Genomic DNA, 58,863 nt, shown 5'->3' on the forward strand with positions numbered 1-58,863 from the left:
GCCTCGGCTGATGCGGCTGGGCAGAGAGCATCTCAACAGTCCTGTTGAGAGCCTCGCTCCGAGCCTGCTCATGCCTCAGCTCATCCTGAGTCTGAGTGACGGACTCCGCCGCAGCATGGCTCTGTGCCTCGGACGCGGCCCTCCGCTGTTCCGAGCACGAATGCCTCAAACTGCTCCAACTGAGCAACATGTCGCTCAGGAGGACTGCCCAGGAGCCTGGCCATTCTTGTTCACCAAGTCCCTGCGCGATATGCCCTGCCACCTCCCGATGATGTTCGGAGAGGTGGGGGAAGTGAGCTTAATTGATATTGAGGCTTATCCTCACGTACACACGCAGAGATGCGGGTCGTGGGAAGGATTTCTAGTGCTACCAAGTGAAGGCGGGCACCCTCGTAATGCGACCACGCTCTACTTAGACACACACCCTAGCACAGCGAGGAAACGGTTTAACCTGCTTCTCTTGCGTGCAGTGAGGAAGTTGTGGTGAGCGCGTTAGCGATCTCACCCAACACACTAAGTACTCTGGTTAAGTGTCGTCACGGGAGCGGTAATCCGGCTCCTCGTGCGCACTTATCAAGTAGGAAGTAGTTTTCAGACTGATTTATATTTAATAGAATTAAATATAAATGCCTATTTTTACCAATCAAAATGTCATCTCTATAGATAACACTTAATATGTATTGCGAGCGTATCTTTTCAGATACCTCGCGTAACGGATGACGCTAGCCGTCATCACGGATAACGCTGGGCGTCATCTCTTCTAATGTGAATGCACCCATGTGCATCACATACACAAGGGTTGGTCACAACTGTGCACCACACCCGAGTGCTGGGTCTAATTACTATAATTTAATAATTGACCATCCCCTTAAGTACACCAAGTGTACTTAACGGGACTGTGTAACATTAGGGCAACTTTAGCCCGTTACAATATACGTATGTATGTGTAAGATCAACGCCCAATTCAAATCTTATGAGCTTGGGATCTTGCTGCAACCTTTACTACTGATAAACTGCTGGCTATCAAACATCTGACAGCCAACCATCCGAACGTCAGAGACGCAACCGATCACCCTCTAGGAGCGTTGCAGATATAAACACTAGAGAAAAGAACGCACCTTTTGTTCATTTTTTGATCAGTTTAGGTCATTCGTTTGAATTTATTTGGTGATGCATGCTTGACATACACTACAAGAATATTTTGCACCCTAAATTCATCACCTGGGCGTCTATATCGAGGTATTCGTCGAGTAAAGGTAGTTTCTTTGACAAGCTGGGAACGAGAAGTAGCTTTAAGACTGATTTTTATTTAACTAGATTTAAATATTAAACCTTTTCACCCAATGATCAGATGTGTGTTGTTCTAAATAGCTCTGCTCGCGGATGACGCTAGACGCCTTCCCCTTTAATGTGAATGCACCTGTGTGCATCAAATACGGTAGGGTGGGTCACTGTCTAAGCCTCACCCGAGTGACAGCTCAATTTACTTTTCATGAAGTAATTGGTGTCCCCGTTAAATGTACTTAACGGGTGTGTAACATTAAGCACTTTTGCCATTACACCATTCCCTTTTAAGAACGATTTGATATTTTTGTGATATCGTAGAACGAGAGACGGCGAGCCGTCTAAGACGCGCCGCTATTGTCCTCTCAACCACTCTAGCGACCATTGTTAGCACCAATTAGCGTGACATCGCACGGCGCTCGTCGTGCCACCTAAAACGGGCAAAGCTGATAGGTCGTCTGTAAAGACACCCAAACAACCCAACACGAGGCGTATGCGCCGCGATATTATGCCGCTGTCGCCTACTGTCAAGGTTGCAACGCCGACAGCTACTGCTGTCGCGCTGTCAACTGGACACAATAGTCCATCCCACTTGCACAGTGAGGAAGTTGATCCGTCGCTATTGTCGACTATTATGAGGGGACCCCAATGGCGCAGACGACGAGACAGCTGCATTGTTGACGTTAGTCAAGTTTGGCTTCGCAATATTAGGCGTCTCCGCGTTAGGAGCAATGGGTGAATTGTGGATAAGCGTTATAGCACCACACCCTTCCCCATTAGCTCGCTGTACTCATCACTACTATGTGGTGATGACATCGGTGTGAAAGAGATACCTGTGCTGGGCTGCATCGTAGGACACAGGCTGTACGAGCAGACCCAGACATGGTAAAGTCTGTACAGAAATGGCCAATCCCACGTCACGAGAAGGATCTGCGCCAATTCCTAGAGCTCGCTTATTACTTGCATAAGTACAGCAAGAATTATGGAGAGCGGACTAAGCCCTTGTCTGACCTCCTCAATAAGGATGCAGAATGAATTTGGTCAGAAGAGCAAGTATATCGCTCCATCATTATAGTAATCTCTTGTAGAGGTACCGCTGTTGGCATTGTCAGACGCGGATAAGCCATTTAGCGTCGTCAGCGATGCACGAAATTTTGCAATCGGCAGCGCACTAATGCATAAGGATGACGACGGCGTGATCGTGTCATCTCTTATCAATCCTGACTTCGAAGTTGCTAAACCGAAGTACCCTGTGCATGACAAGGAGCTACTTTCAATTAAGTATGCTCTTCTTAAATTTTGAGTGCACTGTTAGGCATCGAATCATTTGTAACTAATACTGATCATGCATCACTGCGGACCGCAATAAACTCACCGCACCTCTCGCCTAGGTTGGCAAAAAGGCTTACACTCTTCTCTGAGTTTAAATTCAAAGCTGTATAAAAGCCGAATTTGTCCAATGTCTTGGCTGAGGCGTTATCGCGCAGACCATCTTTGAGACATAAAGGGTGGTAATTTTATAACAAATATGGTGTTACCTAGACACCAGGCAAGTGCGTCTCGTGCTAAAGCACAAGCTGAGTGGATAACATTTGCAGCCATGAAGGTCTACCACGGGGCGAGCTCATCGGCCTCCTAAATAAAGGAGAGCTACAGTCAGGACGAACATTGTCGCCTGCTGTTGGATCTCTTCGGTAATCAGAAGGTCTTCCTTCCGTCGCACCTGAATGCAAAGCGAAGTTGGTTTAGCTACAGCGATGGCCTGTTATGACATCTGCTGTCACGTTGTGATACCTTGAGAATCTGTGTCCCTAATGACATAGATCTCGAGCTGAAATTTCTTCACGAGCTCCATGATGCACCTTCGGGTGAGAATCTGGGCCGTGAAAACACATAATTACAAGTAACAGAGGAACTTTGGTGGCCACACCTATATCGATGGAAAACCAACTATGTTCGCTCATAAAGCCTGCACCGTCCAGCAGTGCGCCACTGAAGCCGCTGCCGGTTTAAACGAACTGCTGGAAGTCAGTCAGTCTGGACTTAATGTTTGGCATGCCGCCCGACCACAAGGTTTGGACGGATCTCGTTGTATTTGTAGACAAACTGAGCAAAATTGGTACCATGTAGCACCACGATCTCAGGCAAGGAGGCAGTTCTCTTGTTCCAGGATCGCGTGTATCGACTTCACGGGATGCCCGAGTCCATAGTATCGGACCGGGATCCGCGTTTTACGTCGGGTTCGGATCAAACAATTGCCCTTCGTACAGTTCGCTATTAACAACAGTGTCCACGCCAGTACGAGTGAGACACCGTTTTACATTAATGGACTGCGCCATATTCGGGCGCCAGTCTCGTTTGTGCGCAGCCCAAATCTTAGCGGGGAAGGGCCCCTCACAACGCTCGGTGCGAATGAAAAAGAGGGACACAGTTTAAGATTTGCCCTGGTGAGCCTGTTATTAAACAGTGGTCACGACAAGAAATGCCTCTGCTCCCTGACGATAACGACGTTTCATTATTGGCAACAACGTCCAATGACCGACCTCTCGGCGGCGTCGTAGGCGAATTTGATGCTGAAAGCGTGATCGAGGCTCAACGGATGAGATATAAGCCATCACACGGAAAGTCCGGGACGCGATGGCAAGCGCACAGGACAAGCATAAAAAATGCGGACCAACAGATTATGAACGATTTAAAGTGGGAGTACTATTTAGTACTGCTATTCTTCCTAAAAGGTAGTTTCTGTATTACCTGGTGGTACTATCAAACTACTGCCGCGTTTTATCGAGCTACTTACGGTGGTCAAGAATGTTGGAGACATAAATTATAGGCTCGCCCTTCCGTCGTATATGAAGACGCACCCCGTTTTTACGTGATTGTCTGCCACGGTATATTGATCCACAGAGATTGCATACCCTCATCCTTATAAAAAGACCGATGGTCACGCCGACCGCAAGTCGAGCGTCACTCAGGTGGGGATGACGGGGTTAAAAAAACTTCCCGACAAGCTCCTCCAACCTTGATAGGGACTTGGAGAGCGAGAAAGGTTGCGCGCTTGACGCAGGTCTCTCAAAACCAGCTTCTTCAAATGTTCAGCCGAAGTTTCAGCCTTTCATAACCCTGGCGATTTATCGAGCGAACATCATGGAGATCTGAACTCAGTCGCAAAAATTGATCTTCGAGATCCCCGATCCGTAGTTCAGCAGCGCTCTGCGCCTGCGACTGAACGGAAGCAGGATAGTCTGCCGCGAGTAGATGAGTATAATCGACGCTCCTATCGGGTGCCGCCTGCTTTGGTACATCAACACTTTCTTGTTGGAAGGTTGCTTGTCCACCGCTCCGTGAAGCGTAAGCTTCACCCTCGCTTAATGGAGAATATACCCGAAGAGTTTTAATTCTTGGGAACGGTCGACACTCTCAACGTCGACGTACCGGGACTGGTGTCTGCCTATGAAAAGGAGCACCAGTTTGGAGCCGCCCCGCTAGGTCCAAATGGGCCAGTATGAGTAGCGTGATGCGAAGAAGCAGGGGTACAGTACCGCCAATAATTTATCTCCCACGCAAAAGAGCGAAGTTGATTCGCTGCGACCGTTGTTTTCTTTTACCACATCGCTATGTGGCTTAAAACGGAACAGGAATACTGCTTCGTATTGTTCGGTTGTTTCTTAAGAACGCAACACGATTGGGATCGGGGATAAACGGCGAAGTAATTTCCCCTGAGCCCTTCCTGAACTATAGGTGTCATAATATTTATGTACGCCTATAGTAGCGCGCACTACGAGCGACGCCCTAGTTCCTTCGGAATGAGGCCACTCGGATTGAGGTAGCATTGGTGATATGCACAATTCACATACCCACGGTCAATACGTCTAAATGGACACGATCACGTGCCGTCGGTGGAGCTTTAAGCCGGGCTGTTCTGCATCATACTCCTACTTGTGGCTGATGGTCTGAACAACAGATGTTGGGGTTTTACCCAACTGAGAAGAATCTGCACCTTTTATGGGCAGTTCTCTCATTACCGGTCGCTGCGCTACTTGGCGCGTACTTTTCAAGTTGACTTACAATTGGGCGTTCTCCAGAGTCTGCAACACAGCGTCACAATGACGCTTGTGCGAATCTGTTTCGCTCAGCCCGTCCTCGGGCCTACTATGCACCAATACATCGTCAATGGAGAGCGTAGGCACGGTGCTGACACATCACGTGAGCCACCACTCGAGTGAGTGTCGTAGGTGCGTTTTTCAACCCTTGAGGCATCACAAGCCACTTCATAGCATTCCGCTTGGGGTGCTTACTGCCGTTTCGGCTACATCAGACTACCTGATAGTAGCCATCTTTTAAATCTAACGTGGATCTAAATTTTTCGTGGAGTTCCACAAGCCATATTTCCGCGAGATTGACGTTTGCGCCGGTATGGTGGCCATGTTTAATTTACTGTAAGCGTGAACCACGCGCCATCCTCCTGTGGCCTGACGCACACAGAAGATTGAGGTGCAGTGAGGCGATTTGCTATCATATGCGTGTCCCGCCCTGGCTCGCCTGTCAACGAATTCATCGACATAATCAACTTGTTCATTCGGCAGCGGACATTGCCTGGTCACACATTACTTGGTGTCAGTTTTCTACTGGAACTGGTGCGACTACGTCGTGAATATTTTCTTCCTCAAGTTTGGAAAGGAGTAGATTGCACGAACATATCTGGAAGATTCATATCTCCTCGGCAGATCCCAGACGTGCTGGGGCACCTTAACTGAGGATGCCTCCGCCATCTTGTCTTCGACGGCATCGAACGTTTTGTTTGAAGGCCCATCCTCTTCGACCTGGACTGATCCAAAGGTCACTCGTTTCGACGTGCCTTTGATTGTCATTATCTGTCGGGTACATGCTTTCAAGTCACCACGATCTTGTACCTGAAAGTAGGTGCCGTTACTCTCTCGGAAAACGCACCACTTCCAACCGCACCAGGCTCTATACTTGGTGCCGGTTCTTGCGACGCTTGACTTCCTGTCAGCTCGCTATCTACTGCCACAATCGCTCGGCTCTATGCAGGACCTTTGGACGCATGACTTCTTGTCATCGTCCTATTCACTTTACCAGTTTCTCCGAGCTGGGCAGGACTAGGTCACGTTTGACTTCCCGTCAACGCACCCTCTACTGTGTTGGACACGACATTAGTTGCGTAAGCTTCTCACATGAGCACATCCTTCCCGGTGTCCTGCGTAGAGTTAGCAACTGTGCGTGTACCCTAGTCTATCCATGTTGGGCGAACATGGTATACCTCATACGGACTCTCCATACCTAGCACCATGGTCTACCGGAGAAGTCACTGAAACGGAAGCCAAGTTCAACTTGAACTCCCTCAGACTTTACGAGCGCGCCGTTCGCTAAGCGAACGGTCGCATCTTCTCGTTTACCATCCTGGCAAAGCGACTCATACATCGCCGGTCTCTGATTTAGAGCCGCGAGTCGCAATATCATGTGATGCACCCGGATCTACGAGAAGGGTCATCACATGGTCATAGCCTCGTACTCGTGCGCTATAACCACCAGAATTAAGGTCCGATTTTTCGGGATCTTAAGGACTATGCTACACGTTTTTGTTCGATAACTCTGAACTTAGGAATAGCTTCAGGGTCCGCGTCAGTAAGGCATTCCGCCCCTACTGCGCTCTTGTATTTCCCAAACCCTCAGTGCTCGATGCAAAATTCGTGCGTCGTGCACGCTAATTTTTGACATCGTCCTTGAATAGGGAGCCTCTTGCTGGGCGTCTTAGCGCCAGCAGGGATTCTAGCATAGCAGCGAGCCATCATGTGACCGCGCTTGCGCACTTGTAGCAGACTACGTCTGCATTGCCCAACTAAATAGGAGTGGCATTCAATCTATCGGCCGACGGCTTATGCCAAGCTATCGCCGAGGCACTAATAAGGAATTTGAATTTCAACTAAGGCAGTTTGGGGGAGATTGCCTCTTCCATCGTCGACGCACCTTTCTGAAAAGGCCTGTCGTTATGGGCCGTGCCGCAGTCCGTTCATGAACGTGGGCACCTTAATACATTTCGGTATCAGACTTATAGTGATGGATGCCGACAGCAAGCGCATCTCCTGCACATATTCTTGCAGGGATCGCTTCGTCTGTCGCCCTCTGGAGCGCGCCTGAAGCAACACTTCGTTGTTTGGTAGCTGATAAATGGTGCGAATCTTTGTCTTAAGATTGCCCATGAAGGGAACGCCTTGTCATCCGCCATTAGGCCGAGTAAGCACACTCTGAGGGCCTTACGCGCAAATGCGATATGGCGTATGACACCATCCGGGTGTCGTCCTCGATGAGCTGTGCCACATCGCATTGCTCCACAGCTAACAGCCAGTTGACAAATGTGTGCTGGGTGCTCTACGTGCTCAAGACCAAACAAATTTGTCAACTGCGCAGGACATTTACACTATCAATAAGGCAAAAAAGCGGAAATTGCTTGATCGTAGAACATCCATTGAAGCATTGTTGGATCACTAAACACTTCGCGGTATTAACCAATAACCAATAAGTCTTACGTGACCATTCTGGAAAGGTTTCTTGCCTCTTAATCATTCCGAAGGATACAGGTCTCAACAGGTGAAATGCTTGGTGTCTATCTACTGCTTGAGAAAGCATGTGATGAGCAGGAGCGGAACCTCAGCCAAAGCAATAACTATCAGCAAACCCACAACCCTTTTTAGCACAACATTTTTTATGGACGAATGTCGAAAAGGAAATTTCATGTCATGCATTGAAATTGACATTTTATTAAAACAGTATTACAAAGCTTTGCTCCCTGGAGATGAGCCCTGCATCAACATTTTAACACAAACTATTGGCATTCCGTGCAGTCATTGCATTCGAAAAACTGCTTAATTATCACGGCAAAAAGTCATCTTTCCAATTTAAGTGAGACCATAAAAATTCTAACGCAGAATTTAACGTTTAATAACTGCTTATGTGTCCAAGTCTTCCGATTTGAGTGCTGAGTAATTAAATTGCTTAAAATGAACCAGACCGGGCGAAACCCGTCTAGTGCGTTTCAACGGTCTACGCATGGTCATCCAATATAAACATAATGGGTGAAATAGGAGGGAGCTTTCAAGCCCCTCATGATGGCTAGCACTCGGTGGTGTTTGACACCATTTGCTATTGGGGATTTTGATCAGCATTGGTGGCTCAACCAGCCACTTTTCGTATCTAGTAGAAGGAGATAATTTGCTGATACTGATCAGAAATAGGTATGAAATGCTGATGCAGCATCAGCAACCTCTATTTTTGCGTGCCCTTCAAAATGTTTTAGATGAAGATTTGATAGTTTAAACCCCGGCATTGGTTACACCGCGTGTGTAACGGGTGTATCATTTCATGAATTTATTACTTGAAGGTTGTTAATTAATGTATTATCTTAAAGGCAGATAATATTTTGGAAATATTACTTTACATATTAATATTCGAAAAGCTTATACATTTTGGTAGATACATTCCATTTATCTACTTGCTCCGCGGTCCTGTCAGCACTGGACGCGCGCAAAGAGAGAGACAGATAAGACTTTATTACATGTTTTGTACTAGTACATAATTAAGTTAGTAGAACATAGATAGAAACAGAAGAACTTAATTGTACTAAATAAAGTTTACTTCATACCCTCTCTAATGCAAGTGTTTTAAAGAGAGTTTTTCTCTGCACGTACTAGTGTACGTGAAGTGACGTGTGGCACCACTTGCACTGAAGCAGTGCGAAGCGGACTTGTATTGAAACAGTACAAGTCAGCAGTGCCCCGTTACACCTAGTAGCACTTTGTAGTCCGTCTAAGGACCACAGTTCTATCATCTAGCATGGACATGTTAGATGATAAATACGCATCACGTTTCGCGTGATAGCAACTCCTTTATAAGTGATATCGAAAGGAGTGCGGTCGAACGATGAGTCCGACCGTAGGGAATGATGCCATCCTGGCCAAGATGTCTGGTTTGGACAAAGATGCCCTTATTCAGCCATCGCCAAGTTCATACAACATGAACTTGACGAGGCGAAGAAAAAGGTAGCCTTGCTGAATCAGCAAGGCTCTCAACAGGCAGAACTGTTGAGGTTGCAACATGTACAGACCCGCGCGTCGTCCGGAAACCTTGAAGATAGACATCTAAGAATTGCGGAGCCGAAGAGGACTCCCTTTTAAGGTTGTTCGTCGAATTAAACGATGCTATAAAGGCTCGTCACATCGTCGAGCAAGCGCAAGTCGCATTCGCTCAGTCAAATCTGGCAGGTCGCGTCAAAACTTGGGCACTAGGCCTTAAGTTGCGCGACCCATATGTCTTCGGGTCGCTAGAGGCTTTATAAGTTCGGCTCAAACAGACGTTTGAACCGCCTAGGTTCGTGGCACTCATGCATGATGCGTAAGCGCAAATCGTCTTTAATGCTTTGTACGCGGGTAATTTCATTGTTAAGACGCTCCATGAGAAGTGGGTAAACTTCGGCGACACGTGAGCCGAGCTCGTCACCTAAGGGTCCTCTACAGCCGACTCTCTGCTCGACCTAGGATCATTGTGTTGTCCGTCTGAGTTCAGAGCTCGATCAGAGCTTCTGAAAATCAAGCAAGGCAAGCGTGATGTTCACGCTTATGCCCAGCACATACGACTCTTAGCGAGTTGTATCACGAACAACCACGATTACGGTGTTGATGCAACGTCTTACGGATGGTCCCATGAAGACCCTTCTGATCTGCTTGGACCTAGATCCGCTTGAAGGAGCAATATCCGCTGCGGGACAGGAGAGCTTTAGCTTTAGACAGGCTCAAGCTAGTTTGTCATCGTATCGTCCTCCAAGACGACACGAGCTTGGAGTTCCAGAACCGATGGACCTCTCTTATGCCGAAAGCGAGAGACCTCACTTTTCGATCAACAAGCGATTGCAGAAATGCAATCACCGTCAAAAGTTAGGTCACTACGCTCATGAGTGTAGTGCCCCACGCTCGTACCGAGAGGTGCTGAACGTACTTATAGACTGAGTGCCAAAAAGGGCAACGGTCGCGGGTCCGACGTTGTTGCGAAATCGCAACAGCGAGGTGGACCGCCAAAAACGGCCTTCTGATCAAGCAACCTCAAGAGAATTTGCAAATCTCTTGACGAAAGTTGCTCCAGACACACAATCATTATGTGTCTCTGCACCTGGCGATGAGGTATCCCTCATCACCTTAAAGCGACAAATGATTTGTCACTTAGAGCCCTAGTGGACTGTGGGGCGTCGAAAAACTTTATTCGTCGCCAGTCGCTAGACGGTCGTAGGCTCAAATATGTTGAGCGCGACATCCCTCCAATGAGGATGACAGTGCGTCTAGCGACCGGCGCATCGATAACAGTAATGAAACGCGTAGTGATATTTCACAACTCGTTTAAAGATTTGCAGTATGATGATGATTTCATCGTACTGAATTTTGGATGAAAATTTTGATGTCATCCTAGGTTTACCTTGGCTCAGAAAGTATGAGCCAAGAATCAGCTGGCAGTATCGATCCGTGAAGATGCCTGACACTTGTTCATCAGATGGCCATCTGGTGAACGTTTTGGAGCGTTCCCAAGCGTGTGGATGTACTACGAGTGAATGCGATGGCCTCACTTGTGGTACGGTCCTTGGTACGACTGCACAAGATCACAGTGTGATGACTAATCACACTGTGGAGTCAACTGCCGGCGGCTGTGCGAATGCACAGGTAGCGCCGAAGGTTCACCACTCGAATAAGTCGAGTGGATTGAGACATGAATGTACGCCTAGTGGGCGACATCCAAAGAAGATACCAGTTTTCCAAAAGAGACAACACAATGATCCTAGGTCGAGTAAAGAGTCGACCGTAGAGGGCCCGACTGTGATAGCGCAATCACAGTCGGTGAACGTTGAGGAAATAAGTGCCCACGTATTTGAGGAGAAATCTCCTTAAAATGGTTAATGCTAAAGTGACTAGACTTCAGCATCCCGAGGGATTAACCCCTCGGCAGCATGTGGACAAATACCAGAAAGAAACCGAGACATTAAATGTCTTGGTTAATGACAAATTAAGAGTAGGCGCTTATTCTCTTGATCTGTATGCGCCTCCGAAGTTAACTTCGGATATAACTCAATTACTTACCCGAGAACGAAACGGTTCGTGAGAGATCTGCATAGTGATAGAATCAAGCAGATCTGCGTACTCGTCACAGAGGACGAATACGTAACCGATGTTCGGTCAGCGGTAACTTTCCAGAGAAAGAACGGGTTCTCAGCAGCTCATCGATGTAAGAAAGTGTCCTCGATGTGAAGACTCGGATTGAAAGATATACTACTCAATCCAAGGAGTTTCTTAAGAAAAATCCTTTATACAAGAATTGATTAAATTCAGGGATGTATTACCTGAAATAGTTCCATGCGAGTTGCCTAAGGATAAAGGCACTCGACATGAGATCGAGCCCAAACCGGGCTCGAAGTACTGTGTCATGAAGCAGTGGCCACTGCCTCGTGAACATGTACTTGCAATCGATAAATTCTTTATCGATCGATTAAAGCGGACCGTGTAAGGGAGTAAACCTCCCCACATAGCTCTCCGACGTTATGTGTGCGAGAGGCCACAGGAGGGTGGCGGATAGTGCACGCATTCAAAAAATGAATGCTGCAACAGTACCGGCTCAAACGCCGATACCTAGAAAAGACGTAATCATAGATGGTATGTCTAAGAGTACGATCTTTTCGTCTATGGATCTGATGGATGGGTTCTATCAAATCCTTATGCGTGAACGGGACATCCCGTACACAGCAGTGCGCACTCCCAGTGGGATGCTCTGGGATTGGCTCGTAATGCCACAGGGGCTTAGTAACGCCCCTGCATCATTCAATAGATGCGTAACGAATCTGTTGGGACCGGTGCGACAATTCGCATCGAGTTATTTCGACGATATATTCGTCCATAGCCGGGCTATGGACGGAAAGACGGAATCAAACTCCCCAAACTCACGACGTCAGGTTGCGACACACAGGAGAAAGCGGAAGTGCACGTTAATAAAATGAATGTACAACGGTACCGGCTCAAATGCCGATACCTAGAAAAGACTCAATCATAAATGGTATGTCTAAGAGTACCATCTTTTCGTCTATGGATCTGATGGATGAATTTTATCAGATACTTATGCGTGAACGGGACATCCCGTACACAGCAGTGCGCACTCCCAGTGGGATGCTCTGGAATTGGCTCGTAATGCCACAGGGGCTTAGTAACGCCCCTGCATCATTCAATAGATACGTAACGAATCTGTTGAGACCGGTGCGAGAATCCTTTGAGGGCATCAAGCAAAGCTTAATGCAATTGCCCGTCTTGGCGATTGCAGATCAAGACAGACCATTCCATGTGATCTGTGACGCCAGCGATTTCGCAGTCGGGTGTGTGTGAGTGCAATACGATACGGACGGCGCGGAGCGCGCCGTCTGTTACCAATCGCGTCAGCTGCAACCAGCTGAACGCAATTACCCAGTGCATGACAAGGAACTCCTTTTCATGAAAAATGCACTGTCTAAATATTTAGGGTCTATCTCCTAGGAGATTGACCGTTCATCGTATATACGGACCATGCGTTATTACGCACGGCCGTAAACAGCCCACAACTCTCGTAAGAGAATGGCGAGGTGGCTATCCTTCTTTGCAGAGTATAAATACTCCGTGAAATTTAAACCAGGACGACTTAATGTCGTCGCTGATGCGTTATTATGACAACCCGATTTCGAGCCGGCTGCGCACTCCAATACTGAAAATAATCCCACTGTTGTAACGCTCATTGCAAGTGTTCCGTCGTCAACTTATTTGATGACATAAAGAAAACCAACTCCGTAGATAAAGACCTTCTGCATTTAATGTATGATCTGATGAATCCAGTCAATAAAACTTTTAAAGATTTACCGGCTTTATATCGATCGTCATCCGATCGATACACAACACGCAACGGCTTACTGTACTACACAGCCGTTGCCGGCGACACTCCACGTGTCGTCGTCCCAACTCACAATGATTTGCGCTTGCGCATCATGTATGAGTGTCACGATACACCAACAAGTGGGCATCGTGGACGTGAGAAAACTTATCTCACAGTAAGTCGCGACTTTTACTGGCCCAGCCGCTTGCGAGGTGTGTCAACGGGTGAAGCCTAGCCCTTCGTCCCGTGCACCTTTACAAGCTCTACCACTTCCAGCAGAATGTTGGCAGTCCGTATCTTAGGACTTCGTCTTCGGATCCCCGAAGACGATCACAAAAAAATGGAATCCTTGGTTTTACAGACAGATTCAGCAAGATGGTACATCTTATTGCAGTACCAGAGTCAATTACGGCTCCGGGCTATGCCCGTGTCTTTATCGACACGGTATTCGAACTTCACGGTTTACCCTTGAACTGGTCTCGGACAGCGATCCACAGTTCACGTCGGAGGTTTGGCAATTCGTGTTCCGATCTCTCGGAACACGGCTGCCTATGTCAACGTCTGATCATCCAGAGACAGATAGTTAGACGGACCCCGTACATCGCAAGCTCAAACAGATACTTCGAGGTTACGTCCAATCGTATCCGAATTGGAGCGCGTTATTACCGATAGTCGAATTCGGCATCAACAATTCGGTGCATGCGTCTACAACGCATACACCGTTCTTCGTGAATGGCTTACGTCATCCACGCATACTTACCCAATTAGAGAGATCCTCGATTTTCAGGGGGTGGACTCGCACGAGCAAACCAGTTATTGATCATGCTCATCACGCGTCGAAATTACCAACGACGCGAATGATGTCGATGTCGAAGCAATTGACATCGAAGAAAAGAAAGATCTCATGACAGGGCGCACAAAGCGCACTGAAAAAGACCAAACAAATGAGTCAGCAGAGGAATTTTTGCTGTCTCGAGAATCAATAGTCCATTTCGTACAGAATTCCATTGCTAACGCAGTGGACCGTCAAAAACGGAAGGCAGACAAACATGGAAGAGCAAATGTTCTTTCATCTAAAATAAAATGACCTAGTACTACTCTCTACGGTAAACTTACCTAAGCGTGTAGTCACTAATGTGGGTAGCAGTAAGCTACTACCCAAGTTCATTGGGCCATTCCGTGTTCCGCATCGTAGAAGCAATGCGTACACAATAGAATAGCCACGAAGGATGCGAACGCATCCTACGTTTTACATTGGTCGGCTCCGGCCGTACCATCAGTACGCGTTTCTTCTGCGGACGGATCTGACCACCCGTCTCAAGAATCCCCAAAAGATTCTTGTGATCACGAACCAGACTCTCATGTTGAGTCGGGAGATTATTATGCCGAATCCGAAATTCCTCGAAATCGCGATGAGCTGACGACAGCTCGTCACAAAGAGCGCGATACTTCCGTTCGTACTCCAACATTAGAACGCACTTTTCGAACGGTCTTCCAACCGTTCGATACGGTAAGTCCGCACCGTCTACTCCAACGAGTGACGCTTGCCGCGCTCGTGATCAGGACCCTTCTCCAACACATGGAGGAAGTGGTCGAGTTTGTCGATCTTCGGCTCTAGATCCGACACATAGGTCGGATCTAATTTTCCCTCCTCCACAACCAGTGGTGGATTCCCACGGTATTCAACGTTTCCTTGTGGAACGCATCGTAAACCACCGTGATGTGAAGAGGCAGCGACCGAGTTATCTTGTTCGCTGGCGCGGTTATCCATCTTCGCATGACAGCTGTGAGCCTCGTTCCCAGCTGGTTGTTGACGTTGAGAGCCTCGTCCGTCAAGTATGACCCATCCGATGGATCAGAAGGTCCATCAGAAACCACACACCCGTGGCCTCTGTATGTCGATTGCAAAACGTCAATCGCATCGCGCATCTCGATCGAAGTGCGAGCCCTTTCACAGGGCGAAAAAAGGGAATAAACATCCCGTTTCACTCGTTTCGTGTTGTCGACACAACACGGAAAGGGATCACCCCACGTGAGGCATGGAAGTCCTGCCTCACGAGACAACCGATGCACTTTGAATCTTGCACCGGATGGAGTTCGTTTTTCAAACTTAACGCAAATCGCGTTAATTGTTCGAAGCCAGGCTTCGCGTCCAATGTCTTTGACATTGCGAATAAACGCGTTCCAGGCTTACATCAACGAGCTTTTATCCCGCTTATTGTTGCCACTATACCATCGATGCTTAAAAAATCATCGGGTTAAAAAACTTCTCAGCGCGAAAGTTCTTCGCGCTTGGATCAAGGCCATGTAGCTTTGTCGCAATAAATAATGATATTCATTGTGAGGAGTAGCCTCTTTCGTAGCCTCTTTCGAGTGCAGACAATAAATTGTCTCGTCTTGCCCCTGAAAAGAAGCTACGGCTTCTTTTTAGGGGCAAGACGAGACATTTTAATGTCTGCACTCCCTGAGTGGTACCCACTGAAGCAGCGGTACCACAAGAACTTTTATTACGATGGATTACGCCACCGTCATCACCACACAGAGGAATAAGTGCGAGTGACGGCACGGGAGACGGTGTTGGCGAGAAGGATTCATCCTCATCGTCGGAACCAAACATGCTATAGTGAATGCCATTAGCGCGACTATCCCATTGAGCCTCTGATTCGAAGGCTCATAATCGGTCGCCTGACGACGTTCAAGCGACTGTTCCACTCTCCTCGAGTCTGCCATCTCGTCCGACTCGAATTCATAATCGACCGCCAAAGAGTGGTCGCATTTACGTGGTGACTCAACAAGTGCACCCGAAGTTAGTGTTGTGGGAAAAGTTGATACTTTGGCAGACGCTATGTCTCTCGCAAGAGACAATAATGCGTCGCCCGCGGCTGCATGTACCGCAGCCGAAGGCGCCGCACTTTTCGCACACCGCATGGACTCGATAACCATGCGATAGAATTGTAAATGATGGTTCTGACCAATCAACATCGTTTTCACTTAAGTGGTCTTATAGTGACCACTCTATTCATTGACAGTTAGAGTGATTGTCGTTTAAGGGTGGGGGGAGATGTAACAAGGTGTATCGTTACATTAAAGTAACACTTAAAGGTTGTTAATAAATATAGTATCTAAAAGGTAGATAATATCTGGAGAATATTACTTTACTTGGTAATATTCTGAAAATTTATCCATTGGTAAATATAGGCCATTATATCTTCTTGCTCCGCGGTCCAGTCAGCACTGAACGCGCGCGAAGAGAGAGACACATATGACTGTATTACATGTTTTGTATTAAAATATAATTAAAGTAGATAAAAACAGAAGAACTGAATTTATTATTTCAAATATAATTTACGATTAACCCTCTTAAAAGCAAGTATAATAAAGAGAGTCTTCCTCAGCACGTAGTAGTGGACGTGAAGTGACGTGTGGTACCACTTGCACTGAAGCAGTGCAAAGTGAACTTGCACTGAAGCAGAACAAGTCGGCAAAGCCAATTAAAAAAAAAATGAATGTAATTACATTAAGTTTTATCCAAAGGCCCTCTGAAGAAGTGTTTTAAAGGAAGTTCACACTGCACTACTAGTGCAAGTGGTACCACACGGCACCACGTCCACTAAGAAGTGCGAAGAAGACTCTCTGAAGCATACAGGCGGTAAAGACCGTTAAACGAAAATTTATATGAATAAGAAAATCAAGTTCTTCTATTTCATCTACTTAATTATATACTAATACAAAACATGTAATAAAGTCATATCTGTCTCTCTCTTCGCGCGCATCCAGCGCTGACTAGACCGCAGAACAACAAGAGATAATGGCCTATATCTACCAATGGATAAACTTTCAGAATATTACCAAGTAAAGTAATATTCTCCAGATATTATCTACCTTTTAGATACTATATTTATTAACAACCTTTAAGTGTTACTTTAATGTAACGATACACCTTGTTACATCTCCCCCCACCCTTAAACGACAATCACTCTAACTGTCAATGAATAGAGTGGTCACTATAAGACCACTTAAGTGAAAACGATGTTGATTGGTCAGAACCATAATTTACAATTCTATCGCATGGTTATCGAGTCCATGCGGTGTGCGAAAAGTGCGGCGCCTTCGGCTGCGGTACATGCAGCCGCAGGCGACGCATTATTGTCTCTTGCGAGAGACATAGCGTCTGCCAAAGTATCAACTTTTCCCACAACACTAACTTCGGGTGCACTTGTTGAGTCACCACGTAAATGCGACCACTCTTTGGCGGTCGATTATGAATTCGAGTCGGACGAGATGGCAGACTCGAGGAGAGTGGAATAGTCGCTTGAACGTCGTCAGGCGACCGATTATGAGCCTTCGAATCAGAGGCTCAATGGGATAGTCGCGCTAATGGCATTCACTATAGCATGTTTGGTTCCGACGATGAGGATGAATCCTTCTCGCCAACACCGTCTCCCGTGCCGTCACTCGCACTTATTCATCTGTGTGGTGATGACGGTGGCGTAAGCCATCGTAATAAAAGTTCTTGTGGTACCCCTGCTTCAGTGGGTACCACTCAGGGAGTGCAGACATTAAAATGTCTCGTCTTGCCCCTAAAAAGAAGCCGTAGCTTCTTTTCAGGGGCAAGACGAGACAATTTATTGTCTGCACTCGAAAGAGGCTACGAAAGAGGCTACTCCTCACAATGAATATCATTATTTATTGCGACAAAGCTACATGGCCTTGATCCAAGCGCGAAGAACTTTCGCGCTGAGAAGTTTTTTAACCCGATGATTTTTTAAGCATCGATGGTATAGTGGCAACAATAAGCGGGATAAAAGCTCGTTGATGTAAGCCTGGAACGCGTTTATTCGCAATGTCAAAGACATTGGACGCGAAGCCTGGCTTCGAACAATTAACGCGATTTGCGTTAAGTTTGAAAAACGAACTCCATCCGGTGCAAGATTCAAAGTGCATCGGTTGTCTCGTGAGGCAGGACTTCCATGCCTCACGTGGGGTGATCCCTTTCCGTGTTGTGTCGACAACACGAAACGAGTGAAACGGGATGTTTATTCCCTTTCTTCGCCCTGTGAAAGGGCTCGCACTTCGATCGAGATGCGCGATGCGATTGACGTTTTGCAATCGACATACAGAGGCCACGGGTGTGTGGTTTCTGATGGACCTTCTGATCCATCGGATGGGTCATACTTGACGGACGAGGCCCTCAACGCCAACAACCAGCTGGGAACGAGGCTCACAGCTGTCATGCGAAGATGGATAACCGCGCCAGCGAACAAGATAACTCGGTCGCTGCCTCTTCACATCACGGTGGTTTACGATGCGTTCCACAAGGAAACGTTGAATACCGTGGGAATCCACCACTGGTTGTGGAGGAGGGAAAATTAGATCCGACCTATGTGTCGGATCTAGAGCCGAAGATCGACAAACTCGACCACTTCCTCCATGTGTTGGAGAAGGGTCCTGATCACGAGCGCGGCAAGCGTCACTCGTTGGAGTAGACGGTGCGGACTTACCGTATCGAACGGTTGGAAGACCGTTCGAAAAGTGCGTTCTAATGTTGGAGTACGAACGGAAGTATCGCGCTCTTTGTGACGAGCTGTCGTCAGCTCATCGCGATTTCGAGGAATTTCGGATTCGGCATAGTAATCGCCCGACTCAACATGAGAGTCTGGTTCGTGATCACAAGAATCTTTTGGGGATTCTTGAGACGGGTGGTCAGATCCGTCCGCAGAAGAGACGCGTACTGATGGTACGGCCGGAGCCGACCAATGTAAAACGTAGGATGCGTTTACATCCTTCGTGGCTATTCTATTGTGTACGCGTTGCTTCTACGATGCGGAACACGGAATGGCCCAATGAACTTGGGTAGTAGCTTACTGCTACCCACATTAGTGACTACACGCTTAGGTAAGTTTACCGTAGAGAGTAGTACTAGGTCATTTTATTTTAGATGAAAGAACATTTGCTCTTCCATGTTTGTCTGCCTTCCGTTTTTGACGGTCCACTGCGTTAGCAATGGAATTCTGTACGAAATGGACTATTGATTCTCGAGCCAGCAAAAATTTCTCTGCTGACTCATTTGTTTGGTCTTTTTCAGTGCGCTTTGTGCGCCCTGTCATGAGATCTTTCTTTTCTTCGATGTCAATTGCTTCGACATCGACATCATTCGCGTCGTTGGTAATTTCGACGCGTGATGAGCATGATCAATAACTGGTTTGCTCGTGCGAGTCCACCCCCCTGAAAATAGAGGATCTCTCTAATTGGGTAAGTATGCGTGGATGGCGTAAGCCATTCACGAAGAACGGGTGTATGCGTTGTAGACGCATGCACCGAATTGTTGATGCCGAATTCGACTATCGGTAATAACTCGCTCCAATTCGGATACGATTGGACGTAACCTCGAAGTATCTGTTTGAGCTTGCGATGTACGGGTTCCGTCTAACTATCTGTCTCTGGATGATCAGAAGTTGACATAGTCAGCCGTGTTCCGATCTCCGGAACACTGATAGCAAAACTCCGCCGTGAACCGTGGATCTCTATCGGAGACCAGTTCACGGGGAAATCCGTGGAGTCTGGATACCGTGTCGATAAAGACTCGCGCACAGCCCGGAGCCGTGATTGACTCTGGTACCACAGCAAGATGTACTATCTTGCTGAATCAGTCTACAAAAACAAGGATTCCATTTGTTTGTGATCGTCTTTAGCTTACCTTGGTTTTAGAGGGCGATTTTAATTCGGGGATCCGAAGACGAAGTCCTAAGATACGGACTGCCAACATTCCGCTGGAAGTGGTAGAGCTTGTAAAGGTGCACGGGACGAAGGGCTAGGCTTCACCCGTTGACACACCTCGCAAGCGGCTGGGCCAGTAAAAGTCGCGACTTACTGTGAGATAAGTTTTCTCACGTCCACGATGCCCACTTGTTGGTGTATCGTGACACTCATACATGATGCGCAAGCGCAAATCATTGTCAGTTGGGACGACGACACGTGGAGTGTTGCCGGCAACGGCTGTGTAGTACAGTAAGCCGTTGCGTGTTGTGTATCGATCGGATGACGATCGATATAAAGCCGGTAAATCTTTAAAAGTTTTATTGACTGGATTCATCAGATCATACATTAAATGCAGAAGGTCTTTATCTACGGAGTTGGCTTTCTTTATGTCATCAAATAAGTTGACGACGGAACACTTGCAATGAGCGTTGCAACAGTGGGATTATTTTCAGTATTGGAGTGCGCAGCCGGCTCGAAATCGGGTTGTCATAATAACGCATCAGCGACGACATTAAGTCGTCCTGGTTTAAATTTCACGGAGTATTTATACTCTGCAAAGAAGGATAGCCACCTCGCCGTTCTCTTACGAGAGTTGTGGGCTGTTTACGGCCGTGCGTAATAACGCATGGTCCGTATATACGATGAACGGTCAATCTCCGAGGAGATAGACCCTAAATGTTTAGACAGTGCATATTTCATGAAAATGAATTCCTTGTCATGCACTGGGTAATTGCGTTCAGCTGGTTGTAGCTGACGCGATTGGTAACAGACGGCGCGCTCCGCGCCGTCCGTATCGTATTGCATTTACACACACCCGACTGCGAAATCGCTGGCGTCATAGATCACATGGAATGGTCTGTCTTGATCTGCAATCGCCAAGACGGGTAATTGCATTAAGCTTTGCTTGATGCCCTCAAAGGAACGCTGACAATCAGCGTTCCATTAGCATTTCTCGTCTTTTTTAAAGAAACGAGAAAGATGAATTGTCATTTCGGCATAATTGCGTGAGTGCTTGTGCAGGTACGCCGCTAGCCCAAGGAATTTTCGAAGTCCCTTTAGATCGACTGGAACTGACCAGTTTGTAATTGCCTTGATCTTTTTGGGATCGGGGCGCACACCGTGTTTACCGGCGATGCACCTAAGAAGTTGGACTTTCGCTTGCAGCGAAATACACTTCATGGGATTAACGTACAACTTACGCTTTCGCATAAGTGTAAAAACCTGACGAACGTGAGTTTAGGAACTTCCACGTCCGTCTTTCCGTCCATAGCCCGGCTATGGACGAATATATCGTCGAAATAACTCGATGCGAATTGTCGCACCGGTCCCAACAGATTCGTTACGCATCTATTGAATGATGCAGGGGCGTTACTAAGCCCCTGTGGCATTACGAGCCAATCCCAGAGCATCCCACTGGGAGTGCGCACTGCTGTGTACGGGATGTCCCGTTCACGCATAAGGATCTGATAAAATTCTGCCATCAGATCCATAGACGAAAAGATGGTACTCTTAGACTATCATTTATGATTGAGTCTTTTCTAGGTATCGGCATTTGAGCCGGTACCGTTGTAGCATTCAGTTTATTGAATGCGTGCACTATCCGCCACCCTCCTGTGGCCTCTCGCACACAGAAAGTCGGAGAGCTATGTGGGGAGGTTTACTCCCTTACACGGTCCGCTTTAATCGATCGATAAAGAATTTATCGATTGCAAGTACATGTTCACGAGGCAGTAGCCACTGCTTCATGACACAGTACTTCGAGCCCGGTTTGGGCTCGATCTCATGTCGAGTGCCTTTATCCTTAGGCAACTCGCATGGAACTACTTCAGGTAATACATCCCTGAATTTAATCAATTCTTGTATAAAGGGTTTGTCTAAGTAACTCCTTGGATTGAGTAGTATATCTTTCAATCCGAGTCTTCACATCGAGGACACTTTCCTACATCGATGAGCTGCTGAGAACCCGTTCTTTCTCTGGAAAGTTACCGCTGACCGAACATCGGTTACGTATTCGTCCTCTGTGACGAGTATGCAGATCTGCTTGATGCTACCACTATGCAGATCTCTCACGAACCGTTTCGGTTCTCGGGATAGTAATTAAGTTATATCCGAAGTTAACTTCGGAGGCGTATACAGATCAAGAGAATAAGCGCCTACTCTTAATTTGTCATTAACCAAGACATTCAATGTCTCGGTTTCTTTCTGGTATTTGTCCACATGCTGCCGAGGGGTTAATCCCTCGGGATGCTGAAGTCTAGTCACTATAGCATTAACCATTTTGAGGAGATTTCTCCTCAAATACGTGGGCACTTATTCCCTCAACGTCTTCCGACTGTGATTGCGCTATCACAGTCGGGCCCTCTACGGTCGACTCTTTACTCGACCTAGGATCATTGTGTTGTCCCTTTTGGAAAACTGGTATCTTCTTTGGATGTCGCCCGCTAGGCGTACATTCATGTCGCAATCCACTCGACTTATTCGAGTGGTGAACCTTCGGCGCTACCTGTGCATTCGCACAGCCGCCGGCAGTTGACTCCACAGTGTGATTAGTCATCACACTGTGATCTTGTGCAGTCGTACCAAGGACCGTACCACAAGTGAGGCCATCGCATTCACTCGTAGTACATCCACACGCTTGGGAACGCTCCAAAACGTTCACCAGATGGCCATCTGATGAACAAGTGTCAGGCATCTTCACGGATCGATACTGCCAGCTGATTCTTGGCTCATACTTTCTGAGCCAAGGTAAACCTAGGATGACATTAAAATTTTCATCCAAAATTCAGTACGATGAAATCATCATCATACTGCAAATCTTTAAACGAGTTGTGAAATATCACTACGCGTTTCATTACTGTTATCGATGCGCCGGTCGCTAGACGCACTGTCATCCTCATTGGAGGGATGTCGCGCTCAACATATTTGAGCCTACGACCGTCTAGCGACTGGCGACGAATAAAGTTTTTCGACGCCCCACAGTCCACTAGGGCTCTAAGTGACAAATCATTTGTCGCTTTAAGGTGATGAGGGATACCTCATCGCCAGGTGCAGAGACACATAATGATTGTGTGTCTGGAGCAACTTTCGTCAAGAGATTTGCAAATTCTCTTGAGGTTGCTTGATCAGAAGGCCGTTTTTGGTGGTCCACCTCGCTGTTGCGATTTCGCAACAACGTCGGACCCGCGACCGTTGCCCTTTTTGGCACTCAGTCTATAAGTACGTTCAGCACCTCTCGGTACGAGCGTGGGGCACTACACTCATGAGCGTAGTGACCTAACTTTTGACGGTGATTGCATTTCTACAATCGCTTGTTAATCGAAAAGCGAGGTCTCTCGCTTTCGGCATAAGAGAGGTCCATCGGTTCTGGAACTCCAAGCTCGTGTCGTCTTGGAGGACGATTCGATGACAAATTAGGTTGAGCCTGTCTAAAGCTAAAGCTCTCCTGTTCCGCAGCGGATATTGCTTCTTCAAGCGGATCTAGGTCCAAGTAGATCAGAAGGGTCTTCATGGGACCATCCGTAAGACATTGCATCAACACCGTAATCGTGGTTGTTCGTGATACAACTCGCCAAGAGTCGTATGTGCTGGGCATAAGCGTGGACATCACGCTTGCCTTGCTTGATTTTCAGAAGCTCTGATCGAGCTCTGAACTCAGACCTAGGCGGTTCAAACGTCTGTTTGAGCCGGGCTTTAAAGCCTCTAGCGACCCGAAGACATATGGGTCGCGCAACTTAAGGCCTAGTGCCCAAGTTTTGACACGACCTGCCAAATTTGACTGAGCGAATGCGACTTGCGCTTGCTCGACGATGTGACGAGCCTTTATAGCATCGTTTAATTCGACGAACAACCTTAAAAGGGAGTCCTCTTCGACTCCGCAATTTTTAGATGTCTATCTTCAAGGTTTCCGGACGACGCGCGGGTCTGTACATGTTGCAACCTCAACAGTTCTGCGTGTTGAGAGCCTTGCTGATTCAGCAAGGCTACCTTTTTCTTCGCCTCGTCAAGTTCATGTTGTATGAACTTGGCGATGGCTGAATGGAGGGCATCTCTGTCCAAACCGGACAGCATGGCCAGGATGGCATCATTTGCTACGGTCGAACGAATGAGTTCGACCGCACTCCATTCTATGTCACTTAAAAAGGAGTAGCTACCACGCGAAACGTGATACGTTATCATCTGACCTGTCCATGCTAGATGATAGAACTGTGGTCATTGGACGGACTACAAAGTGCTACCAGGTGTAATAAGGCACTGCCGACTTGTACTGCTTCAGTACAAGTCCACTTCGCACTGCTTCAGTGCGACTGGTCCCTCACGTCACTTCACGTACACTAGTACGTGCAGAGGAAGACTATCTTTACAACACTTGCTTCAAAGAGTATTAAAAGTATACTGTATTTAAGATAATTAATTTTTTAAGTTTCTTTTTTCATTTTTTTAATTTAATTATATACTAATACAAAACATGTAAAAAAAAGTCTTACCTGTCTTTTTCTTTGCGCGCGTCCAGTGCTGACTGGACCGCGGAGAAAGTAGATATAATGGCCTATATCTACCTATGGATAAGCTTTCCGAATATTATTATGTAAAGTAATATTCTCCAAATATTATCTACCTTTGAATAATATATATAAATAAGAACCTTTAAGTGTTAATTTCATGTTTTGATAAACCGTCACGAGAGTGCAACGTGAAATTGTACTGAAGCAGTTCAAGTCGGCAGTGTTTTGTCACCGGGCCCAGTATTTGTAAAGAAACCTGCGTAAATAAGGGGCAATGGCGAATGCCAATGGTTGGAGCACGGGAGTGTCATGAGATGGTACGTACTGGTCTTCTGCTCGCTCTGAAAGGTAATACGAATTTCTTGGATCAATGTGCAGTCCACTGGTTCCCAGCGCGAGACCGACGTACAAGATCGACATCCTAGGAAACGTACCTGAGCGGAGATACCGGGACTTTGGGCGTGGCTGCGTGTGTCGTGGCGGCTTGGCTGGCGGCTGTGGGTGAGAGCATCAAAGACTGACAAATGCCGTGAAGCGCCCGTCGGAAGGCCGGAGCTAGCATTATGCTGGCTCAGGTTTCTCGGTAGGGCGTAGGGGTGACGCCCCTACCCGACTAGGATTCGCTTTAATGAAAGTTATCTTTTAAATAGATTTTCTGTACATTAACGCGTAAACAGCGACCGGTCACTTGTCCCTAATTTTATGCAGATGACGTTCCAATTCAGCTTCGTTGCGGCCGAAACCTTGTAAACGTAGAGTCGAGTTCTGGTACGCAAGCATGGCGCTGCCCAAAGTGCCAATAATGCCTGTAAACCACATTCCACGGCGCGCCAGGCTGCGATCTAATTGATGGGCTAGCAATGGCGACAGCAATACTAAGCAATGGTCGAGTAGTTATTATTAGCTCAGCGTGGTAAACAACGCACCGACAATGTGCCCGAGTGGAAAGCATGCCACGCCCACAATCACGCTTTGAATATAATCGGCCTGACTTATGTTGCTCCGTACTTGCTGAAACGTTGGCTCTTCGTAGATGACCGGAAACCGCGGAACGTGGGGATCGTGGAGCATCGGCTGGTCCCTTTTGGTGTTCATTCTAATTTTTTGGCTTCCACTGGAATAAATTTCTGATACATGTATTACAATTTCACTCGGCCTAAATACGACTCAATATACATTTGCAGCAGCCATAAGCAGAATTTGTTCCTCGATCGATGGACGAAATATATGCCGTAAAGAAAACGCAATTCTTGGGAAAGCCCGTTAGCTTCGTATGCCAAAATGGCAATGGACCGTGTCCTCTTTTGGCAATTGCCAATGTTTTGCTACTGCGTGGCTATTTATCGCTTGATAAGGTTGTTGAGCCCTTGGGCTACGTTAGCGCCTTTAACCTAATGCAACTCGTGCGCCGCCGCTTGATCGATACAAATCCACCGGTGCGTTAAGTCTTTGCAATCAGCGTTTGTGCTGGACTTTCTTAAGCTGAATGACCTCATACTTGATGCGTAGCTAACCAATACAAGCGAGCTGCAGCGACTGACGCAAGAGAAAACGCTTGAGGATGTGGCGGAATTGTTACCCACGATGTTGGTAGGGCTGGACGTTAACGTGCGCTTTCATAGGTGAGATAGTTAGTTTCATTATGAAAGATGTTTCAATAGTTAATGTGGCCGTGCTACCCAGAATTACAGACTTTGAGTACACGGTTGTGTGCGCGGCATTTGACATGCTGGATATTGTTATGGTGCACGGATGGTTACTGGATGAGCAAGACGAAAAAACGGTGCGACGGTTATTAAAGCTGCATGCTGACGCACCTCAAGTCTAATTTGCCTGTCGATTATTGAAGATGAAGGTAGTGGGAAATAAGTCATACAATGAGTTAATTGAGCGCCTGGTTGACTACCGAGCTTTGCTCATGGCGGAAGAAGCGAATGCGAAGCAGGCTGCCGAATTTTCGTCGTTAGATACTGCAGTCAGGCAAGATGGTGACGAAGGGGCTGAAGTAGCACTGCAACTTTCGCCTTTAGCGACACAAACGATAGGGTTTGAGACCCTGTCGATTGATGCTAACTCAACCCATGCTACGTCTACGTCAAATTGTGTACAGTCGCCACATTCGGTCATGTCACAGACGTCACCTACAAAAAGTCCTTCGCAGCAGACGGTGGAAACGATGATGAAAGAGCGCCACATCAGCGACGCCGATGCGCTGGATACGGCAAATACTTTGTTAGAGGAGGGGCCGATATTGGAAGAATTTTTTAACTTGACAGCCAACCAACTCACATACTATGGGCTCGTTAGGCTGCATGAAGGAATCCGGGAACGCCAATTGTGTGTATTCTTCCGCAATAATCACTTTTCGACACTCTTTAAGGTACGTGGATATGTCACATTTTTAAGCAGTCCGAGTTGTGTTAACGCGGCCTTAGTTCGGAGGCGCATTATATCTCCTCGTTACTGACGCAGGATACCTAGACGAGTCGACGGTTGTCTGGGAACTGCTGGACGAAATTGACGGCGATACGGCGTTTCTGGACGCTCAATTCCATTCTGTGACGTCTTCGGAACAGCAGCAAAAAATCTTTACACATCAAAAGCAGCTGCGAGAGCCGATGGAAAGTGAAGAGCAGCATTTGCGGAAATCTAGGGAAGTGACACTTTCAGGAGGTAGTTCTCCTTTATGCGGCCGTGAGCTGGTGACCAATAATGACAATGCGGCCACGGCCGCTAAAAGAAACAGCGGGTTGTATGAAAAAGAAGTGAGTGAATATGTTGATGACGACTATCTCTTAGCGCTAACGTTTCAGCGAGAAGAAGAAGAATTGTCGCGTGGAAGCAGGAGCATCTTGCCTTCTGCATCACGTCACTCCTTGCAGCTTGATAAAGGAAATTGCGACATCAGCAGCACCAAGGTACCGGCTCGAGTTAAGGGTGATGAGAGTAGATTTACCAATGAAAGTGAAAGTCTTTCTAGTGCTGCGTATAGACAAGCAATACATATGTCAGAGGAAGAGCTTGAGTTGCAGCGGCAGACCGAGCGCAATTATCAGGAGAAAAAATGGCAGGAAGATGCACTCACGCGGCAGTACCATCAGGAGCAAGAGCGATTACGCAAACAGCAGCGTGTTCGTGGTGGGCAGCGGCGAACATCTTCCGAACTCGCTAACTGCATCATTACTTAAATTTTTAAGCAAGTAGAATGGGTGACATAATCGTGTTTAATTCATTAATATCAATTATTAAATTCGATCCGCATCTTCTATCTATACTTTTATGAATGTCGTCAACACCCCGGAAGAGCTTTTGTGCTCATAATCACTGAAACAAGTTTGATCGAATTTAGAATCGTCAATACTGGATTCAATATTCTCACTCGCATCTTTGCTTGTACTGGCTCGACTTGACGAGGCTGGCGACGCTTTCAACTCGCCCCCAGAATCTAACGATACAAGGGTACTACTGTTCACTTCTGAATCGAGTGGGCGTACATAGTCAAAGCCGGTAAAGTCCCTTTCAAAGCAACTAGCAATTTCATTTGGTGCATAAATTGTGTGAGGCTGCTCCGTAAAATGCGAATCAAAATTAGCTACAAGTGTCTCACCAGGAGGTCTAGGCACAAGTGGCGGCTTCAGTTTGCGGTCCAATACTTGATTCCAGTCAATGCCATTAAAAAACTCATGTGTTTTCAGTTCTGAAATTCCTCCATGATATCCAAGTCTGTCTCGCTGACGTTTTTGAAGCAAAGCCACGAGTAAGCTTTTCAATTCAGGGGACATATTATTCGGGTAGCGCACAGGCTGATACAAAATTCGCTGATGCGTACTCTTCTGACTGGAATGTGCCAGGTAGAATGGTGGATAACCAGCCTGCAGCTCGAAAAGAATGCAGCCAAATTGCCACAAATCAACTGGTAGACCATGCCCATCTGGATAACGACCTACTATCTCAGGTGGAAGGTAAGAGTCAGTTCCACATATAGTCTTCGTGCGACCCGCTCGAGTTTCCATTCGCTTAGCAAGGCCCATGTCTGCTAACTTAATGTGACCTTCGCCGTCTAATAACACGTTTTCAGGCTTAATATCACGGTGTATGATGCACATGTTATGCATGTACTCAAGCGCTAGCAGTAACTCGGCAGCATAAAAACGTACAGCCTCTTCGCAAAAATTGCCTCCATTGTTTTGCATGTGTAGAAAGAGATCGCCACCTTGCATAAACTTGGAAATAAGAAAAACCGAGCGACCTCGTGCGAGCGCATAATCCAATTCCATTATAAATGGATGATTCCCGACCCACTCCATAACAGCCCGTTCGCCAAATACCACTTTTGACTTTACCTGGCCAAGCTTCATCTCTTTAATGGCATATAACTGCCGGTCTGCGTCATTTAATGCCAGGATCACACGGCCATAATGTCCACGTCCTAGCAACTTTAATGTTGTAAAATTCTTAAGCGAAAGCACACGATGTTGCACCGCCACTGCTTTTGACGCAAAACTACTTCGATCCTTTTCCGTGTCAGCCGCAAAGTAAAGGGCTCCTTTACCCGTCTCGGGCTTGATGCAAAGCACGTAGCCTGCCGAGTCGCCGTTTATAAGCTTGATTTTACATTTTCGTAGATTCAAATACTTCGACGAATTTTGTTGTTCACACTGACCCGAGTCTCCTGCATCTTCTGGTTTGGTCGCCCGGAAATAAACCAAAAATGTCGACTTTATCATACAACAGTATTTAACGGAGCTCCACACAGGAAGCAGCTGTCGCCGTTTGCGAAATAAGTTAATGAAGGATGATGGAAGCGAATTGATGAACCGCTTGGATTTATCAGTCAGCACGGAGTCTTTGCGCTGAAAAAGCAGCACCATAATTGTTGGACAAACTCGAGTTTTGTGAAACCAGAATCAATTAAATGGTAAGGTCACGCACAAATTCATGGGACGAGGAAAATAGATGGCCCTATTAAATGTCAACGCTTAAGCGTTTCAAGAGCACCACTACACCTAAAACATAATTGCTTCACGAGACGACAGATTTCCAATGCAAGTCGAAATGGGTGGAACCGGAACAAAGGCGAAGGATAACAGAAGAAATTTAAGATGCTTTTAAAAATAAAACTCCAGTCGACGCGACCGATTTCTAAATCTTTAGCTACTGGTCCTCCTTCTTTTCCTCTCCCTCATCCTTCTTCTCGTCTTTTTTTGTCATTTGCGCCATCGCTGCGAGAATTTTCGGATCGTTTGGGTCCACACCAGGTAGCCCTGACAATAAAGAGTTGACAAACTTTGGGTCCATGAACGGCAAAGTAGAATCTCGTGCCGGCGGGGGCGAAGAAGAGCTCGGTGAAAGAGATGCCGCCGCAACTGCAGGCACTGGATTCTGTGTAAATTGCATGTGATTCGCGGGAATCTCCGTGGTCAGTTTGGCTAGCCCCATACTTTGTTCCGGGGCAAGAGAAGTTGTCGATGCAGTAGCAGAAGCAGCTTCTGCTTCAGCCGCACGCTTCTGGGCAGCTTCCTGCCGAGCTCGCTCTTCTTCCATTGACACACGAAGAGCCTAAGTTTAAAGCAGAATGCCAGAAACGCATTAGTGACATCTCGCCAGTATAAAATATGGAGCCAATTCGTACGAGGGCCAATTCTGGATCCATACTGGGATCCACACCACCGTACTCGGCAAAGGATTCGTTTCCGCCACCGCCACTGCTGGCAACTGCGTCAGCAGCACCATCGTCTCCGTGAAGAACAGGCGAAGAAACCAGCACATCCGAGGGAAGTACGCCTGCCGGCACTGTCACCAAGTGGCTATTGTTGTTGCTGCTGGCGGCATCGACGAATGCCTGCAACTTGGCTGAATTGGCGTCCAGATCTCCCATGCTTACCACATCCAGGGCAATCTGCATACGATGGAAGAAAAAAATGTAAATTTATCCAAATCAGTTTTGTAGCCCTTAAATCATCAGTTAATCACACTCACGTTGTTCTTCTTTAGAAGCTTGCCGATCTTAGTGAGCTGCTTCTCGTCCTCTCCAATTGGTGAGCCAATGAAAACTACGACGCGCTGTCCTCCAGTCTTGTTGCGTCTGTGTTTGAGTGCCAATTGCGCAACTTGAATGGAATTGGACAATTGCGTAGAGCCACCAATTTTAATGCGATGAATAGCGCTAAGCAGGGAACCCATGTTGTCCGTCGGCGATGCAAGCACCTGAACACTTTTACCGGCCATAGCTAGCACACCAACGGTACTTTCTGGGTTTGCCTGCGTCTTGGTACCGCAGAGTAGATTGGCAGCGTCGTGTTGCGCCTCTAGGCGCGAGGGAATGTAATCTCCATTGCGCATCCACTCGGAGTTATCCAAGCTGAACAAATGGTCGCAAATTAATTATGACAGTGGATAACATTAGTTGCGCGTTTGCGAAAGTGATTCAAAGGGACTGCACACAGGTGCGATCATAGACTATGAACGAACCATATCATGGTCGATTCAAGCGGCATCGTGACCTTTTCGGGGGCGTCTTGCTCGACAGAGAAGAAGATTTATGTTTATGTAGTTAAAATAAAAAGGTAACTACATTAGACTAAAAATGCAGTGCTTAAAAGTAGCCAATTTTTGCGGAGCATGGCGCAGTCAGACAAGACTAGGAGACACTGGCGCGTGTTGCGGAATGCGCTCCTGCAATCAAAGACCAATGAATCGTTAGATTTGGCCCATTCAGCAGAGCCCACCGCATCGTCTATCGCCGCCAGTTTCTTTCCTTTATACCCAGCGACTCCAGTAGAAGTGCCGATGAGCATACCTGCGCAAAAACATTTTGCATGGATGGCTTACGACTTGTCGGCAGCAATGAATGAGAAGACAGAGGGAAAGAAATTAGTAATGGTGCATGAAAAGCGCAGAGGTGTGAACTTTGTATCGACTGCGGAGCTGCTAAGCCATAAATTAAATCAGGGCGTAGACAACACGGGCAACATCCGCACGTGGCCGTCCGAGCATGTGCTACTGTCTTATGTAATCTCAAACGACATATGCTCGAAAGTACAGAGAGAATCGACGAAGAATTTGCCTGTTGCGTGCTGCGAACTGGGAAGCGGCATGGCAGGCCTGGTCAGCTTGGGGCTACTGGCTTGTGCACCTGTAGACTTTGAGCGCGTAGCGATAACGGATGGCAACATCTTCTCGGTGGAAAATCTGCAGTTATGTTTAGAGGAAAACAAGATGCAGAAAGCTTGGTCTCCTCGTACAAAGCACACAGTAATTACGGCGGAGCTATTGCGCTGGGACCGCAACGCCACAATGCGCGCGGATCTGCTATACCAATTTGACCTCGTATTTGCTAGCGACTGTTTATTTTTCGAGAAATTTCATGAAGATCTCGCCCAAACGATCAAACTTTTACTACGGCGCGGCTCAGGACGCTGTCTCCTCATGCAGCCAAGCCGCAACGGCTCTTTAGAACGCTTCAGCGTCATCGCTAAGCGACGTGGCTTTTTAATTCACCAATCTCGAGATTACGACACTCAAATACTCTGTAAACACAAAGAATACCAGAGAATGCACCCGGATTACGATCCTGACGTGCACTTCCCCGTCCTGCTCACGCTGATGTTACCTTAGTGTGAATCGAGAACTTGTATCTATTTTAACTAAAACTTCAAAACTAAGTCCGCCTTAAGTTCACCACGTTTTTTAGTGATCCGGCGCTTGTTCAACTTTCTTAACTGATCTCGCGTCCGGTGCAGTCGTGATCGAGTTTAATGGCGCGTTCTTCACCTGCTAGTGTGCGTAGATCTAATTTTGATTGTCATTATCTCTTCTATGGGCTCATAGTGCAAAAGTTGCAGAACGAGATGGGCAATGTGCGCGTGTACTGCCGCGCGCGACCACAGAATGCCAAGGAGCTTGCAATGGCTTCGTCTCAGCACTGTGTGTTAACTGAGAATGAGAGGATTGAAGTCAAGGTGTGGATACCTACCACTGTGTAACGATGCTCCAAAAATTATGGTACTGACGGGATGTTTGTGACTTTTGCAGTCTAGTGACGGAAGTGTGCAAAAATTTACATTTGACCGAGTATTCGGCGAGGATAATGACCAAAAATCAGTTTTTGAGAATGTGGCGTTGCCTGTTGTTCAAGGTATGCTGGCAATCGAAGAACTGAGCTCATTGATTGTATAAATATTGGTCCTGCTTCTGCTTGATAGATATTATGGCTGGGTACAATGCAACCATCTTTGCCTACGGCCAGACATCGTCAGGTAAGACATACACGATGGAAGGAGCCAATATCGATCATTCCGAGCTACAAGGAATTATACCGCGCACAGCCACAGAGATCTTCAACAATGTCATGAATGCCGATGAAAACATGGAGTTTATCGTGAAAGTAAGCTACATTGAAATTTATATGGAACGGATTCGAGACCTGTTAGACCCATACAAGTCGAAAGTTAATTTGCAAGTTCGAGAGGACGCGCAGCGCGGTATTTTTGTCGAGGGAATGACAGAAATGTGTGTAACCAGTGCCATGGAGCTCCTAGCGGCAATGCGAGCAGGGGCAGCTAATCGTGCGGTAGCTGCGACGGGAATGAATGAAGGAAGTTCCCGTAGTCACAGTGTATTTATGGTGACTCTATTTCAGCGCAACCTTGAGAACCAAGCCACCAAGGCTGGTAAATTATATTTAGTGGATCTTGCTGGTTCTGAAATGGTCCGAAAGACTGGAGCAACAGGTCGACAACTTGAAGAAGCTAAAACAATAAATAAGTCACTGTCTGCTCTGGGAATGGTCATTAACGCACTTACAGACTCGAATGTCTCTCACGTGCCTTACCGAGACAGCAAATTGACACGAGTACTGCAGGAATCGCTTGGTGGGAACTCGCGCACAAATCTTATCATTAATGTCTCTCCAAGCAGCTTTAACGCGTCAGAGACAATTTCGACTTTGCGTTTTGGGATGCGTGCAAAGTCCATCCAGAACAAAGCAGTGGTGAATGAGCAACGCAGTGTCGCCGAGTATGAAGCACTCCTTGCTGCGGCTGAGAAGGAGGTTGCCAAGCAGCAGACGTATATAATTGCTTTAGAAGCCCGCCTTGCAGAGACTGGAGTGTCTGGCGAAAAAGTGATTGTGGCTAGTGCCTTAAAAAACATAATCATCGATGATGCCAAGGAGAACGAAATGGCAAGAACAATGGGTGACGCAATCGATTTTGATCTTGGAATGTCAAAAATTTCAGCCTCAAAATCCCCTTCGTCACCTTCGGTTCGGGCAGGTCGAGCTCTTGAAGAGCTCCAAGGAAAAGTTATCCGGCTCGAAGAAGAGCTGGCTGAAGAAAAGCAGGAGTCAATGCGGCGTGGTGAAGAGATCTGCTTGCTCACAGCTAGGCTGGGCGAGCAAATACAAGCAATGGAGACACAGCGCGTACTGTCTGAGGAACTACAGCGATCAAAGGATCTGCAGGAGACTTCGTTACGAGAAACAGTTCGCCAGCGCGAAACACTATGTGCAGAAATGCAGACAGACTTTGATCGACTAAACTTTGACCACAAGGAGCTGATAATTCACTCGGAGACGATTCAACAAGAGTACAATGTGCTGTTACAAGAAACATCTGCTCAAACAAATCCTGGCGGCGGCAAATTGGCACCTTCCACCGAAAAAATTGCCCAGGAAGACCATCACTCAAATGTCAATAAAGCTCGAGGCAGTCCGAATGAAAGTGATGCAGGAGGCCAGGAACAGAAGTTAGAAAACGAACTCACAAATGAGGGCACAGAAGGCGAGTCGCGACAGTATTTTGATCTAAAGGTCAAGTACATGACCCTTAAAGCAGAGTTTATACAATATGAGACGGAATACCTTGCGCTGAAGCAAGTGACGGATCATGAAAAGCTTCGATTACAAAAAGACATTGAACGCCAGAAAGCGCGTATCCTTGATCTTGAAACTCAAACTGGTCGTGCCAGAGCTTCAGCCGTCGAAGGCGGCTCGACTCCGTTTTCTCCGACGAACTCGAGTGGCATGACTGTACGTGAGCGACAGCATATGCGATCCATTCAGCAAAAATTAGAGCAGCTTGTTGCTGTTCACCGGCTATTGCTGCGCAAGTACGCATCGCTGGAGCTTGAGCTGTCAGAGGCCAAGAAGAAATTGGTGCTGCGCGATGAGCGCATCAAGCAAGTGGAGGCGAACAATCGCATCATTGCTGGAAACATGCGGGCACAAGCCGAGAAGCACGTCGAAGAGCTCACACATCTTCGCGACCAGATTGCCGACTTTCGTGATGCTCAGCGGTCGCATTTGGAGACACAGCTAAATCACACGAATGCTGCCCTTGTTGCTTCAATGGGGAATCCAGACATTGGAGTGATCAAGACTCTACGTGGCGGCTCAATCTATAATGGGGATGGCATCATTCGGCCAATTCGAGGTGGTGGACGACGCAAGACTCGAGATAGTGAGGCAGCCTTTGGCACCGCTGGAGTATTGGAGGAATTTGGAGATTCTGCCGATTCAAACGTATCAACCTCAGGCTTTTTGAATCGCTTGTTTGGCAAATCGAATTAATTACCATACACGCTTTTTTTACTTTCTTCGATATCGTCTATTGCAGGTGCACCATCAAAATCGTCTTTTAAAGCTGAGGCATGGCGTCCGTGTACGACGAAGTGGAAGTTGAGGACATGGAGTTTGACGTCGAAGATATGATATTTTATTACCCTTGTCCCTGTGGTGACCTCTTTTCAATCGAGCTGGAGGAGCTACTCGCGGGCGAAGACATTGCAATGTGTCCGAGTTGCTCACTGACCATTCGCGTTATATATGAGACGAGAAAACTACGAAGTTTCAATAAGAATGTTAGTGGTGAAAAGGTTAAGGATGTTGTTCGGTAATAAGCAAAAATTACAATGGAATATTCATGAGAAGCATTGCTGCGAAGTATTTTTTCCATTTAATTCCTTAACCATAACAGGGACCTTTTAAGTCATTTCTTCACGCTACGTTTTCTAGAAAATGAAGTTTACTTGTAGGAGACAGACGATTTCTCCTCATTGGGCTCATCTACCTCCTCCAGGCTTTCACAAACCTTTTGCTTTTTTTTTCTTAGTAGCGTACTTGGCCTCCAAGCTTCCCAGCAGTGATTCAAAGTCATGCTTTCTACCACGTATGTACACACACAGTCAGTATGTCCTAAAATTAAAAAAAAACAGAGAAGGAGCTTCACCTTTCGAAACAAAGCACTGAATCCTCATCGCGCTGCTGCTGGTTACCACGTATCGCATTATAAAGCTCTTCAGCCTCACAGGCTTCCTTCTTACGCCTTTTAATTCCATGCCTTTTAATTACTGAAGTCGTTTTTCTATTTTTCATTTTAGTCTGCTTTTCTACATACTCGCGCCACTTTGGAAATTTTTTGACCTGGGCTCAAAACATTTAAATTTGAGTCATGTGTTCACACGCCAGCTATGCATGAGATATATTATGCCTACCTTATTTTCCTTGATAGCCACATGTATCATTTCAGCGAAGCGCTCTTCATCGTCCTCAGTAGATAACATGATCGAATGCATGACATGCTTAAATTCACCCTCGTACTTAGTGTACGCGGCAAGTACATCACATTTCTCTTCGCTTGAGAATCGGTACTCATTCTCAAACTTTAGAATTTTCTCTTTTGATACCTTGGGAAATACACATGCAAAGTACTGTGTCCACATCTGATAGGAAGTAGACTTGTAGTCAAGGTCATTTGAATCAATGATGCCTGAGTCATCGTACGCTGCGCGCGAGCATTTATCACTTAGTATTGAGTGTATAGCACACAAGGCCTGAAATTTGGCTGTTGCTTTAGTACGAGTTGCTTCATTGCCATGCTGCTTGTCTGGGTGCTAAAGCGTACAAAGGTAAAGTCAATTTGAGATCCAGTGGCAAGTTAAGTGAGCACGCACGTATTTAAGTGCAAGCTTGTGGTACGCTCGCTTAATCTCCTTGGAAGTGGCAGTGCGCTTCACGCACAATACACCATATAGATCGCAGTCATATCCGAATTCAGCGTGGATAAGCGCAGCCGCCATTGTTCGTAATATTTTTTTCGTCTCGTTACTTTTGCCTAACAGAGCACTATGGTTTTAATTTTGCACGCAAAATAATCTTTTCAATTCAATACAAAAGCATCGATATCTACAAAACCTGTGATATTTAATTCGCGCGATCGATCATATTTTTCAAGAAGAAAAATTATTTTAGTCTCGAGTCTTCGCCGTTTAAATTGAGGACAAAAGCCTTGAGCCACACTGCCTCTCAAGAAGCTGCTTCTGTGTGAGCAGAGCCGAGAAATTGTCAAGAGGTCTCTGTTAACCTTAAATTGGTCCTGGCGTCGCCTCACTTACGCGACTGGCACACCCATTCCAATAATACTTAGTGGCCGAGACAAATTCTCAAGTAATTGAGTCCTCGATAGCGCTTCAATCATGGCACAAAATCCGCATTCGTTCGCTCAGACTCTTGCACCTGCTCTCTTGATGGCAAAGTATCGTACGCTCGGATATGTCTTGCATTGTCTTTATCGTCAAACATCTCAGTCTCGCTGCGAAATTCGGCTGACCTGTCAGGAGCTTGGTACTGTTGGAAGAGTTTCACTTTGGTATCGCGACCCACTACAACATGGCCCATTGATAGTTGCTCAAATCGATACGCTTTTTCGTGCTCCGAATACCAAGAAAACGTTACACACTTGCTTTTGAATATAATTTCGAGCTCTTCTTCTTCGGGACGTGTACGTACGCATGGAAGCCTAACACCTTCGTATGTGCGAGTATTGGCTTCTTCTTCGTCCGTTCCTCGTAAGCCCTCTTATGCGAGCCATGAGAGCGAGTGATAACCGGTCGTGAAGTAAATATGTTGTAATCACTGCTTTGCCCAGATATCGCATCGCCAAACTAGCATTTTAATCATGAACCGTGCCATTCGACAACTGTGTGATTCATCCTTCCGGCAACTCCATTCAGCTCTATGAAGATGAATACGTCTGGACAATGCCACGATCAGCGCAGGAATCAGCGAGCTTGGCTGACTTGTACACGCCGCCGTTGTCACTCCACGCACCTTCACGCACCTGTCCGTCATGTACTGCCCAAACTTACAAACTTGCTGAAGACCTCAGACTTATTGCGCGTAAGATACACCGCGCAGTACCGAGTCTTGTCATCGACGGAAGTATCAAAATACTCCATTCCGCCGCACATCTCTATGGACGACTTCCAGCAGAGATGCTGAGGGATCTGTTAAAAGATACTGAAACTTGACACGGAATTTGCTTGCCTAACTCACAGCCATCATAAAGCTTCCACTACTTGACTGGCCCAATATTGACTCTGGTTGCAAGTTATTTTTCGTACAATAGCTTCCAGTTTGTCATCATAACCGATGTGTCCAAGTCGGAGATGCCAAAGTAACGACTTCGAAATAGCCGAATTTTGAGGCTCAGAAGCCACGCTCAGTGGATTCGACTGTTACCAAAGTTATGCTTAGTTGTAACAGGCCCTTTCCAGCGTGAGGGTCGATTGTCTAGACATCGCCTTTGAGCTGGACTGGTGCTCATTTTCATGGGCAGCAACCAAGCCGGGCACATCAATACGTAGGGTATCGGGGGTAGAATTTTGTTCTAAAATAGCTGATACAATAGTTTTAAACGCGATTACCTGAACTATCGATCGGTTCCCATGAGAACTCTTCGGGTAACCTTTCCATTGGACGAAGATCTGATACCTTTGCCTCACGGAGCGGTGGGCAAGCAACCTTCCAACGAGAAAGCGTTGATTTCCACCCGCATCTATTAGTGCAGGTGGCGCTCGGTAGGAGTGGCAATCTCGCTCACCTACTCGCGGCTGCCTACCTTCGTCCGTTCAGTCACAGGCGTTTAGCGCTGCTGAACGACGTATTGCGGATCTCGAGGATTAAGTCTCGCGACTGACTTCGGATCTTTGTGATGTCCGAGCGAAGGCTCGTCAGGGTTTTGAACGCCTGAAGACTCGCTTGGACCTTTTTGAGAGGATAATGCTGAGAGATCCGCGCTACTCGCGTGATGTCCCTCGCTCTCCCAGTCCTGTTCGTGGTGGGAGAAAGATAGTTGCTTGTTTGCGGCTGCGGTAGAACTGGAATTAATAACAAGAAACATTCGTTCTGAGTGTTAATTAGAAAGCCATTACTTGTTAGCCAACAATGCGACGCGCATTGTAGCACAAGTGGAAGCAAATAGTATCATTGGCGGTGGCGAACAGCCCAGGGCCCATTTTGGAAATTTGTCTTCAAGAGACCAAAGTCACCGACCGCCACCACCTTGACACCTTCCGCTTCCACCTCGAGTCGATGTTCGCGCACTTCGGATTTTCTAAAGTTTAAAATAAAAAACAGTCTATCTCCGCTTTCATGATGTCGGCATCACGTCACACCACAATGTGGAGTAGATTAGCTAATGAAACGCGTAGTGAAATTTCACTACACGTTAAAATATTTACAGTACGATGATGGTTTCGTCGCCCAAATCCGTCATTTCAAATCGTTGGCTGAGTGCTTGCTTCGTTTCTTGAAGCTGCATCAATCGGCATCACGGCTTTTATGACTTTTTGGAACGCATTTAGAAGTCGGTCGGCTAAAGCCTGCGCCGGCCACCCATCTATATAGGTGGGGCCACCAAAATTCCTCTGGCTCTCAAAATAATGTCTTTTCACGGCCCAGATGCCTATTAGATGGCGCATCATGGAGCTCGTAAAGGATAATCAGCTTGAGATCTTGAGATCTGTGTCATGAGGCACATAGATTCTTAAGGGATCACAAGGTGACAGCCGATGGCATAATAGGCCATCGTGTAGCTAAAGCGATTTAACTTACTTTCAGGTGCGACGGAAGGGTTACCTTTCGTCCACCAAAAGTGATCCAACAGCAGACGACAATGGTCGTCCTGACTGTAGCTCTCTTTTATTTTAGAGGCTAATGAGCTCGTCACGTGGTATGCCTTCATGGCTGCCAGCGTTGACGGCTGAAATTGTGCTTTAGCAAATAGACACACTTTACTGGTGTCGTACCTCGAAGTCTGGTCTGCGCGATAAAGCTTCAGCCAAGACATTCGACTTTTTTCCGGCTTGTATTCAACGTTGAAATTAAACTCAGAGAAGAATGTAAGCCTGTCTTGCCATTCTAGGCGAAAGGTGCGGTGAGTTTATTGCGGTCCGCAGTGATGCGTGATCCGTATAAACCAAAAATGGTTCGGTGCACAATTGGTGCACACGAAACTTGACAAGAGTATATTTTATCGAAAGTAGTTATTTGTCATGCACAGATTAATTCAGATCCGCGGCTCTTAAAAGCCGGGACTGATAAGAGATGACGCGGTCAACGCCGTCGTCCAATTGCAAGATTATTTGCATCGCAGACGACGCTAAAGAGCTTATCCGCGTCTGGCAATGCCAATACCGGTGCCTTTACAAAAGATTGCTTCACTGATGTGAACGCACCATCTTGTTCTTTTAACCAAACCCATTCTGCGTCCTTTCTAAGAAAGTCAGATAATGGATTTGTTTTCTCAGCATAATTTTCGCTATATTTACGCAAGTAATTAGCGAGCCCTAGGAATTGGTGCAAATCCTTCACGTGGCGTTGGCCATTCCTTTACCGATTTTACCTTGTCTGGGTCTGCTCGTACCCAATGTGTATCTGGGATGCAGCCTAGCACAAAGATCTCGGGAACCCCTATGAAAGCATCTAAATGACGCTTGTGCTGTATCTCGGGGACCCTTATGAAAGCGTCTAAATGACGCTTGTACTCTATTGCGCTCAGCATCCTCGGCCCTACTATGCACGAATACATCGTCAAAGTAATGAGGCACGTAGGCACGGTGCTGATGCATCACGTGAGCCACCACTCGGTTGAATGTCGCTGGTGCGTTTTTCAGACCTTGGGGCATCACAAGCTCCCAAAGCATACCGCTTGGGGTGCTTACAGCTGTTTTGGCTACATCGGACTCTTTTATGAGTACCTGATAGTAGCCATCCTTCAAATCCAACGCGGAAAAGATGGTTAACTTTCCCATGGAGTTCAACAAGACATCTGTCCGCGGGATTGGCGTTTGCGCCGGTATGGTCGCCGAATTCAGCTTATTGTAAGCATGAACCACGCGCCATCCACCTGTGGCTTTACGCACACAAAAGGTCGGGCTGCAGTGAGGCGATTTGCTCTCACGCACATGTCCCGCCTTGGCTCGCTTGTCGAAGAACTCATCGATATAATCGACTTGTTCTTTCGGCAACGGCCATTGCCTGGTCACACAATACTTGGTGCCAGGTTCGAGGTCTATCTCGTGCCCGATGCCCCTATCTGCTGGTAGGCGGCTCGGCACTTCTTCTGGGAACACATCGCGATGTTTCCACAGAACCTCAGAGAACGGAGTGTTTCTCAAGGCATCCCAGCCTTGAGCAGCGAACCGCTTCTTTTTGTCCGTTGCTAGGACAATCTTGTCCATGGTGGACGACGAGCAACAGTCCACCAAGTTCTCTTCTGGAACTGGTGCGACTATTTCGTGGATCTTTCAATCCTTTAATTCGGCAAGGAACAGATCCCACGACATCTCCGGGAGATTTACTATCTTCTCCGCAGATTTAAAGACTTGTCGGAGCACCTCAACTAGGATTGCCTCCGCAATTTCGTCTTTCACGGCCTCGAACACCTCGTTCGGAGGCCCTTCCTCGTTAATAGGAACTGATCCATAGGTCAGTCTCCAACGGTCACTCGTTGAGACGTGCCTTTGATCGTCCTAATATGTCGAATACTTGTTCTTCGAGTAACCACGACCTTTGACTGGGAAGCGGGTGCCGTTGACCTCCTGGCTAACGCACCCCTTTCAACCGCACCAGGCTCTATGGACTGTGCCGACTTATGCGACGCATGACTTCCTTTCAGCCCGCCGTCTACCGCCACAGGCTCTCGGCTCTGTGCAGGACTATGCGACACATGGCTACTTGTCATCGTCCTTTTCACTTCCCCAGTCTCCACGGGCTGGGTAGGAATTGGTGACGTTTGACATCCCGTCAATGCACCCTCAACTGTGCTCGACACGACATCGGTTGCATACGCCTCTCGCAGGAGCACATCCTTTCTGGTGTCCTGCGGAGAGCTTGCAACTGTGCGTGCACGCCAGTCTATCGATTTTTGGTGTCTTGCAAACCATGGCATGCCTAGGATGAGGTCAAATGGATTCTCCATACCTAGCACTGTGAACTTTTCTTTACAAGAGAAGTCACTAAAGCTGAAGGCGAGTTCTACCTGAACTCCGTCAGACTTAACGAGCGCGCCGTCGCTAAGCAACTAGTCGCCTCTTCTCGCTTGCCATCCCGGCAAAGCGACTCAAGCATCACAAAATCTTGTAAAACTCGCGGCTCTAAGAAAGAGCCGCGAGTTTTACAAGATTTTGTGATGCACTCGAATACACTAGGAGAGTCAACACCTGATCATGGCCTCGTACTTGAGCGATATAGACCGGCAGGATTTAGACCCGAAATTTCGAGACCTCAGAGACTATGTATGCTACTTATTTGTTCGACAACTCTGAACTTAGGGGTAGCTTCAGAGTCTGCGTCAGCAGGGCATCCCGCCCCTACTGCGCTCCTGAATTTCCCGACCCCTCAGTGGTCGATGCAGAATTCATGCGTCTTGCACACTGGTTCTTGCCATCGCTCTTGGAAAGGGAGTCTGTTGCTGGGCATGTTTGCCCCAGCAGAGACCCTCGCATAGCAGATTGCCATCATATGGCCGCGCTTGCCGCATTTATAGCAGACAACGTCTGCATTGCCCAGCTTCATAGGAGTGGCATCTGACCTCTCGGCCGACAGCTTATGCCAAGCTATCGCCGAAACACTGTTGTAGAATTGCACTTCAACTAAGCAATTTGGATTGCCTCTTCCATCGTCGACGGAACCTTTCTAAAAAGGGCCTGTCGCGAAGGGCCATGCCATAGTCTGTTCATTAACGTGGGCACCTTAATGTGCTCCGGAATCGGACCTACGGTAACGGACGCTGACAGCGAGCGCATATCTTGCAGATAGTCTTGCAGAGATCGCTTCGCCTGCCGCGCCCCAAAGAAGCGCGCCTGAAGCAACACTTCGTTGTTCGGCGGCTGGTACATGGCGCGAATCTTTTCTTTAAAGATCGCCCATTAAGGGAACGCTTTTCTGTCCGCCATAAGCGCCGAGTAAGCCCAATCTGAGGCCTTACTGCGCAGATGCGACATGGCGTGCGACACCATCCGGCTGTCGTCCTCGATGAGCTGGCCGACACCGCATTGCTGCACGGCTAAAAGCCAGTGGACAATCTTGTGCGCTGCAATTCCATCGAACTTGGGTGGGTCGATCCGAATGGGCCTCGGCTGATGCGGCCGGGAAGAGAGCATCTCAACAGGCCCCTAAAGTATGCGGGTGTAAATTGATGGTTATTTGTTTTTTACCTGAATCTGAACTTGAACATTTTAGTTTCGCCTGCTTGAGATTTATAAGAAAACTCAGGCTTATAGAATTAAGTTCGCCAGGATTGTACAAAAAACCTAGCTTTTTTATGGTCGGTTTTATCTTTAAAAACATTTCAAGTTGTGGCTCAATAGATATAGACCATTATTTATAGTTGTTCTGCAGTCCAGTCAGCGCTGGATGCGCGCAAAGAGAAAGACAGATAAGACTTTATTACATGTTTTGTTATATTATATAATTAAGTTAGTAAAAATAAGATAGAAACAGAAGAACTTTATCATATTTAATACAGTTTTCTTTTAACCCTCTTTGAAGCAAGTGTTTTACAGTTTCCTCTGCACGTACTAGTGTACATGAAGTGACGTAAGGCACCACTTGCACTGAGGCAGTGCGAAGTGGATTCGTACTGAAGCAGTACAAGTCGGCAGTGCCCCGTTACACTTCTTACATAAAAGGCAAGTCGTTACTGAATTGGCCGTGCTAAGTTTTTTTTTATGTTTGACGACAGCAATGATTCATTTGTGTCGCTGGAAATTGTTGTATATTACCGTTATAATAGTTGAGGAAAATTTGTCTCGATAGCTTTCATTACCGAAGAGTTGGAAGCGGCATATTCACCGAAGGCGGAGATATTAATCTTCGTTTTAGCTTTCCTTGCAATGACCTTATCGATGACGACTAAGTCGAATGACGTCAAGACCAAAATTTGCGATCGTTTTCTCAATCAGTCAATACTTTTTCTCGTAATCTTAGATGATTTCCTTCTGCGTGAGTCAATTGTTGTGTAGTCCTGACACACGGTAATTAATGAAGAATACAAATGAGCATGTAATGTTTGTCTTACATCGGCGGACGGCTCTCTACCGGAACGAAATTGGTCCTGTAGCAACCCAAAAGTTTTAATAAAATTGCCGAGTAGACATCGACATGAGTGCAAAATAATGATAAGCTTACATCGATGTGCTTCTTGAATTTAAGCTTTGCCGTCATCCAAGACTTGTTATGATTCGTATCATCGTCGTCATTGTCGTCGCCTAAGATTTGACCGTGATAGCTTTCCTTTTCTACTTTGATCTCGTTAGCATTTTCTTTAGAAAAAGCGTTTGCACTGTTAACGTCAAATAGCGCGGCCTGAAACTTTTTCAGCTTCGACAGTGTATCTTGCTCTCGTGCCGTGCGATTACTGACTCGTTTTCGCTGTAAGTAATTTTGCCGTTTTTGTTGGAATGGCGTGAGCATGTCCTGAGAAGCTCGATTTTTTTCCAGCTGTTTCGCTTCTTCGCCCAATAGCAACGGGACAGCTTTTTTAGATTTACGCAGCTCATCGCGTAGTCTTCTATACTCAATTTGTTCATTAATCGTGCGGTTAAAGTCAGTATCGAGAGTCTCCGGTTTCGTCAATTGCGGTAGTAATTTGGCACAATCGATTTGTTTGTCAGCTGGCTCAACATCTTTGCTCGCTGCGGATGCAGCAGCCACGGCTGCTTTTAAATATAATCGTGCTTGGTTTCTAAGCTCCTCTTTCTTAGCCTCACGACCTGATGAATTGATCCGCTGCAAAACCTTCGCGTCCACTTTAGACTTCAATATGCGATCATCGAGTAAGTCGTGACTACTTATCATCGTCTTGGCTTTTTTCGATTTAGATTTTCGATCGGTTTCTTCGCGATATGCCTCCTCTTCATCGCCAAATGAAAGCAATTTCAAGTCCTTTATCGCCTTGCGCTCGCGTTTCTTTTTTCTTGAAGCGTCTTCCACACTTGATGATGCTTTAAGGTTTACAGTTCTTTTCCAGCATCGGCAAGAAACAAAACAGACTGAGGAGGCTTTCAAACAAACGCAATTTAATACTGCTCGTCTCACCTCGGTATGATGTCCTCAAATGGATTCCAAAGCACTTCAGCACTTAAAAGCTTCGGTGGATTAATAGGGCGATCAAGTGCATCCGTATCTAGATCGCTAACACTCAGCAAGTTGAATATTGTATTTCCTGCAATCTAATTCTGAAATGTCATGGCAGGAATGACAAGATTTTCTTAAAAATACGAAATTACCTTGCCAAATATTGTATACTTTTTGTTCAAAAATTCGCAAGCGTCCAAGGTAAAAAAAAATTGCGAGTGATTAGTGTTGGCTTTGTTTTCATTTGCCATCGCCAGAAGTCCACGATGGCTAAATTTGAGCCTCGAGTGGAATTCATCGGCAAAAGCGCCTCCATAAATACTTTTTCCGCCACAGCCAGTTCCCGTGGGATCACCGCCTTGAACCAAGAAGCCTGCAATAAGCCGATGAAAAATGGTCTGATTGTAGTACTGACAAATACCATAAAAGTTATAAAGGGTCGCTTCGAACGAGTCGATTATATATAATGTGTAGCGAAGTGCATACCCCCTCCAAACAAAGCTGCAAGAAGTTGCGACATGCTTTAGGCGCCTGCTGTGGCCATAGCTCCACGTCTAAGTCCCCGAAACTGGTTAGAAGCAGCACCTTTCCCTCAGTGTTAGGCTCGGTGATATAGATAGAGGACATGTGCAAATGCGAAGGAAAATTATGTTGCACACAAATAAAACGAATAGGCAGGTGCCGGTATATGTGTAATCAAAAAAAATACCTTTTCTAATTTATATTTAAAAATCAATTCAGATAACATCAATTCATCTACTGAAGATAGGAATGTGTATCACTCCGTTGCACTCATGACGAAAAAATTGTCGAGTTCGGATCATCGCTGGGTGCGGCACATTGTCCGTGCAGAGGACTGCGAGCAGCGTCTAGACCGCTGGCTACGAAATCTCTATCCAGGACTAACGCAAAGTTTCCTGCAGGCGCTACTGCGCAAGCGCAAGATCCGATTGGAGCATACAACCGAATCGAGTTCACAAGCGACGCCAGCCAACTCGTTTTTGACCGAGGGCTCTATTGTGGCCATTGATGCCCAAATTCATATATCACAGTTGCAGCCTCTAATTGGTCAAAAATTAAAATTGAACAACACTCCATTCACAGCACGTGGCAAGACAAGACTACAACAGCTCCAGCAGCGTATAGTGTACAAGGACGCGCAGTTTTTGGTGCTTAATAAGCCACACGGATTAGCCATGCAAGATGGTTCGAATGTAGCCGAGTTATTAGCGCAGTATTTGCCGTGGATAGCAAAATATTTATTAAGTGGCCTTCACGGCACTGACACAATTTCTTCCGTCGATTTTATTCAATTCTTCATCTAATTTAATCTAAGCGCTATAATGTAGCATTGTAACCATGTAGCAAATTGTAACCTTAAGATAGTGTCCTTTAAAACTTGGCATCACATTCCGTGCAGAATAATTACAGGCCACGTCTATTAATTAATGCACAATTCCAAATATCAGATTAAAGGTCACACAGAGCTTGAGGAATCCAAAAGCTGACTTTCTTTTTCATGAGACGAAGCAAAAGTGTAGCCTTAGGTGCAACATGACAAGAGGCTCTTAGCCAGATATCACACCATATTTTGTCGCCTTTTTGGATCTCCGCTACAGAAACTGGGTGGAAAAACGTAAGTCCCTTCTTTTAATGCATAGTTGTTGTTATTTCATTCTTTTAGCAAAAAGTTGGAATTTATTAATCGACAGAGGTAATTCCTTTTTGAGCATGCCGTATGTGATGTCTAAATAACGCATCTATTTAGACAAGACTTTTTAAATACATAACGGCTCGTAAAGAGGCAGTTACTCTTGCAGATGAGCTATGATATGCCTTCAAGCTCTAGGCCGATAGGCAAATGGTCACTGCCAACTACACTTTGCCGGATAAATGACGAGCGCTGCAAAACTAAATAAGTCAACGATCATCTTGCAAAGATCAAACTTAAAGGCGTACCACATTTGCCAACAATGCTTCTGAGACTAAAAAATAGTCGAGACGCCATCCCTTGTTTTTCGCTCGCATGTTGTTGCGGTATCCAAAATACGAGTACTCCACCTTGTCTGGATGTAAATTTCTAAACGTGTCGACAAATCCGTTCTCAAGAATTTTGCCGAAGCTTTCTCTTTCCTCATCTGTAAATCCAGCACTCTTGTGATTGCCTTTGGGATTATGAATGTCAATCTCTTGATACGCAACATTGAGGTCTCCGCACCAAATTACTGGCTTAGTCTTCTCCATCTCTGACAACTCCCGCAGCATGGCCTTGTCCCACTGGTTAGTCCGGTAATTCAAGCGCTCCAGCTTCCCTCCTGCATTGGGAACGTATGTATGAACGAGCCAAAAGTTAGCGAACTCCAAAGCCAAAAACCGTCCTTCCTGGTCCTTGCCGCCGTTACTAGAATTGCTTACTCCTTTGGCCTCATGACTCCCCACAACAATTTCATCTTTAACACTCAAAGGCTTGGTTTTGCTGAAGATGGCCGTACTTGCGTATCCTTTTTTAATAGCGCATGACCAATACTGATATTCGTACTGCGGCAGAAAGTTTTCAATTTTCTGGAGCTCATCGCGGCAAATTTTGGTCTCGCTAAGGCAGAAAATATCAGGATCCTCTTGTGCCACGTAGGCACGGATGTGCAAACTTTTGTCTCGTTTAAGGATAGCGCGTAGACCATTTACATTCCAGGCAATTATTTTTGTGTCGATATTAGGTAGGCGCTTCGAGACGTTCTCAAAAAGTGGGAACGAGTCGATGCTTTGTTGGAATTCAGGGGTAATAGGCGCTGCTGCCAGTGGATGAGGACGTTTATCTTTCTTAAACTCAGAAAAGAGAATTCCCCATGCACTCTCGCTGTCTGAGGTGGACAGCTTAAGTTTTTTTAGTCCGGTTTGGGATTTGGTAGATACCTCCTCAGAAGTAGTAGCAGAAGAGGCGAAGAACTTACGCTTGCTGCTTTTCAGCGAAGCGGCGACGGTCTTCTCAGTTATAGCCTTGAGTCGCGTGCTTTGACGAGGCATGACGACACCGGACGATACGCGAAACCTTTAATTATATATCATTCACGAGTTTTACATGCAGGCTAATTTTTGTAAAGCAGATTTTAAATCTTTTGTAATTTAAGGACTCGCCATTGAAACTATCTATTTTTTTCACCTCAAATTTCACTATCGTACCAAGACAGCAACATCACTGAAGCCTTGAAAGCCTTTAAATCGTGTGGATGTTGCACTAAAATAGTTATAGCTGTTGTAAATGAGCTTTTTTCGGTTGTCTAACATTAGCGGATACGATAATCTATCGGTGAGTCATATTTATTTACTGCCAAGACTATTTTTTGAGATGGTTAAAATATACTGACTTTTACCGAGCGTTTGCGACGACCTCCACTTTCCTAATGGCCAATTAAATCGCAATAAAAATGGGATTACTTTTTACCAATCAAAATACCTCAAACCACCAGGTTCTCATACATATTCTCAAAGCAATGGCTGTTATCACCTTCACACCCCTGTATGGTGTCCACTCAAGTGTGCCCTGTTGCGCATACCTATTAGAAGTTGACGACGTGTGTATTCTACTGGACTGTGGATGGACGGATACGTACGATGTGGAGCTGCTCAAGCCTCTACAGCGCGTTGTGGACCGCATTGATCTGGTGCTGGTGTCGCATTTGGATATGGAACATATGGGAGCGTTGCCTTATGCAATGGGAAAACTGGGGCTGAATGCTCCTATATATGGCACCCTGCCTGTGCATCGTATGGGGCAGATTGCGCTATACGATGCTTTTCAGGCAAAGACAAAACATGACAGAGATTTTTCGCTCTTCTCACTGGACGATGTGGACCTAGTCTTTGAGCGGTTTAAGCAGCTCAAGTATTCTGAAAAATTAACTCTTACAAGCAGTGGGGAGGGAATTGTCATCACACCTCATGTGGCCGGTCATTTGATAGGTGGCGCGCTTTGGAAAATAATGAAAGAGACGGTGCGACTGAATGACAGTTTTGAGCGAGGGAGAACTCACATATCCAATTTGGGTGTTTAATATGTAGGACGACATTATTTATGCAGTGGATTACAATCACCGCTCGGAACACGTGCTTCAAAAGACGATCTTGGACTCATTCACGTGAGCTTTAGGTGAGACTCTAAAGTAAAGCTCGGAGTTGTTGACTTTTTATCGATGGCTGTAGCCGCCCGACTTTGCTGATCACTGATTCCATGAATCTTTATGCAGAGCAACCCAAGCTGAAGGACCGAGACAGCAAAGTTGACCCAATTTTATTGATTTTTTGGTAAAAATGTTAATATTACTAATAGCAATTGGTACGTACAGATCATGATGGAAATTCTAAAGACGATTCGAAACGGAGGTAATGTACTTATTCCTACCGACAGCTCTGGCCGTGTGCTTGAGCTAATGCGAGTACTCGATCAGTACTGGATCCAGAATAAGTGCGTGATAAATACTGCTTGGCTGTGGTCTCGTTATGTAAAAGTAATGCTCTCACGATTCGTATGCAGACTGCGAGATCCGATTGCTCTGCTCCATGATATGAGCTACTACACCCCTAAAGCTGCACAGGCAATGCTGGAATGGTGCAACGACCGCATTGCGAAAAACTTTGACGTCGGGCGTCAAAATCCCTTCCAGTTTACGTGCGTGTAATCCTCTCAAGACGGCAGCTATAATCCGCAGTTAACGTTAGCTGATGCATGCACTAGACACGTTCATTTGGTCCATACGTTGGAAGAATTGGATGCTTTGCCAAATCCTAAGGTGCATTTCAGGCGAATTTTATAAGTGGCGTCGTTGACAGACAAGCTGACTTCAATTGTTGCAAACCGTACATATAGGTAGTTTTGGCGACGTCTCCAAGCCTTGAATGTGGCTTTGCAAAAGACATTTTCATTCGCTGGGCCCCTGACTATCGAAACAGCATCATATTTACGTCTACAACACCTGATATGTCGTTTGCGTCTCGCGTACAAAAGCTGACCAAAGATTCTTCCGAGAAAGCGACTATCTCTTGCAGTGTGACAAAAAGCATATTTCTAGAGGGAGCTGAGCTTGCCTTATACGACGTCAAGGAGCGCAAACGCCTTCGTACGGAAGCAGAAATCAAGGCTAAGGAGATGGAAGAAGCTGCGATGGAAGATATGATGATGGGAATTGAAGATTTTGAGTCTGAGTCAGAAGAAGAAGACACTACACAACATGAAGGTAAAGGAAAGTCTCACGTCCTTTATTTGTTTAGACTGACAATCAGGTCTTGTAGTCCAGCTGCGAGGTACTTTTAAGGTCGGCTTAGGGCAATTTGCATCGATTCAACATCCCATGTTTTTTGCGGTGGAGCGGAAGATTGAGTGGGACGAATATGGAGATGTAAGAAATGCCTTGCGTCGAAACTTAAGAGTTTAATATTGATTTGTGTGCAGATTATCAATCCAGACGATTTTAAGGACGCAACATTGCTGGCAAATCGTCAAGCCCGTCGCAATATTATTGAAGATGCTGATGGAGATGAAGACATGAAGAATGCTGGTCAGGATACAACGATTGAAATTCGTCCAACCAAGACTGTCACAAACGAAATAGTCGTCAATGTAAGAAGAGTATCGCGCGTATTATATATCATTTATAATTCGTGGGCTGGATTTCTGCACAGATCGCTGCTCGTATTATGCGAGTGGACTTTGACGGAGTAGCAGACGGCCGAGCGATCCGAAACTGTTTGAGCAATGTCAAGCCTCGAAAACTCATTTTGGTTCACGGCACCGAAAAAACGACAAAAGATTTGAAGCTTTTTGTGGAGTCTTCAATCCCGATGTGTGAAGCGGTGTTTACTCCCAATGTAATGGAGTGTATAGATATTGAGTCGGACACAAACGTGTACAAATTATCAGTGAAGGAGTCACTCTACACTGCTGCGGTATTCCGGAAGGTGTGCATAATGCTCGCTGATTGGTATGACATCATTAAGTACTGATACGTATAATTACAGATTGGCAGTCACGAAGTTGCATATGTCACCGGACAACTAGTGCTCTCAGAGAACAGCTCCGTGCCGATGCTGCAGTCTTTGGATGAAAATGATGGTTTGACGACACACAAACCCATCTTGCTGAGTGACGGCAAGATGAAACTGGATGTGATGAAGCAGGTGCTCGGTAAAGCTGGCTTTCAGGCCAAGTTTCGCGGCGGTATGCTTGTTTGCAATGATGGTGTTGCGCTCAAGCGTGCAAAAAATAATGAAATTGTGATGGAGGGTACGCTGTCGAAGAATTACTACCGAATCCGAGCTCTTTTGTACGAGCAGTTTACGCTCGTTTAGTGACTTCAAAAGTGCCAAATAGTGACCTATGAAACAAGCTACTAAAATTTGAATGGCTGCAAGACCAATTTTTAAAAATATTTCTTGGACACTTAACCCAGGATTTTGTAATTTCTTTAAATGATATCCCATGAAATCAAGTGAATGAAATCAAGTATTTTTTTCCGTAAAATTTCATATTGGGGACGGTATGTTGGCGCTTCAGCGACATGCGGCGTGCACCTTCATTCGCCGTGTGCCTCTCTTCTCGACTGCTGCCGCTGCGGATCAGGAGGCTTCTATTAACGTGCTGCAGCTTATGTTGCGTGAAAATGAGGGATCGCGTGCATCTCGACGTCTGCGTAAGCATGGACTGCTGCCAGGCGTTCTGTATGGCGAAGGCGAGGATGGTAACGATGAACGCGTGCTAGTCTCGTTGCCTACGCGTTCTTTTGAACGTATGCATAGAAAATTATGGACGTCGATTGAGAACCAGGTTTTTCAGGTTCAGGTTGACGATAAGCCACCTGTGAAGGCCTACATGCGTGATGTCCAACTGGATCCTGTGACAGACGTGCCTGTGGCTGTCAACTTTTTGCGCTTCAAGCCTGGTTGCAGAGTCTCTATCCCCATTACGTATTTGAATGAGGAAGGCAGCCCCGGTCTTAAGCGTGGAGGCTTCATCAACCACATTTACCACTCGCTTGACTGCACCATCTTTACTGACGATATTCCAACTACTCTGCAAGTCGACGTTAATGGTCTACACGTAGGCGACAGGTTATGCTTGGAAGCCATAAACTTTTCAGATGGAGTGGTTCCTAACATTCCGAAGGGAACGCTGATCGCCAAGATCGCCGGCCGTCGCGGTCTTATTCCACGCGCGGAAGCTGTAGTGGAGGATGTACTAGAGGAGAATGAGGAAGTGGTCGATGAGGAATTTGACGACTGGAATGATATTTTCTAGGCAATATAGATGCAATGAAGAAGCTGCTGTGGGGCAGCGTATGCAATTGGTAATTCGAGACCTTTGATGTTACAATCAATGTTGCAGCCTACTTTTTGTGTTCCCGTTTTCTGCCATTTAACTTACTTCACTTGAACTTTTTGGTTTAAAAAAAGTTGCACAATCTGGCAGCGTCTTTACTTCCTTTTCCTGGAGATTGATTGTTCTACGATGCGCAGTTGTATTTGTCTGAGCAGGCTTGACCTCTGGAAAATCTTGACGCAACCAATCTAGCGACGCAGTGGTCTGAATAGCGCGTGCCACGTCCGACGTCTTCACCTGCCGCTTATTTCGGTACAAAGCTTGCTCGTAACTCTTGATACCTAGCAATTGCGCGAACAGTTCCTAGTATGCAGCAAAATCCGTCGCTAAGCTTTCATTGAAGATTGCAGTCTCGACAAGCTTACCGAGGCTTTGGCGATGGCTACAAGCGCATCTTTAGAAACCTTGCTGACGTCTGAATCGCTCTGCACGATCTTTCGAACTCTTCCAAGTGGATACAGACAGGTATTAGAAATAAGCGCAGTCTTATCGATGTCAGAAGGCTCCTCTTTAATCTGTGGGTTGTCCAGCAGCTCCTGATTGTAGCGCGCCTTGTCATTGGCTGCCAGCTGCACATAGAAGTCTTTTTCCTTGGGTGTTAGCTGATTCCACTGCGCACTGATGATCTTTTGTATCTCGCCAATGCGCACTCCTGCGTTGTCGTTCATAACATGTCTGCGTTGCTCATTGCAGAAAATAAGATAAGAGCTTTGAGGTTTCTTCACGGTCATCTCTTCGAATTGCGTCGCAACAAAATTACATGATTTCGGTATCACAAATACCCACTAATTACAAAAGAACCACCTGGATGCGTCTTTAAATCCTTTTTATTGGTAAGCATGTTGGTTACTGATACTAATGTCCATAGGGCACGGACGACACTACATGATTGTATATAACGATGGGATCGACTCATCGTTGTGTTACTAGACTTAGAGTAGTACGACAAGACGAACTAAGGACCTAGCTAGATGATAATTCACTTTTCATTTTACCTTCTTCTAAGTGTTTCTTCCCTACATCACCCTTGGCTGTTTTCAAACCTCTAAAGGTTATGAGCCCAACTACGCCTGACGCGGGCGACATACTCCGCGAAGATAACTACTTCGAGTGGGAGTTCAAAGCGAGGATGCAGTTGGCAAAGAAGGGATTGCTAGAGCATCTGGACGCTATGAAGGCCCCAGAAGAAGGAGACGCAACCGCGTCGACTTGGAAAGTCAATGACATGAAGGCCTTCGCGATTGTATCAACAATGATCAGCACAAATCTTCAGTCCATGGTTCGCACGGCTAAGACAACGGCCGAAGCGTGGGACATACTGAAGAATTTCTTCCTGCGACAAAGCATGCACAACCGTGTGCAGCTTAGAAGGCAACTACATGAGTTCAAGTTGGCCAAGGGAGGAAGCATCATGGACCACTTCCTGAGATTTGACGAGCTGTGCATGACTATGCAAGCTGTCGGGCAAGAAATCCTACCGGAGGAACATTTGGTCATTTTATTGGGTAGTCTAACGAGAGACTATGACTCCATCGTCAAGATAATTGAGAACATGCCCGGCATGACACTATTTCATGCCAAGGAAATGCTGAGACGAGAGTACGATGGAATGGCCAGGTCAGAGCACCAAGAAGTCGCACTAAAGAGTACGCATTTTTCAAGGTACATGAAAGGACCGCGCCGACATGAAGGGAGACCAAGTTCAAGAGGCGAAAAGTTCTCGGGGGGATGTTACCGATGTAACAAATATGGGCACAAGCGTCAAGATTGCAAGGCGGTACAAGTGGAGACCGAGCGATCTGGAGAAGAAAGAGCATTCACGGATTAAGACGTCAGCTGGATGGTTATTGGACAGTGGGGCAAGCAGCCACATGTGTCCCGACAGAGATAAGTTCTTGAGTATAGACTCACTGAGGGACCCGATCATGATAACCATTGCACACGGAAGCGAAGTGGAGGCAAAATGTGTTGGAACAGTGCGCGTGAAACTCAAGAGTGGAGAAGTGATCCGGATCGAAGAGACACTATGGGTGCCGGGATTAGACCGAAGGCTATTGTCTATATCGGCACTGTCAAGAAAAGGTCTTCAAGTGATCTTCTCAGATCTGAGCTGTGAAATCAGAAGCAACGCGGAAGTAATTGCTTAAGTACCACGACAGAACAAGATGTACGTCTTAGATTGCAGCCCGGTTGAGTCAGCTCTCATATGCGAAGAAACCAATCAAGAGCATACATCAAGTGGCGAATCAAGAGCGGCTGATGTACAGATGTGGCATGCAAGATTAGGTCATCTTCCTAGTAAAATGATTCAGGGCTTGGCAAGTTGCGTCGATGGACTGAAGATCAAGAAGAAACAAGGCAGTGAAGAAGATTTCGAGATCTGTGAAGGGTGTATCATGGGCAAAGCTACCGTCAAGACGTTTTCAAAAACACCCTACGGACACGTGAAAACGAAGAAACTGTTGGAGTTGGTCCACAGTGATGTGATGGGACCTATGGAAACGAAGTCTCAAGGAGGATCAAGATTCGTGGTGACATTCATCGATGATTTTTCAAGATATGTAGTCGCATACTATATCGAAAACAAGTCGGAAGTGGCAGATCGCTTCATTGAGTACAAGGCACTTATGGAGAACCAACTGTCCAAGAAGATCAAGTGTATCAGGACGGACAACGGAACGGAATACGTCAACAGACGTTTCTCTGGTATGTGTCGAAAATTTGGTATCATTCACCAAACGACGGTACCATATTCACCACAACAGAGTGGGCTGGCCGAACGCATGAACCGGACACTGACAGAGCGAGCCAGGGGAATGATCAGTCATATGCAAGTGGACAAGATTTGGTGGGCTGAGGCAATGAACACATCTGTCTATGTGACAAACCGAGTTCCGTGTGCCAGTCACCCGACAACAACTCCATACGAGTTTATTTTCGGGAAGAAACCTGACCTCTCTGAGATGTGTGTATTTGGATCAAGGGGATATGCACATGTTGACAAGTCGAAGAGGACCAAGATGACCAAGATGACCAAGAAAGCAATTCGATGCATTTTCCTAGGGTACTCTGACCAAGTCAAGGGGTTTCGAGTATGGGATGAAGATGCCAAGAGAGTGACGTACACGAGATCGGCTACTTTCGATGAAAGACCACCACTTCAGTACGTACAACAGTACAGCAGATCAAGTGACCGAGAGATTCGTGCTGCTCATGATGAAGACGTTGTCTCTATAAATCAAGAAAATTTTCAAGAAACGGAAGACGTGGACATGGACGTGGATAACGGTCCAGATCCACAAGAAGAGAGTAACGTACAAGATGGATGTACGACAACGATGGTGTTACCATCTGGATGCAACAACGAGATGCATGGACACATGGGAAATAATGTTGAGGACCCCATGTTTGAGATTGATGATGTGACAATGATTGAAGAAGATCAAGAAGCAGCTGAAGAAGTGTCAAGGCAAGGGCAGATGGTGATACGACCAAGTCGACGGACAAGCTTTCGACGTCCCGAAGACACAGCGATTGTTCCATTTGAATCGGTTCCAAATGGACAATCTCAAGCGCTAGGACCTGTAAGTGGTACAGGTGGAGACTTTAATCACGGAGCAGATGAGTGTCAAGAAAGAGGCACGAAGAGACTGCGTATTGGGTACGAACAAGCTTGTTCAGCGTTCAAGACCCCAGTGACATATGAAGAGGCTCTTAGGTCACCTCATCGCGATGATTGGAACAAGGCCATACAAGCTGAGCTTAAGGCACTACAAGATAAGAACACCTCGACGATACAAACGCAGCGGCCAAGGCAGAAGGTGATCGGAACCAAGTGGGTTTTTGCGATTAAACGGAACGAAAATGGTGAAATTGAACGATACAAGGCACGTCTCGTAGCATTTGGCTACAGGCAGACGTATGGAATTGATTACATGGAGACATATTCACCGGTGGCGAACCTCAACTCAATTCGAGTATTTTTGGCGGTGTGTTGCCAAAAGGGAATGCTTATCCATCAATATGATGTCGACACTGCATTCCTATATGGCATTTTGGAAGAAGAGGTATACGTATACCCTCCTCTAGGAGTTAGTGCAGGACGTGACCAAGTGTTCAAGTTGAATCGCAGCCTGTATGGGCTAAAACAAGCGGCAGCAACATGGTATAAGACAATTTCGTGCGTTTTTGTAGATATGGGGTTCACCTCATGCGCGGTAGACTCATGCATTTTCGTCAAAGAGACCAAGGGCTCGTGGATTTTCGCTGCATTATATGTGGACAATCTTCTTGTTGGAGCTGATTCTACAGGTGCTATGGATGATGTGGCAGAGCAACTATCAAGTCGTTTCCAGATGAAGATACTTGGTAGCGTTCGATACGTTCTCGGAATCGAAGTCAAGTACCTGCGTGAAAAACGAAGACTGAACATCAGCCAAGGATCGTGTATAACAAGAATGGTCGAGAAGTTCAATCAAGTTGATGCGAAAACAGTGTCAAATCCAAGTGTTGAAGGCCAAGCGATGATCAAGATGGACAAAATTGACACAAGAATGAAGAATCGACCGTATCGGTCGTTAGTGGGGTCGCTGTTGTATGTGGCAACAGGAACAAGACCAGATATTGCGTATGCAGTATGTCAACTAAGTCGCCATTTGGAATTTCCGCACGAAGAGCATTGGAATGATGCGATTCGAGTTTTGCGGTACCTGAAGACAACGAAGAGCAAAGGTATTTGCTACGAAGGAGTTTCTGGCGATCTTCAGCTGAGTGCGTACACGGATGCGGACTGGGCAAGTAACAAGTGCAATCGCAGATCGACTTCAGGAGTTCTAGTGATGATTAATGGCGCACCTGTGATTTTTAAGTCGAAGATGCAGCAGAGCGTGGCGCTAAGCACGGCAGAAGCAGAGTATATGGCTCTTTCGTTATGTGTACAGGAGGTATTGTGGACAAGAAGTCTACTTAAGGAGATGCAAGTGCAGATTAATTACGCGGTTACGATTCATGAAGACAACCAGAGTGCAATCGCTATCGCTAAGAACGACGGCTATCAAAGTCGAGCGAAGCACATCGACATCAGGTACCATTTTGTGCGTGAACAAGTGAAGGACAAGATTATTGAGCTGCAGTATACTGAAACCAAGTCACAGCTGGCTGATTTTCTGACCAAACCGATTTCGACGAAGAAGTTCGAGTCACTGCTGGACAAAGCGAAGATCAGAGACTTCTAGTCGAGGGGGAGTATTGGTAAGCATGTTGGTTACTGATACTAATGTCCATAGGGCACGGACGACACTACATGATTGTATGTAACGATGGGATCGACTCATCGTTGTGTTACTAGACTTAGAGTAGTACGACAAGACGAACTAAGGACCTAGCTAGATAAAAATTCACTTTTCATTTTACCTTCTTCTAAGTGTTTCTTCCCTACATCGCCCTTGGCTGTTTTCAAACCTCTAAACTTTTGAAAAAGACACCCCTTTTTACGCAGTGCAAAATATATTCAACACCGCTGTAAGGTGAATTACTTTAGTCAGCCACAATGTAAGAAGTTACAACGCGTTGCCGAATCTGTAATGGGGCACACATCGGTTGGGGAACCGTTGTTGTGGCACATTTACTTTAAGGGTAAAATACCCTTTCATCTAATTTTAAAATAGTTAGTTACTTAAATCCCATTTATTATGGGTAACAAATGTGGTCGCCGCCAGATATAAATCTGGCGGTCAAAATCTATTTTAAATTAGCTTGGGTAAGGTTTTTAGATATAAATAATTAAAAAAAGTGTAGTTCCCCTTTTGATCTTAAAGCGTTGAGTACCTTCCTAAGGCTTGCGCATTGATCTGTAAGAGATAGAAGCCTTTCTAAGGTATATTCTCTTGCGCACTAGTTGCCACTTGGTTCTACGAACCCCTTAATCCCTTGAACTAAAATTCCTTAAGCTTTAATAGCTTGTACGACTCTCTGAGTTGTTAAACCCATTAGTTCAATAGAACTAAGTGACTCTCTGAGTCTGAAAGTCTTCCTCTGACTTTAGGAGCGAGGTAGCTCCGCTACACCTGGAAGCACTCGTGGTCAATCTACGCCTGAGTCTTCACAAGACTAAATCCTCACGAAAATGGAAGAGGTTCCAGAATTGTCAGAAGCGCAACGCGCCGCTTATGACAAGCTCAAAACCGTATTCGGGCTTGAGCACGTGGTATTTATTATCTCCCAGGGACCAGACGTCCTACATGCAAGGCTTGAAGCCTTCATGCGGTACGAAACCTCTCTGATCGGTCAGGTACATGACCGCTTAGCGGCATCTATGCCAACTCGGTACATCTCTGTACCTGACTCAGAGCCGAGGGCTCACCCTCTAACTGTAAATGTGAAAACATTTGAGGGAATAGAGGGAGAAAACCTCCCTTTTGGATTAAGCAGATGGAAATGTCCATTGATTCCGCCTTGTTCTTAACAGAACGGCAAAAGGTGGCTATGGCCATTTCCAAACTTGGAGGTAGAGCCATGGAGTGGGCACTATCGTGCAGCACGTCCATAAACGACGCTTTTCCCTCATGGGATTCGCTGAAACAGCAAATGAC

The 58,863-nt window shown here is 46.3% G+C and overlaps 13 protein-coding genes across 13 annotated transcripts; 7 read left to right on the plus strand and 6 right to left on the minus strand.

Moving 5' to 3' along the window:
* Positions 1-24,587: 24,587 nt before the first annotated feature.
* CCR75_005659 (uncharacterized protein) lies at positions 24,588-27,673 on the plus strand (the record flags this gene model as incomplete). Its single annotated transcript, XM_067963736.1, has 6 exons — positions 24,588-25,339; positions 25,412-25,921; positions 25,995-26,107; positions 26,169-26,268; positions 26,335-26,865; positions 26,921-27,673. Exons 2-6 carry the CDS (start codon positions 25,700-25,702, stop codon positions 27,671-27,673), a joined length of 1,719 nt encoding a protein of 572 aa, XP_067818487.1. The 5' UTR covers positions 24,588-25,339; positions 25,412-25,699.
* Positions 25,170-25,580, minus strand: CCR75_005660 (uncharacterized protein; the record flags this gene model as incomplete). The annotated part of the gene is made up of 2 exons (XM_067963737.1): positions 25,170-25,360; positions 25,412-25,580. The coding sequence occupies 2 exons, from the start codon at positions 25,578-25,580 to the stop codon at positions 25,170-25,172; spliced, it is 360 nt and encodes a 119-aa protein (XP_067818064.1).
* A 1,486-nt stretch (positions 27,674-29,159) lies between the features above and the next one.
* CCR75_005661 (uncharacterized protein) lies at positions 29,160-30,994 on the minus strand. The gene is made up of 4 exons (XM_067963738.1): positions 30,957-30,994; positions 30,465-30,846; positions 30,118-30,384; positions 29,160-30,044 (listed from the first exon to the last, which is right to left on the minus strand). Exons 1-4 carry the CDS (start codon positions 30,980-30,982, stop codon positions 29,640-29,642), a joined length of 1,080 nt encoding a protein of 359 aa, XP_067818065.1. The 5' UTR covers positions 30,983-30,994; the 3' UTR covers positions 29,160-29,639.
* Positions 30,995-30,997: 3 nt separating this feature from the next.
* CCR75_005662 (uncharacterized protein) lies at positions 30,998-32,663 on the plus strand (the record flags this gene model as incomplete). Its single annotated transcript, XM_067963739.1, has 3 exons — positions 30,998-32,266; positions 32,330-32,446; positions 32,520-32,663. The coding sequence occupies exons 1-3, from the start codon at positions 32,243-32,245 to the stop codon at positions 32,661-32,663; spliced, it is 285 nt and encodes a 94-aa protein (XP_067818066.1). The 5' UTR covers positions 30,998-32,242.
* A 31-nt stretch (positions 32,664-32,694) lies between these two features.
* Positions 32,695-35,055, plus strand: CCR75_005663 (uncharacterized protein; the record flags this gene model as incomplete). Its single annotated transcript, XM_067963740.1, has 1 exon — positions 32,695-35,055. The coding sequence occupies one exon, from the start codon at positions 32,695-32,697 to the stop codon at positions 35,053-35,055; it is 2,361 nt and encodes a 786-aa protein (XP_067818067.1).
* An 80-nt stretch (positions 35,056-35,135) lies between these two features.
* On the plus strand, positions 35,136-35,381 carry CCR75_005664 (uncharacterized protein; the record flags this gene model as incomplete). Its single annotated transcript, XM_067963741.1, has 1 exon — positions 35,136-35,381. One exon carries the CDS (start codon positions 35,136-35,138, stop codon positions 35,379-35,381), a length of 246 nt encoding a protein of 81 aa, XP_067818060.1.
* Positions 35,382-35,709: 328 nt separating this feature from the next.
* CCR75_005665 (uncharacterized protein) lies at positions 35,710-36,563 on the minus strand (the record flags this gene model as incomplete). The annotated part of the gene is made up of 3 exons (XM_067963742.1): positions 35,710-35,907; positions 35,979-36,377; positions 36,438-36,563. The coding sequence occupies 3 exons, from the start codon at positions 36,561-36,563 to the stop codon at positions 35,710-35,712; spliced, it is 723 nt and encodes a 240-aa protein (XP_067818061.1).
* Positions 36,564-43,365: 6,802 nt separating this feature from the next.
* On the minus strand, positions 43,366-45,531 carry CCR75_005666 (uncharacterized protein; the record flags this gene model as incomplete). Its single annotated transcript, XM_067963743.1, has 6 exons — positions 43,366-43,792; positions 43,847-43,882; positions 43,957-44,788; positions 44,866-44,999; positions 45,057-45,314; positions 45,391-45,531. 6 exons carry the CDS (start codon positions 45,529-45,531, stop codon positions 43,727-43,729), a joined length of 1,467 nt encoding a protein of 488 aa, XP_067818062.1. The 3' UTR covers positions 43,366-43,726.
* Positions 45,532-45,698: 167 nt separating this feature from the next.
* On the plus strand, positions 45,699-46,229 carry CCR75_005667 (uncharacterized protein; the record flags this gene model as incomplete). The annotated part of the gene is made up of 1 exon (XM_067963744.1): positions 45,699-46,229. One exon carries the CDS (start codon positions 45,699-45,701, stop codon positions 46,227-46,229), a length of 531 nt encoding a protein of 176 aa, XP_067818063.1.
* Positions 46,230-46,550: 321 nt separating this feature from the next.
* CCR75_005668 (uncharacterized protein) lies at positions 46,551-47,979 on the minus strand. The gene is made up of 2 exons (XM_067963745.1): positions 46,864-47,979; positions 46,551-46,807 (listed from the first exon to the last, which is right to left on the minus strand). The coding sequence occupies exons 1-2, from the start codon at positions 47,926-47,928 to the stop codon at positions 46,730-46,732; spliced, it is 1,143 nt and encodes a 380-aa protein (XP_067818058.1). The 5' UTR covers positions 47,929-47,979; the 3' UTR covers positions 46,551-46,729.
* Positions 47,980-48,334: 355 nt separating this feature from the next.
* CCR75_005669 (uncharacterized protein) lies at positions 48,335-51,418 on the plus strand. The gene is made up of 11 exons (XM_067963746.1): positions 48,335-48,896; positions 48,964-49,040; positions 49,105-49,180; positions 49,248-49,366; positions 49,436-49,570; positions 49,637-49,691; positions 49,769-50,135; positions 50,191-50,297; positions 50,351-50,518; positions 50,581-50,856; positions 50,917-51,418. The coding sequence occupies exons 1-11, from the start codon at positions 48,396-48,398 to the stop codon at positions 51,244-51,246; spliced, it is 2,211 nt and encodes a 736-aa protein (XP_067818059.1). The 5' UTR covers positions 48,335-48,395; the 3' UTR covers positions 51,247-51,418.
* CCR75_005670 (uncharacterized protein) lies at positions 51,406-53,148 on the minus strand. Its single transcript, XM_067963747.1, has 2 exons — positions 52,639-53,148; positions 51,406-52,576 (listed from the first exon to the last, which is right to left on the minus strand). The coding sequence occupies exons 1-2, from the start codon at positions 53,002-53,004 to the stop codon at positions 52,310-52,312; spliced, it is 633 nt and encodes a 210-aa protein (XP_067818474.1). The 5' UTR covers positions 53,005-53,148; the 3' UTR covers positions 51,406-52,309.
* On the plus strand, positions 51,437-52,192 carry CCR75_005671 (uncharacterized protein; the record flags this gene model as incomplete). The annotated part of the gene is made up of 1 exon (XM_067963748.1): positions 51,437-52,192. The coding sequence occupies one exon, from the start codon at positions 51,437-51,439 to the stop codon at positions 52,190-52,192; it is 756 nt and encodes a 251-aa protein (XP_067818473.1).
* Positions 53,149-58,863: the final 5,715 nt, after the last annotated feature.

Source organism: Bremia lactucae, linkage group LG6, assembly GCF_004359215.1.
Source record: "Bremia lactucae strain SF5 linkage group LG6, whole genome shotgun sequence".
Lineage (NCBI taxonomy): Eukaryota > Oomycota > Peronosporomycetes > Peronosporales > Peronosporaceae > Bremia > Bremia lactucae.

Bases quoted from the DNA above. Each gene is read 5' to 3' on its own strand.
- CCR75_005661 (XM_067963738.1), bottom strand. From the start codon at position 30,982: ATGCCGCTTGAATCGACCATGATATG. The intron at 30,847-30,956 runs GTTCGTTCATAG...CCATTTGTTCAG, and splicing joins CTTGAATCGACCATGATATG to CTTGGATAACTCCGAGTGGA. The intron at 30,385-30,464 runs GTGAGTGTGATT...CATCGTATGCAG, and splicing joins AGCTTCTAAAGAAGAACAAC to ATTGCCCTGGATGTGGTAAG.
- CCR75_005668 (XM_067963745.1), bottom strand. From the start codon at position 47,928: ATGCCTCGTCAAAGCACGCGACTCAAGGCTATAACTGAGAAGACCGTC. The intron at 46,808-46,863 runs GTACGCCTTTAA...TTAGTTTTGCAG, and splicing joins AAGCATTGTTGGCAAATGTG to CGCTCGTCATTTATCCGGCA.
- CCR75_005669 (XM_067963746.1), top strand. From the start codon at position 48,396: ATGGCTGTTATCACCTTCACACCCCTGTATGGTGTCCACTCAAGTGTG. The intron at 50,136-50,190 runs GTAAAGGAAAGT...CAGGTCTTGTAG, and splicing joins AGACACTACACAACATGAAG to TCCAGCTGCGAGGTACTTTT. The intron at 50,298-50,350 runs GTAAGAAATGCC...ATTTGTGTGCAG, and splicing joins AGTGGGACGAATATGGAGAT to ATTATCAATCCAGACGATTT.
- CCR75_005670 (XM_067963747.1), bottom strand. From the start codon at position 53,004: ATGACCGTGAAGAAACCTCAAAGCTCTTATCTTATTTTCTGCAATGAG. The intron at 52,577-52,638 runs GTAAGCTTGTCG...GCTGCATACTAG, and splicing joins TAGCCATCGCCAAAGCCTCG to GAACTGTTCGCGCAATTGCT.